A 72,089-nucleotide genomic window follows, 5' to 3' on the forward strand; every position below is an offset into this window, starting at 1 on the left:
TACATGCTTCGGAACACATCCAGCAAGCACCCTTATAACGCCTCTTAGTTAGTGCCCGATGGAGATCAACCCACCGAGTCAGCTAACGAGTGTACACAATTCTCAAATAACGTGTTAGGCCATAAGAGAACCTCAATTGATTCGTTGTGGCGAGCCTTAAACAGAGCAGAGTGCACATAAACATTTTATTGGATAAACAGTTTGCATTTCATTAAATAAATATTTTGCATTTCATTGAAACATTTAGAGCTTAATAACTCAATCAGACTTTATACATTTGGAAAGTAAGCCCACCTGTATAGGCAAAGCCTGTCGTTTAACCTTATCTCTGAATCGGAATAGCAGTGCTAATCCTCCTGACGTTCAAAGCCTACAAGAAATCTATTCTTAATAGGTCTCCTTGAATCTAATCTTAAGTCATGGTGAAGTGCTTAAAACTTAGCCGGGTTTTTAAAATTTAAAGAATAAATAAATGAAAACATTTCTCTTGAGTTAAGAACACCAACAATATTCTTACTCATCTTTCTTTTGAAATTGGAACTATAAATAAAACCAATTAAAACATGATGCAATGCATGACTCATTTCATACTTAAGCATAAAAAGTGTTTACTAAAAAAAAAAGCACAAGTTCCTAGTTCGTTCTGCCCTGTTTCGTTAACCAGCTCTGGTCTCTACCAGCTCTGGCTATCCCAGCTCTGGCTTCCCAGCTCTGGCATTCAGCTCTGGATTCCAGCTCTGGCATTCAGCCTTTCAGCTCTGGTCATTCAGCTCTGGCCTCCGAGCTCTGGCTTCCAGCTCTGGCCTTTTAGCTCTGGCATTCAGCTCTGTCATTCCAGCTCTGGCATTCAGCTCTGGTGGTCAGCTCTGGTGGTAAGCTCTGGTGGTAAGCTCTGGTGGTCAGCTCTGGTGGTCAGCTCTGATGGTCAGCTCTGGCTTTCGAGCTCTGCTCTGCCATCCAGCTCTGCTCTGCCCTCCAGCTCTGCTCTGTCCTCCAGCTCTGACCTTTCCAGCCCTGGCTTTCCCAGCTCTGGTGGTCTTTCCAGCCCTGGCTTTCCCAACTCTAAACTCTCGCTACTCTGCTCTGCTCTTCACCCCCAACCTCTGAACACCTCACGATTCTCTCTTTCTCAGCCTAACAGTACAGCTCACGCAGATCTCCTCCTTGGCAACGGCGAAGCGCAGTCACCTCCCTCTGTTTCCGGCAACCGCAGCAAGCTACGGCCGCCACCCTCACTCTCCTCTACTCTCGACTTACTCCGGCAACAGATGACGAGGTCGCCGTCGACAGCAACAATCCCCTCCGACTCGGCATCTCAGACCCAACACAGCCAAACCAAAACAAGACTCTACCTTTATCCTTTCCTTTAACAGTTATGATGCTAAAATTCTAAAATTCGTATAAACACACAAATACATGAACACGAATATTTGGGTTTAAAGATCGAAAAGTGAAGTGAAGAAGCAAATGAGTTAAAGGTGAAACCTTGGCTTGAATTGCTGGGTGAATCGTTGGCTGCTGTTCTTGAATTCGTTGGGTATTGTTCTTGAAGTTCTCTTCGGTTGGAATGAGATAGAGAAATGCGTGAATGAGAGAGAGAGTGCAGCGGAGGTGTATTTGAAGAGGGAGAGAGAATAGTGAGGCGGTGGAGATGGAGAAAAATATCTAGGAATCAAGATGGGTTGGGCTTTGTCAAGATTGGTTTGGGCTCTCATTTATCAACCAAAGGTAAATAAACATAAGGCCCAAAAGAAAAATAAATCTCAACACACATAAATGCTTGAATGTTTAATTAAATAAATATGCAAAGCATATAAATTTAATTACTAAATTTACAAATGCTTTTGTAAATCTTTTTTTTTTGTTGGAATTAAAATAAATTATTTCTTCTTTTTCCGGCGTGAATCATCTTAATCTAAGTTCAAAAGTATTCTAAACTTAGCTCGAGGAAACGGGGTATTACAAAGGCCATTTCTCTGGTGAAGACCGTTTCTCTGACGACATCCATTCCTCTGGCGAGGTCCGTTTCCCCGATAATGGTCATTCCTCTGCTCTGCATATATTACTCCTCATCAACATTATATAGGTTTCGGCTGTTAAGTTTTCGACTATTCCTTTTTATCATATTAAAGTTTCTGCCTCTGAAGTTTTTGTTCCACAATCATTTATGTTTGTGTCAGTAGGGTTGGTGATAGAAACGTAGTCTACTTTTATTGTATTTAAATTTTTTGAATTGACATGATTTATGTTTTTTAAAAGGGAAAAGGTGCAGATTAGTCCCTATAGTAGACCCCCCTAGAGCGTTTACCCCCCCACACTCGACTTTGGTGCAAATACCTCCCCTATAGTACATGAAAAATATGCAAATAAATCCACGAAGAAAACGGACGTCTAACACCGTTTCCTTGAATTTTTTTTATTTTTTTCTTTTATTTTGTAGTGGGTCCCACCTTCCTCTTCCTCCTCCTCCGACCACCACCACCACCTCTCTCTTCTTCCCTGCGGCGGTAGCCGCCGCCGGCCACGCCGCCGCCTCCCTCATCTCTCTCGACTACCCTCTGTTTCCCATTCCAGCCGCCTCCTGGACTAGCTTCATCTCTCCCCCTCTCCACTCAGCCCTAAATCCCCAAATACCAGATGCCACCCCTTCGATTCTGGCGACTGCACAGCCATAGGCTGCCGCCGCCGAGCTCCAGATCCACGTCTCTGTCTCACTCTCTCCTCTACTCACTCCAGCCGGCGACAACAGTGGCGCCGAGCCACCGCCGACCGCCGCCTGCTCTCTCTCATTTCTGCCTCCCTTCTGTTCCCTCTGAACAGATCGACGACCGAGCCGTCGCCTCCGAGCCCTAATCCTCCAAATCCAGGCGCCACCCTTTCCATTCCGCCGCCCCAATAGCTTCTTCGTCCTGCTCCTCCACCCCCTGCCGCCCCAACAGCTTCTCCGTCCAAGAAGTGTGGAGACGCGGTTCCCTCTAACAACTAGCTCCTCTACACCGTCACCTCCGCCGGCGACGCGGGGTTCGTGCGGGAGCTGCCGCGCCGAGGTTCGCCGGCGCCGCAGAGGAATGGAGGTTGTGGGCGGAATGGAGGTGGTGGTGGTGGTCGGAGGAGGAGGAAGAAGAAGGTGGGACCCACTACAAAATAAAAGAAAAAAATAAAAAAAATTCAAGGAAACGGTGTTAGACGTCCGTTTTCTTCGTGGGTTAAGTTGCATATTTTTTATGTACTATAGGGGAGGTATTTGCACCAAAGTCGAGTGTGGGGGGCTAAACGCTCTAGGGGGGTCTACTTTAGGGACTAATCTGCACCTTTACCCTTTTTAAAAATAAAAATTACTAATATTGTTGGATATGTAGTATAGCAATAAATTAAAGTGAGCGTAGCATATATCATTTTTTATAAAATTGCGTAGTTTGAAGTATTTCCACAATTATGAATAAGTGGAAATATTGATTTTGATAGGCTTTGGAGATGCATGCACCTAATATGCATTTACATGCTAGGATCCGATGACCCGATCTAGTACTTTCATACGGAAAAGGTTATATTTGAACCACTACAAGGTGGTAATAATATCCTTTAATTTTGGTATGTTAATATTATTCTTTTTTGAAAAAAATAAAATAAAAATGGTGATTTTTTTTTTATAAAAAAATGATCGGAAAAAAATTACACAAATACTCCTGTGCAACCGATTTTCAAAATAACACTACTTCATTCGGGAAATGACACTTGAACTTTTCGAATATCTTCAAGTGTCATTTGTATGTTGAAGTAGTGTCATTCAGAAACCAGTTGCACGGTTCAACCGGTTGCACGAGATAGTGCCTCAAAAATTTAAAGGGATTTTTTATTATCCCTTATTTTCTAATGATAAATTTTTCAATAAAACATAACACACTCGTAAGAAAAGGTTGTATGTGGTGATCTTTGCATATATTTAAACATTGAATTATTTGATGCAACTTTTAATTAATTTTAAACCACCTGTTAGGCTGTTACTTCAGGATTTGTAATTTCCTTTTGAGACGGGTGATAATGTATTAATGTGGATGAATATAATTTGGGTGCGAACATCCCCAAATCCAAGTTTTGCAAATTAGTTAATTATTAATTTTTTTAATTAGGTTCAATAATTGATAATTAGAGCTCTAATAGTTTATAATTAGGAGTGATATTTCATAAGTTTAAGAATTCATAATAAGATTTATTAATCTATAATTATTAAGATTTAAGCACTCATAATTACAAATATAGTAATTAAATTAGCTAATAAAAGAGTCACACCGGACATCCCCACCCACCCCACCCCGTGTGCAACTCATTTTAACGACTCTCATAATGTGCAGCTGTGATTCTGTGAACATATATTATTCTCTTGCTATCTACATGAAACATAGAAATAAATTGTAATACGTTACATATGATGCGTATTGTTATTTCAATTAATCTTTCGTGTAATAACTTAATTAATGAATATTGATTTTCTATATTTGATGCAATTATCTAGAAATGGAGGAATAAAAACAATAGAAGGTGGTAGCTGGGATGATTGGACGCATAAATGTTATGAAAAGGAAGGATGTAGAAGACAGCGATGTCGTTGAATTTGTTAAATGTACTGTGTTCAAGGCTATTTACTCAACCCTTCTACTCCTAATACAATAAATTAGCATATGACCCGTTGAAATTCCAGGAATTTAAATTATTTATTTTCTTTTAATAATCTAATTATTTTTAATTAATTTAATTTGATATAATAGAGTTTGTATTATATTAATCACAACTATATTCGTTAATTAATGTTTAATTTTTGTTAGAATAATAAAAATACTCTTTTATAGGAGTATAAGTTTTTGTTTGATGAAGTAATTTTAAAAAAAATTCAATGTGGGATTGACGATTTTACAAAAATCAAAAGAAAAAAAATATGTAAATTTGATGGAGGATAGAATTGATATGCCACATTTGTTGTCAATTTTATATAAACATTATTTATTGATTTTGTACAATTTTTTTACATTGATGGATAAAAATTAATTTAAGACCTCATTTGTCATTTATCATCTCATCTGAACTATGTAAGATCAGATCATCATCTAGAACTCGAAAGACGACATCTGACTTTTGAACGCCGATTTTTTGTGCATCATCTCGTCTGGTCCCTGAAATACTATATTTGACTTTTATGCGTCAATCATTTGAACATTACCATCTGAGGCTTTAAAGATCATAACTCATTTCTGGACATCATTTTCATTTAGGAGCTTGAATGACCAGAGTTGAGTTTTGAGATTATATAATTTAAAGCTTGTAAGATTATAACTAACTTCTAAACATCATCTCGTATGAAGCTTTAAAAACCATGACAGACTTGTGTGCATCATCTCATTTGGAGCTTAAAATACCATAACTGAGTTTCAAGTATCATTTCATTTGGGGTTTGAAAGAATAAAACTGGCTTGTGAGCATCATCTTGTTTAAAGTTTGAAAGACCATAACTAAATTTTGAGAATCATGTGGTCTAAAGCTTGAGAAAATTGATGTGAGATTCAAATTATATCAATTTTTTTAGTATTTAAATTGATAAATTTTCATTAAAAAATCAATATCGAATTCAAATTTTATTTTGAAAATTTGTACTGCTGGAATAGAAATTTTATTAAAAAAAGAAAAAAGAGGTTCAAGAGATAAAATAAAACAAGCGAAAGCACCCGCGAGAAACCACGGGTAACCGAAAAACGACTAAGACTATGAAAACATTGATAGAGGGTCGTCCTCGTCGAAAGAATCTTCGTCGTCCAACACATCTCCCCATTTTTTCTTTTGTGTAGAGACCACGGCCGACATAGATCGGGTTGCGTCGGAAAAGGAGTGAATCACAAAGTTTTGCAGAATCGCTCCTCCATACTGAGCATGCTGCACTTTATTCAAGAACTCCACCGGCGACTGAGTGTCAAGAACGGCGCCTTGCAAAACGGCACTAGCAACACGACCAGCTGCTTTTTGGAAATCTGAAGACATACCATTCTTGATTATACACCGGAGTCGGTGCTTGATAGAGGAATCAAAAACCTTCCCTTTCTTGGTAGCACCTTTCGGACGTCCCCCGGCCGCGAGGTATGGAAGGATCCTTAATCACCACATTTCCTGGCGTCACATCCGAAGCTGAATGATCACCGCTTTATTGGGATGAAGTGGGTGAGAGAAAAGTTTTAGGATCAGACATGGTCAATGAGATGGTTGAGATAGTCCGCCAGATCAGAGGGCGAATAAAAGAGGCACAAGATAGACAGAAATCTTACGCTGATGCACGTCGAACTGAGTTATGTTTTGAAATAGGAGACAAGGTCTTCCTAAAGGTATCTCCTACCAAGGGGATAACTAGGTTTGGTGTCAAGGGAAAACTTAGACCCCGATTCGTAAGACCTTATGAAATTTTGGAGAGAATAGGCCCAGTAGCCTATAGGTTGGCGTTACCGCCAAGTTTTGGAAACGCTCACAATGTTTTCCACGTATCACAACTCAGAAAATACGTTTTCGATCCAAAGCACATAATCCACCAAGAAGAGATGATCCTTTGCCCAGACTTGAGCTATGAAGAGAGACCGGAGGTCATTCTAGATCGAAAAGTACAACAACTCAGGAATAAGGCAATCACATCAGTGAAAGTCTTATGGAGACACCACGGACAAGAGGAAGCCACGTGGGAGCTTGAAGACAAAATGAAGGAGAAATACCCCGAACTGTTTTAGAAGAAATATGCAAATTTCGGGACGAAATTTTTGTTAAGAGGGGTAGTATGTAGTGACCCGCTCTTTTATATATTTTAAATCCAGTAATGAGTGTTTATTTTTGTTCATCAGTGAATGAAAACGGTTATTATCCTGATATGAATTCAGCTGATGATCCTGAATTTATATTGTTAAAACAGTCAATGATATTATTTCAGAGTTATAACTGACTTAGCAAAGTCACGTTATTTATTTAACGAGATGGAACTAGATTTTTTTTTTTTCACTTAAGTCGTGGATTATTTTCGACTCGTGAGTTAATTAAATCTGCGGATTTAATTTAAATATTAGAACAACAAACGAATTAAATCTACGGATTTAATTTAGATTCATTTTATAACTTATCGATTTTAGCAAGAAATCACATGACGAAATACGAGATTTATGTAAATATACAGTATCAAGCAGAATCGAAGCCAGTATTTTATTACAGTTACAGAATCACCGAGACTTAGAAAATACATCATTAATTCTTCTCTACATTTTTTTTTCTTTCTTTTTCTTTCCATTAATTTTTGTTCCCCACTTCTCTACACCACTTTTCCCCACCACTCACTTTCCCCCACCGCTCATCATTTTTCCCACCACTCATCACTCAATTATGCAATATTACACCATTGTCACTCCCAATCTTCACAAGGGAATTCACCCAGGAGAAATCTGCATTCATCGCCCTGCTGCCAAAATTTCAGAGAGCTATTCCAGTTCATCTAGTACCTCAACAACAGCCAACCAAACATTAAGGTATTCATCACCTCACTTACTTCAAGCTTATGTTACATGCTCAAAACCAACAACACATTTCAGTTAATTTCCATAAGAATGCAGAATACAGAGTAGAGTAACACAACCACATTATATCACCATATATCAATATTTCATCCTATGTTCAGATTAGAAAGAACATGAGTTCATATTCATGAGTTCATATTGCCACTACCATAAGAACCTCACCACACAGCACAGTCTATCGAATTTCACATTAGAGGTATAAGAACCTAGCTTTTAGAAATGAGGGGGCTACTGCCCTGTTTGTTTGGGCCGAAGGACGTCGAGTGGGCGGCAACTCGCGGGGACAGCAGCGTCGGCGGCGTCGAGCGGTGAAAGGCAGACGACTCCCGACCTCGGCGATGGCTCTCGCCGATTCTGGATTTCAGCAGCGGCGGAGTACCCTTCGCCCGAATCCAGCAGCAGCGTGGCGTGGCTCAAACCTTCGACCCCGGAGATAGCAGCAACGGCGGACCCTCCCCTGCTCGCCGGAAATCGCACAGCAGCAGCGGCGCCGCTCGCCGGTTCCGCGGCGGTGGCGGATCGAAGCAGTGGCGGCGATCCCCAATTTGTGAAGTTAGGGCTTCCTTTGTTCCGTCGATTTGGAGAGGGAGAAAGAAATTACGAGATGAGCAGGTAGAGACCGTGGCGACGAGCAGACGGATTCCGACATGCAGCGGCGCGGCGAATCTCCCGGCCTTCCAGTTGCAGCGGCGGCGGCGCTCTCTGAATTGGGGAGGAAATCAGGGCTCCCTTTTCGTTTTGCCTTCGTCCGTGAATCGAGAGGGAGAATAGAGGTGTGACAAGGGAGAAGCGGCGAAGCGCCGCCTCGCCGGTTTGCGGAGCGGCGGCGGCGGGCGCCTCGGCTGAAGGCAGAGCGAGAGGGAGAGAGGCGTGCTTGATTTGAGAGATGAGAGAGACCGAGTATTGAGGGTGAGAGGAAGGCATTTGGGCTGAACTCTTCTTTTGATGGGCTGAAGTATATTTATTTTACAATTGGGCAGTTCTTTATTTAGTGTTGGGCCTCCTCTTGTTCTTTTAATGATGGGCCAGCCTTTCAAAGTATGTAAGCCCAGATTCTTTAATTTCATTGGGCCGAATTTATTTAAATTGAAGCCCATCTATTTTATTTAATTGGGCTGTTATATTCTTCGTTGGGCCTCGTTTGATTTATTTAATTGAGCTCAGCTAATCAAATTATTTATTTATTGGGCCAAGATTTATTTAATTACTTGAGCCGATGAATTATTTCAATTAGGCCTCTCATGTTAATTATTCAAGCCCACTTTTACTTAATTAATTATTAGGCTGCCTTATGTTGAGCCTTTTAATTATTTAATCTTATAACATTACTTATTCCTATTTATTAAGCCGATTAATTATGAGGTTATAAAGCGAATAAGCTGAAGTATTTATTTATTTTCTATTGACTACGAGGAGCGGGGTTTATTTAATTGACGGATTAGAACACCCCGAAGAGAACGGATTAATTTTTGTTAATTATCCGGCTTCATGAGACGAGACTTAGCTTTTGTTTAAATCCGATAGCCTGGATTAACAATAGAAATTCCCTGATTATTATCTCAGAATAATAGTTCATGCATACGAGATTCATGCATAGTTTAATTACGCATTCTCATTTAATTGAAAATTTTCCCTCGATTTAAAGTCTTACATTATTTTCTCGGATTAAAGGTCGAACGCAAGAATAAGAGCTCGTCAAGGAGTCACTAATCTGTAGCAAAGCTTTGCTATCAGGTGGGTTACTTTCATATATATCAAATGAGTTTAATGTTATGTTTGAACAGTTATTTCATTGCAAAATCTTTGAACTGAAAATTATTTCAAATGTTGTCTTGCCATAAATGTTTCAATGTTTGGTATGATATCTATCTGATGTGGCTTTGCCAGTTATTATGCAATCGAATTCGGGTCCTGAGCAGTTGATAGCTATCCTGCCAGGGCTAGTGTACACCAGTGACCGTGAGTCATCTAGCGGGTTGGCCGGTCAAGTGTCCGTGAGAGGTGGCCACCTCTCCGGCACACAGTTCCAGATATGATAGATTACAAGAGAATTTAGTCTGCAGACGAACTTTAAGAATCACAAATGAATTTAGTAAGCTTGGGCCTTTTTAGCGAAAAACTCCCTTGCTGTACTGTTTATGATGGCATGACAATTTACAACTTTACGAAGCATGTTATATTTCATAGTAGGCATATGTGCCCACTGAGTACTTTTGTACTCAGCCCTGCATATATTTCTAAATGTGCAGGTTGAGCAGCTGCCGATGGTGATGAAGTGACGAGCGAGACTCTTTTGTCTTATTATGTATTAATGAACTCTAGGGTTACATGTCTTCATACATGTAATCAGAACCTTATTCCGCTGCGTACTCAGAATTTTTATGTTATTTTGGATAAGTCGGAGTTATCCGAACTTACTAGTTATTTGAGTCTATACGACTAAAACTCCGTTATATTAGAAATATCCCTGTTGTTAACAATGATACTGCGATCCTTTCTTGTTTGAATATTCCCCTTTCTACCCCGCTTCTAATCTCCCTCCATTAGTCACGGTTTCCCCAGGCTTAATTATCCTTAATTAGGTCCGGTCGTGACAGAGTGGTATCAGAGCAGTTTATTTGCTCTGAACCCTAGAGTTAACCAATTTTTCTAGTATGATCACTGCTATGAAAGAGTCAGTCGACCAAAGCTCATCACTTCATCACATCGTCATGCTCAGCAAGAAAGAAGGTGGTAATGATTTTAAAACATTGAGAAGTTCACGTTCTATATGAATGTACTGATGCTTACATTCAAGTTTTATGCTTTATTGATTGATTAGATATCTCAATGAACTTAGATGCGTTAAGAATGCATGATCACTGTTACGAGAAAAACAATAGAAGCTAGAAACTCAGTTATATTTCACTATAGCCATGGTGAAGAGCTAAGAAAGAGGAAGAGAATCCAATGAAAGCAGTGCAAGCAGAGTGCCACGCACGAATCACTGAAGCAGACATAGTTCTTCATTCAGATTGTTCACGCGAGACAGAACACTTAATCGACTATTGCCTTCGATGATAGTTTAAGTACAATATTGATTATAAGTGATGAGTGCGACCGATGTAATCAGTTAGCTAATTCCTAATAAGCTGAGACTCGCTTCTAGCCTCGATTATCACTAGCTATGGCTTGAGGATAACCTTCATGATTCATGTATGAACTTCAGAGTTAGACTTACGAGGGGTCAAAATGCTTTGTATATGATGTTATAATATTACGATTAAAGCTATCAGCTTATAGTTTCAGATATTCGGAACCATTCTACTTACAGTACCTATCGCAATAGATAAGGACATGACTGAGAATCCCTATTGATTACGATCACTTACTACGAATTAGAAAGACGAGATGTGATATGGGTACTAGTAGTTACCAACCATTATGATTGATCATAAAAGTTTACGCAAGTGTGTAAGAAGAGAGAAGTTCTCGAAGATGGTTTAGAGTTTAATAATAGCTAGAAGCGCCGACAGTGGATCAATGCTGAAACAAAAGAATTAAGATTCTAATGAGACCCTAAGGATATACTCAAGATAAATATATATACCTTAACCTATCGAGGACATCGCCTCAGTTAGAACGTCTTGGATTATGCATTTAGTCTGGTAGCCGCAATGAGAGCATTGACTAAGGTCATTTTATGACTTAGCATTACACATGGAGACACATACCCTATAAAGGTGCTCAGATGAGCAAAAGCTATTTCCTTATTGAATGCGTGATGATTCAAACGGTTTTTGCAATAAAATGAAAGAGTGCTTCAAATTATATGGTTGCATTTCAAGCGCTATGTGAAGAAACACTAAGTACTAGAAGTACTACATTAAGATCATATAGAGGAACATTGTTGAGTAAGGTCGAGCCTACCTTATTTCGCCTATAGAAGATGTTTAAGGATTGCATTAAACTAGGAGGTAGACTCCAAGTTTGAGAAGCTCTAGAATATTCTCAAGGACATGTTCAAGATATTAAGAAGAAAGTGGTGATTTTAGACCAAATATACCTTTTGCAGCCAAGGAACAAGAGTCGCCAAGTTCGGAAAAGTATTTCCGAATGACTGAGAAGTAGTTGTGTCGGACCTGGCCAGTCCACATGGCCAAAATCTCAGTAGTCGTCATATATGGGTCTTTAAACCTATATATTTTAAACCTTCATCTGAAAAGCCAAACGGTTTCAGACTATTAGGTCAATTCGTTTCGACCTTTCAGTCAATTCATTTCTACCCTATGGTTATTCATTTTCAATTGTTTGGCAAATTATTGAAACACTTTGCCTAATTTCCATTTGTGATTTGAATCATTGCGATCTACTAGCTATTGGTAGATTTTCTGTGATCCAAGGACAAACAGATACTCATCAGATTAAATCAGTCAAGCACGTAATGCATACAGACATTCTTTTGTGCATTTAGTAGGACGTTATTTGTGTACTTCGAAAACGATGATCATTTCGATGCTTTTGTATGCCCCTACGTTGGCTTAGTTATTTTGACAAGTATTAGTACGAAAATGCTGGTTCATAGGGCATTTCGGAACTGAGCTCTTTCATGATGACCTTGCTAGATAGCTAGTTCATCGTGTATAATGCTTGGATAGATCACCAGATCTATATTCAATTGTTGATGAAATAGTCCTCATTGATACTAATTTCTCATGTCTATGTAGCGACCCTATCAGTCTTTTGCGGCAAGTCACTTCCGCTATGTTATTTATATACTTTCATGAGGAAGAGTATGAGCGAGATTTGAGAATCAAGAAAACAATTTACAGAATCGATGATATGCATCTGTGTATTACATTGGTGACTATATGTCGACTCATCGGAATGCCAACAAAGCAAAGGCGTCCGAGAGAAGTTGGATAGAACGATAAGAACAATAGTATGCCTTGTGATGTTGCATTAACAACTTGTGTTTTGACCTAATAGAATGCCGCCAAAACGAGGACGACCAAGAGGAGGGGGCAGGATTCCCCGAAATGAAAGAAGAGGCCCAGAAACAGGGCCAGAACCAGAACCCGAAATAGTTCAACCACCTGTTCAGCCAGAACGACGGATTGAAGAATTATTCTTACGACAGAACCCACCTACCTTCAACGGGACAGGAGACCCGGCAGAAGCTGAAACTTGGGTTCGCGCTATTGAGCGCATTTTCAACTTCCTGCGTTGCACCGACCAAGAGCGCCTGACTTGTATGTCCTTTCAGTTGACTGGGTCAGCTGATTTCTGGTGGGAAGCACGGATGAAAACGATGACAGCAGAGCAGTTAGAAAACCTGACTTGGGAACAATTCAAAGCCGGTATATATGACAAGTATATACCCAAGAGCTACCGCAAGAAGAAGGAAGCTGAATTTTACAATCTAAAACAAGGGAAGATGTCGGTAACTCAATACGACAGGATGTTCTGCGATATGTCTAGATATGCGCCGGAACAAGTTGACACAGATGAAAAGATGGCTGAAAAGTTTTGTGCCGGTCTGAGGCACGAAATTAGGATGGCTTTGGCAAGCCACGAAGGATTGTCTTACACTGAGTCGCTCAGCCGAGCGTTAGACATTGAGGCAGCCATGCCAGGAGAAAGACTTGCAATTGTACCTGCGCCAGCACCTCCACATGATCAAAGATATAATCAGAATTTCAAAGAAAAGAGGAGATGGGACAACAGTAACCCGAACCAAGGCGAGAAGAGGCCATGGCAGGGACGGGTCTTCCAGTCACAGGGCTATGGAGGTCAGAGTGCACCGAAACAGATGGGAAATAACCAACAGAGGGCCCCACATTGCCCCAAATGTAACAAAAATCATGTGGGAATCTGTAAGGCCGGCAGTGATAGTTGCTATATCTGTAACCAGAAGGGGCACTATGCAAACCGGTGCCCGAATAAGCAACATGGAACGAGTTCAAGGCCAAACCCACCTATCCAGGCTCCGCATCTGCGAGCAATTCAAGCTTTGCCCCAACCATACCCAAGGCAGCAACCACAGTATCAGCAGCCACAGCAGCACCAACAGCTACAGTACCAACCACAACCTCAACAACAGTATCAGCAACAGGCCCGCCAACAACAGCAGCGACAACAGAAACAACATGAAAAACCTCGTCATGCTAGAGCCTATGCTATGAGGCAGAAACAGCCCGAGAACAACCAGGGAAACCTGGCAGGTATCGGCATGCTACTTAATACCCATGTCGTACTTCTGTTTGATACGGGCGCATCGCATACTTTCATTTCAAGTACATGTGTCGACACCTTAAAACTTAAAATGGAAAGAGCTGACCAGGAGTTGAGTATATCATCACCTATAGGAGGGATGACGATAGTCAAACATGTGTGCTTGAACTTAGAATTGAACATAGGATCACTCAAGATGGTGGTGCACAACTCATATGTTATACCGATGAGAGACGTGGACATAATTCTAGGAATGGACTGGCTGGTTGAAAATTACGCCACCATCCTATGTAATGAAAGACGGATATCATTTCGACCCCCAGGAAGGGAGCCGTCACATTTCCACGGAATTAGTATGGGAAGAAGAAAGATGATCATCTCCGCCCTGCAAGCAACGAAAATGATGAAGAAGGGATACCCAGCTTACCTCGTATACTTGCACGGAGAACTGGGAACTGAAAGGAGCATAGAAGATGTAGCAATTGTACGGGACTTTTCAGATGTATTTCCAGAGATTCTGCCAGGGCCACCACCGGACAAACCAATTGAGTTTACCATTGATTTGGAGCCCGGGGCAGCTCCCATTTCGAAGGCACCATACCGAATGGCTCCTAAAGAGTTGGAAGAACTCAAGATACAACTGCAAGAACTTTTGGAACTTGGATTCATTAGGCTAAGTGTATCACCTTAGGGTGCACCCGTACTTTTCGTAAAGAAAAAGAATGGCACATTGCGAATGTGCATAGACTATAGGGAACTGAACAAAGTGACACTGAAGAATAAATATCCTTTACCAAGGATAGATGACCTCTTTGACCAGCTCAAGGGAGCAAGCGTGTTTTCAAAGATTGATTTGCGGTCTGGTTATCACCAGCTGAAGATTCTACCAGAAGACGTACCTAAAACGGCATTTCGAACTAGGTATGGCCACTACGAATTTGTAGTTGTGCCATTCGGACTAACCAATGCGCCAGCCGTGTTCATGGACCTCATGAATCGAGTGTTCCATCCGTACTTAGACAAATTTGTCTTGGTATTCATAGATGACATCCTGATATACTCGAAGAATGAGAAAGACCATGAGGAACATCTGAGAATTGTTCTAGAAACGTTGAGGACGGAGCGCCTTTATGCCAAATTCAGCAAGTGCGAGTTTTGGCTCAACGAAGTCACGTTTTTAGGACATATTGTGTCATCAGAAGGGATTAAAGTGGACCCTGAAAAAGTGCAAGAAGTGCGCGAATGGAGATCGCCTACTAACCCTAATGAGATAAGAAGTTTCTTAGGATTGGCAGGTTATTATCGGAGATTTATGGAAGGATTTTCAAAAATTGCAAGGCCAATGACGCAACTACTCAGGAAGGGAATAAAATTCTCTTGAACAGAGGAGTGCGAGAAGAGCTTCCAAGAACTTAAGGAGAAATTAACTACGACACCGGTGTTAACCGTCCCAACAGCTGACAAGGAATATGTGATCTACACAGACGCGTCCAAAAATGGACTTGGCTGCGTGCTGATGCAAGAAGGAAGAGTGATAGCATATGCGTCAAGACAGCTTAGGCCACATGAACTGAATTACCCGACTCATGATCTGGAGTTAGCTGCAGTGGTGCATGCGCTGAAGATTTGGAGACACCACCTATATGGAGTTAGGTGTGAGATATTCACAGACCACAAAAGCCTGAAATACTTTTTCGAGCAAAAGGACCTTAATATGAGACAAAGGAGATGGCTCGAACTAGTGAAGGATTATGACTGTGGTATTAACTACCACCCGGGTAAGGCCAATGTAGTAGCTGATGCATTGAGCCGTAAAACTCAATCTAGGTTGGGATGCCTCGTCACCCAAAAGAATGAGCTCATCAAAGAGTTTGGAAAAATGAGCATAGAAGTGGTTAAACCACCAGGGACGATAGCAAGCGTTGTTGCAACAATACCTAGCTTGAGAAAGATGATTGTAAAAGCACAAAGAAAAGACGAGAAAATGGAGAAACTACGGGAAGCAGTAAGGAAAGAAGGAGTCAAGAATTATCAAGAAGCATCAGATAATGCTATCATCTTTGAGGGAAGGATATGCATCCCCCACGATGATGAGCTTAAGGATAAAATCATGAGTGAGGCTCACGATACCCCTTATACTGCCCACCCCAGGAGTACTAAGATGTATCAAGATCTAAAGAAGCATTTTTGGTGGGAAGGCATGAAAAGAGACATAGCATCCTTTGTAGAGAGATGCCTAGCTTGCCAACAAGTGAAGGCCCTACACCAAAGGCCATATGGAAAACTACAACCGTTGGAAATTCCAGAATGGAAGTGGGAGCACATCGCAATGGATTTTGTGACCAGTTTGCCCAAAACAAAGAGAGGAAACACTGCCATTTGGGTAATAGTGGATCGACTCACAAAATGTGCTCATTTTATACCAATACCGATCACACACGGGTCAGACAAGCTAGCTCAGTTGTATGTTCGAGAGATTGTACGCTTACACGGTGTACCCGTGTCAATTACTTCAGACCGAGACTCAAAATTTACTTCTAGATTTTGGATGAGCTTACAAAAGGAGTTAGGCACGAGGCTAAATTTCAGCACCGCCTTCCACCCGCAGACAGATGGGCAGTCTGAAAGGACAATTCAGACCCTCGAAGATATGTTGAGAACAGTGGTGTTAGACAGGGGTGGAAGTTGGGAAACAGTGCTGCCGTTGATTGAATTTGCCTATAATAACAGTTACCAGGTGACTATCGATATGGCACCATATGAGGCATTATATGGAAGAAAATGTAGATCACCGCTTTATTGGGATGAAGTGGGTGAGAGAAAAGTTTTAGGATCAGACATGGTCAATGAGATGGTTGAGATAGTCCGCCAGATCAGAGGGCGAATAAAAGAGGCACAAGATAGACAGAAATCTTACGCTGATGCACGTCGAACTGAGTTATGTTTTGAAATAGGAGACAATGTCTTCCTAAAGGTATCTCCTACCAAGGGGATAACTAGGTTTGGTGTCAAGGGAAAACTTAGACCCCGATTCGTAAGACCTTATGAAATTTTGGAGAGAATAGGCCCAGTAGCCTATAGGTTGGCGTTACCGCCAAGTTTTGGAAACGCTCACAATGTTTTCCACGTATCACAACTCAGAAAATACGTTTTCGATCCAAAGCACATAATCCACCAAGAAGAGATGATCCTTTGCCCAGACTTGAGCTATGAAGAGAGACCGGAGGTCATTCTAGATCGAAAAGTACAACAACTCAGGAATAAGGCAATCACATCAGTGAAAGTCTTATGGAGACACCACGGACAAGAGGAAGCCACGTGGGAGCTTGAAGACAAAATGAAGGAGAAATACCCCGAACTGTTTTAGAAGAAATATGCAAATTTCGGGACGAAATTTTTGTTAAGAGGGGTAGTATGTAGTGACCCGCTCTTTTATATATTTTAAATCCAGTAATGAGTGTTTATTTTTGTTCATCAGTGAATGAAAACGGTTATTATCCTGATATGAATTCAGCTGATGATCCTGAATTTATATTGTTAAAACAGTCAATGATATTATTTCAGAGTTATAACTGACTTAGCAAAGTCACGTTATTTATTTAACGAGATGGAACTAGATTTTTTTTTTTTCACTTAAGTCGTGGATTATTTTCGACTCGTGAGTTAATTAAATCTGCGGATTTAATTTAAATATTAGAACAACAAACGAATTAAATCTACGGATTTAATTTAGATTCATTTTATAACTTATCGATTTTAGCAAGAAATCACATGACGAAATACGAGATTTATGTAAATATACAGTATCAAGCAGAATCGAAGCCAGTATTTTATTACAGTTACAGAATCACCGAGACTTAGAAAATACATCATTAATTCTTCTCTACATTTTTTTTTCTTTCTTTTTCTTTCCATTAATTTTTGTTCCCCACTTCTCTACACCACTTTTCCCCACCACTCACTTTCCCCCACCGCTCATCATTTTTCCCACCACTCATCACTCAATTATGCAATATTACACCATTGTCACTCCCAATCTTCACAAGGGAATTCACCCAGGAGAAATCTGCATTCATCGCCCTGCTGCCAAAATTTCAGAGAGCTATTCCAGTTCATCTAGTACCTCAACAACAGCCAACCAAACATTAAGGTATTCATCACCTCACTTACTTCAAGCTTATGTTACATGCTCAAAACCAACAACACATTTCAGTTAATTTCCATAAGAATGCAGAATACAGAGTAGAGTAACACAACCACATTATATCACCATATATCAATATTTCATCCTATGTTCAGATTAGAAAGAACATGAGTTCATATTCATGAGTTCATATTGCCACTACCATAAGAACCTCACCACACAGCACAGTCTATCGAATTTCACATTAGAGGTATAAGAACCTAGCTTTTAGAAATGAGGGGGCTACTGCCCTGTTTGTTTGGGCCGAAGGACGTCGAGTGGGCGGCAACTCGCGGGGACAGCAGCGTCGGCGGCGTCGAGCGGTGAAAGGCAGACGACTCCCGACCTCGGCGATGGCTCTCGCCGATTCTGGATTTCAGCAGCGGCGGAGTACCCTTCGCCCGAATCCAGCAGCAGCGTGGCGTGGCTCAAACCTTCGACCCCGGAGATAGCAGCAACGGCGGACCCTCCCCTGCTCGCCGGAAATCGCACAGCAGCAGCGGCGCCGCTCGCCGGTTCCGCGGCGGTGGCGGATCGAAGCAGTGGCGGCGATCCCCAATTTGTGAAGTTAGGGCTTCCTTTGTTCCGTCGATTTGGAGAGGGAGAAAGAAATTACGAGATGAGCAGGTAGAGACCGTGGCGACGAGCAGACGGATTCCGACATGCAGCGGCGCGGCGAATCTCCCGGCCTTCCAGTTGCAGCGGCGGCGGCGCTCTCTGAATTGGGGAGGAAATCAGGGCTCCCTTTTCGTTTTGCCTTCGTCCGTGAATCGAGAGGGAGAATAGAGGTGTGACAAGGGAGAAGCGGCGAAGCGCCGCCTCGCCGGTTTGCGGAGCGGCGGCGGCGGGCGCCTCGGCTGAAGGCAGAGCGAGAGGGAGAGAGGCGTGCTTGATTTGAGAGATGAGAGAGACCGAGTATTGAGGGTGAGAGGAAGGCATTTGGGCCGAACTCTTCTTTTGATGGGCTGAAGTATATTTATTTTACAATTGGGCAGTTCTTTATTTAGTGTTGGGCCTCCTCTTGTTCTTTTAATGATGGGCCAGCCTTTCAAAGTATGTAAGCCCAGATTCTTTAATTTCATTGGGCCGAATTTATTTAAATTGAAGCCCATCTATTTTATTTAATTGGGCTGTTATATTCTTCGTTGGGCCTCGTTTGATTTATTTAATTGAGCTCAGCTAATCAAATTATTTATTTATTGGGCCAAGATTTATTTAATTACTTGAGCCGATGAATTATTTCAATTAGGCCTCTCATGTTAATTATTCAAGCCCACTTTTACTTAATTAATTATTATGCTGCCTTATGTTGAGCCTTTTAATTATTTAATCTTATAACATTACTTATTCCTATTTATTAAGCCGATTAATTATGAGGTTATAAAGCGAATAAGCTGAAGTATTTATTTATTTTCTATTGACTACGAGGAGCGGGGTTTATTTAATTGACGGATTAGAACACCCCGAAGAGAACGGATTAATTTTTGTTAATTATCCGGCTTCATGAGACGAGACTTAGCTTTTGTTTAAATCCGATAGCCTGGATTAACAATAGAAATTCCCTGATTATTATCTCAGAATAATAGTTCATGCATACGAGATTCATGCATAGTTTAATTACGCATTCTCATTTAATTGAAAATTTTCCCTCGATTTAAAGTCTTACATTATTTTCTCGGATTAAAGGTCGAACGCAAGAATAAGAGCTCGTCAAGGAGTCACTAATCTGTAGCAAAGCTTTGCTATCAGGTGGGTTACTTTCATATATATCAAATGAGTTTAATGTTATGTTTGAACAGTTATTTCATTGCAAAATCTTTGAACTGAAAATTATTTCAAATGTTGTCTTGCCATAAATGTTTCAATGTTTGGTATGATATCTATCTGATGTGGCTTTGCCAGTTATTATGCAATCGAATTCGGGTCCTGAGCAGTTGATAGCTATCCTGCCAGGGCTAGTGTACACCAGTGACCGTGAGTCATCTAGCGGGTTGGCCGGTCAAGTGTCCGTGAGAGGTGGCCACCTCTCCGGCACACAGTTCCAGATATGATAGATTACAAGAGAATTTAGTCTGCAGACGAACTTTAAGAATCACAAATGAATTTAGTAAGCTTGGGCCTTTTTAGCGAAAAACTCCCTTGCTGTACTGTTTATGATGGCATGACAATTTACAACTTTACGAAGCATGTTATATTTCATAGTAGGCATATGTGCCCACTGAGTACTTTTGTACTCAGCCCTGCATATATTTCTAAATGTGCAGGTTGAGCAGCTGCCGATGGTGATGAAGTGACGAGCGAGACTCTTTTGTCTTATTATGTATTAATGAACTCTAGGGTTACATGTCTTCATACATGTAATCAGAACCTTATTCCGCTGCGTACTCAGAATTTTTATGTTATTTTGGATAAGTCGGAGTTATCCGAACTTACTAGTTATTTGAGTCTATACGACTAAAACTCCGTTATATTAGAAATATCCCTGTTGTTAACAATGATACTGCGATCCTTTCTTGTTTGAATATTCCCCTTTCTACCCCGCTTCTAATCTCCCTCCATTAGTCACGGTTTCCCCGGCTTAATTATCCTTAATTAGGTCCGGTCGTGACAGAGTGGTATCAGAGCAGTTTATTTGCTCTGAACCCTAGAGTTAACCAATTTTTCTAGTATGATCACTGCTATGAAAGAGTCAGTCGACCAAAGCTCATCACTTCATCACATCGTCATGCTCAGCAAGAAAGAAGGTGGTAATGATTTTAAAACATTGAGAAGTTCACGTTCTATATGAATGTACTGATGCTTACATTCAAGTTTTATGCTTTATTGATTGATTAGATATCTCAATGAACTTAGATGCGTTAAGAATGCATGATCACTGTTACGAGAAAAACAATAGAAGCTAGAAACTCAGTTATATTTCACTATAGCCATGGTGAAGAGCTAAGAAAGAGGAAGAGAATCCAATGAAAGCAGTGCAAGCAGAGTGCCACGCACGAATCACTGAAGCAGACATAGTTCTTCATTCAGATTGTTCACGCGAGACAGAACACTTAATCGACTATTGCCTTCGATGATAGTTTAAGTACAATATTGATTATAAGTGATGAGTGCGACCGATGTAATCAGTTAGCTAATTCCTAATAAGCTGAGACTCGCTTCTAGCCTCGATTATCACTAGCTATGGCTTGAGGATAACCTTCATGATTCATGTATGAACTTCAGAGTTAGACTTACGAGGGGTCAAAATGCTTTGTATATGATGTTATAATATTACGATTAAAGCTATCAGCTTATAGTTTCAGATATTCGGAACCATTCTACTTACAGTACCTATCGCAATAGATAAGGACATGACTGAGAATCCCTATTGATTACGATCACTTACTACGAATTAGAAAGACGAGATGTGATATGGGTACTAGTAGTTACCAACCATTATGATTGATCATAAAAGTTTACGCAAGTGTGTAAGAAGAGAGAAGTTCTCGAAGATGGTTTAGAGTTTAATAATAGCTAGAAGCGCCGACAGTGGATCAATGCTGAAACAAAAGAATTAAGATTCTAATGAGACCCTAAGGATATACTCAAGATAAATATATATACCTTAACCTATCGAGGACATCGCCTCAGTTAGAACGTCTTGGATTATGCATTTAGTCTGGTAGCCGCAATGAGAGCATTGACTAAGGTCATTTTATGACTTAGCATTACACATGGAGACACATACCCTATAAAGGTGCTCAGATGAGCAAAAGCTATTTCCTTATTGAATGCGTGATGATTCAAACGGTTTTTGCAATAAAATGAAAGAGTGCTTCAAATTATATGGTTGCATTTCAAGCGCTATGTGAAGAAACACTAAGTACTAGAAGTACTACATTAAGATCATATAGAGGAACATTGTTGAGTAAGGTCGAGCCTACCTTATTTCGCCTATAGAAGATGTTTAAGGATTGCATTAAACTAGGAGGTAGACTCCAAGTTTGAGAAGCTCTAGAATATTCTCAAGGACATGTTCAAGATATTAAGAAGAAAGTGGTGATTTTAGACCAAATATACCTTTTGCAGCCAAGGAACAAGAGTCGCCAAGTTCGGAAAAGTATTTCCGAATGACTGAGAAGTAGTTGTGTCGGACCTGGCCAGTCCACATGGCCAAAATCTCAGTAGTCGTCATATATGGGTCTTTAAACCTATATATTTTAAACCTTCATCTGAAAAGCCAAACGGTTTCAGACTATTAGGTCAATTCGTTTCGACCTTTCAGTCAATTCATTTCTACCCTATGGTTATTCATTTTCAATTGTTTGGCAAATTATTGAAACACTTTGCCTAATTTCCATTTGTGATTTGAATCATTGCGATCTACTAGCTATTGGTAGATTTTCTGTGATCCAAGGACAAACAGATACTCATCAGATTAAATCAGTCAAGCACGTAATGCATACAGACATTCTTTTGTGCATTTAGTAGGACGTTATTTGTGTACTTCGAAAACGATGATCATTTCGATGCTTTTGTATGCCCCTACGTTGGCTTAGTTATTTTGACAAGTATTAGTACGAAAATGCTGGTTCATAGGGCATTTCGGAACTGAGCTCTTTCATGATGACCTTGCTAGATAGCTAGTTCATCGTGTATAATGCTTGGATAGATCACCAGATCTATATTCAATTGTTGATGAAATAGTCCTCATTGATACTAATTTCTCATGTCTATGTAGCGACCCTATCAGTCTTTTGCGGCAAGTCACTTCCGCTATGTTATTTATATACTTTCATGAGGAAGAGTATGAGCGAGATTTGAGAATCAAGAAAACAATTTACAGAATCGATGATATGCATCTGTGTATTACATTGGTGACTATATGTCGACTCATCGGAATGCCAACAAAGCAAAGGCGTCCGAGAGAAGTTGGATAGAACGATAAGAACAATAGTATGCCTTGTGATGTTGCATTAACAACTTGTGTTTTGACCTAATAGAATGCCGCCAAAACGAGGACGACCAAGAGGAGGGGGCAGGATTCCCCGAAATGAAAGAAGAGGCCCAGAAACAGGGCCAGAACCAGAACCCGAAATAGTTCAACCACCTATTCAGCCAGAACGACGGATTGAAGAATTATTCTTACGACAGAACCCACCTACCTTCAACGGGACAGGAGACCCGGCAGAAGCTGAAACTTGGGTTCGCGCTATTGAGCGCATTTTCAACTTCCTGCGTTGCACCGACCAAGAGCGCCTGACTTGTATGTCCTTTCAGTTGACTGGGTCAGCTGATTTCTGGTGGGAAGCACGGATGAAAACGATGACAGCAGAGCAGTTAGAAAACCTGACTTGGGAACAATTCAAAGCCGGTATATATGACAAGTATATACCCAAGAGCTACCGCAAGAAGAAGGAAGCTGAATTTTACAATCTAAAACAAGGGAAGATGTCGGTAACTCAATACGACAGGATGTTCTGCGATATGTCTAGATATGCGCCGGAACAAGTTGACACAGATGAAAAGATGGCTGAAAAGTTTTGTGCCGGTCTGAGGCACGAAATTAGGATGGCTTTGGCAAGCCACGAAGGATTGTCTTACACTGAGTCGCTCAGCCGAGCGTTAGACATTGAGGCAGCCATGCCAGGAGAAAGACTTGCAATTGTACCTGCGCCAGCACCTCCACATGATCAAAGATATAATCAGAATTTCAAAGAAAAGAGGAGATGGGACAACAGTAACCCGAACCAAGGCGAGAAGAGGCCATGGCAGGGACGGGTCTTCCAGTCACAGGGCTATGGAGGTCAGAGTGCACCGAAACAGATGGGAAATAACCAACAGAGGGCCCCACATTGCCCCAAATGTAACAAAAATCATGTGGGAATCTGTAAGGCCGGCAGTGATAGTTGCTATATCTGTAACCAGAAGGGGCACTATGCAAACCGGTGCCCGAATAAGCAACATGGAACGAGTTCAAGGCCAAACCCACCTATCCAGGCTCCGCATCTGCGAGCAATTCAAGCTTTGCCCCAACCATACCCAAGGCAGCAACCACAGTATCAGCAGCCACAGCAGCACCAACAGCTACAGTACCAACCACAACCTCAACAACAGTATCAGCAACAGGCCCGCCAACAACAGCAGCGACAACAGAAACAACATGAAAAACCTCGTCATGCTAGAGCCTATGCTATGAGGCAGAAACAGCCCGAGAACAACCAGGGAAACCTGGCAGGTATCGGCATGCTACTTAATACCCATGTCGTACTTCTGTTTGATACGGGCGCATCGCATACTTTCATTTCAAGTACATGTGTCGACACCTTAAAACTTAAAATGGAAAGAGCTGACCAGGAGTTGAGTATATCATCACCTATAGGAGGGATGACGATAGTCAAACATGTGTGCTTGAACTTAGAATTGAACATAGGATCACTCAAGATGGTGGTGCACAACTCATATGTTATACCGATGAGAGACGTGGACATAATTCTAGGAATGGACTGGCTGGTTGAAAATTACGCCACCATCCTATGTAATGAAAGACGGATATCATTTCGACCCCCAGGAAGGGAGCCGTCACATTTCCACGGAATTAGTATGGGAAGAAGAAAGATGATCATCTCCGCCCTGCAAGCAACGAAAATGATGAAGAAGGGATACCCAGCTTACCTCGTATACTTGCACGGAGAACTGGGAACTGAAAGGAGCATAGAAGATGTAGCAATTGTACGGGACTTTTCAGATGTATTTCCAGAGATTCTGCCAGGGCCACCACCGGACAAACCAATTGAGTTTACCATTGATTTGGAGCCCGGGGCAGCTCCCATTTCGAAGGCACCATACCGAATGGCTCCTAAAGAGTTGGAAGAACTCAAGATACAACTGCAAGAACTTTTGGAACTTGGATTCATTAGGCTAAGTGTATCACCTTAGGGTGCACCCGTACTTTTCGTAAAGAAAAAGAATGGCACATTGCGAATGTGCATAGACTATAGGGAACTGAACAAAGTGACACTGAAGAATAAATATCCTTTACCAAGGATAGATGACCTCTTTGACCAGCTCAAGGGAGCAAGCGTGTTTTCAAAGATTGATTTGCGGTCTGGTTATCACCAGCTGAAGATTCTACCAGAAGACGTACCTAAAACGGCATTTCGAACTAGGTATGGCCACTACGAATTTGTAGTTGTGCCATTCGGACTAACCAATGCGCCAGCCGTGTTCATGGACCTCATGAATCGAGTGTTCCATCCGTACTTAGACAAATTTGTCTTGGTATTCATAGATGACATCCTGATATACTCGAAGAATGAGAAAGACCATGAGGAACATCTGAGAATTGTTCTAGAAACGTTGAGGACGGAGCGCCTTTATGCCAAATTCAGCAAGTGCGAGTTTTGGCTCAACGAAGTCACGTTTTTAGGACATATTGTGTCATCAGAAGGGATTAAAGTGGACCCTGAAAAAGTGCAAGAAGTGCGCGAATGGAGATCGCCTACTAACCCTAATGAGATAAGAAGTTTCTTAGGATTGGCAGGTTATTATCGGAGATTTATGGAAGGATTTTCAAAAATTGCAAGGCCAATGACGCAACTACTCAGGAAGGGAATAAAATTCTCTTGAACAGAGGAGTGCGAGAAGAGCTTCCAAGAACTTAAGGAGAAATTAACTACGACACCGGTGTTAACCGTCCCAACAGCTGACAAGGAATATGTGATCTACACAGACGCGTCCAAAAATGGACTTGGCTGCGTGCTGATGCAAGAAGGAAGAGTGATAGCATATGCGTCAAGACAGCTTAGGCCACATGAACTGAATTACCCGACTCATGATCTGGAGTTAGCTGCAGTGGTGCATGCGCTGAAGATTTGGAGACACCACCTATATGGAGTTAGGTGTGAGATATTCACAGACCACAAAAGCCTGAAATACTTTTTCGAGCAAAAGGACCTTAATATGAGACAAAGGAGATGGCTCGAACTAGTGAAGGATTATGACTGCGGTATTAACTACCACCCGGGTAAGGCCAATGTAGTAGCTGATGCATTGAGCCGTAAAACTCAATCTAGGTTGGGATGCCTCGTCACCCAAAAGAATGAGCTCATCAAAGAGTTTGGAAAAATGAGCATAGAAGTGGTTAAACCACCAGGGACGATAGCAAGCGTTGTTGCAACAATACCTAGCTTGAGAAAGATGATTGTAAAAGCACAAAGAAAAGACGAGAAAATGGAGAAACTACGGGAAGCAGTAAGGAAAGAAGGAGTCAAGAATTATCAAGAAGCATCAGATAATGCTATCATCTTTGAGGGAAGGATATGCATCCCCCACGATGATGAGCTTAAGGATAAAATCATGAGTGAGGCTCACGATACCCCTTATACTGCCCACCCCAGGAGTACTAAGATGTATCAAGATCTAAAGAAGCATTTTTGGTGGGAAGGCATGAAAAGAGACATAGCATCCTTTGTAGAGAGATGCCTAGCTTGCCAACAAGTGAAGGCCCTACACCAAAGGCCATATGGAAAACTACAACCGTTGGAAATTCCAGAATGGAAGTGGGAGCACATCGCAATGGATTTTGTGACCAGTTTGCCCAAAACAAAGAGAGGAAACACTGCCATTTGGGTAATAGTGGATCGACTCACAAAATGTGCTCATTTTATACCAATACCGATCACACACGGGTCAGACAAGCTAGCTCAGTTGTATGTTCGAGAGATTGTACGCTTACACGGTGTACCCGTGTCAATTACTTCAGACCGAGACTCAAAATTTACTTCTAGATTTTGGATGAGCTTACAAAAGGAGTTAGGCACGAGGCTAAATTTCAGCACCGCCTTCCACCCGCAGACAGATGGGCAGTCTGAAAGGACAATTCAGACCCTCGAAGATATGTTGAGAACAGTGGTGTTAGACAGGGGTGGAAGTTGGGAAACAGTGCTGCCGTTGATTGAATTTGCCTATAATAACAGTTACCAGGTGACTATCGATATGGCACCATATGAGGCATTATATGGAAGAAAATGTAGATCACCGCTTTATTGGGATGAAGTGGGTGAGAGAAAAGTTTTAGGATCAGACATGGTCAATGAGATGGTTGAGATAGTCCGCCAGATCAGAGGGCGAATAAAAGAGGCACAAGATAGACAGAAATCTTACGCTGATGCACGTCGAACTGAGTTATGTTTTGAAATAGGAGACAAGGTCTTCCTAAAGGTATCTCCTACCAAGGGGATAACTAGGTTTGGTGTCAAGGGAAAACTTAGACCCCGATTCGTAAGACCTTATGAAATTTTGGAGAGAATAGGCCCAGTAGCCTATAGGTTGGCGTTACCGCCAAGTTTTGGAAACGCTCACAATGTTTTCCACGTATCACAACTCAGAAAATACGTTTTCGATCCAAAGCACATAATCCACCAAGAAGAGATGATCCTTTGCCCAGACTTGAGCTATGAAGAGAGACCGGAGGTCATTCTAGATCGAAAAGTACAACAACTCAGGAATAAGGCAATCACATCAGTGAAAGTCTTATGGAGACACCACGGACAAGAGGAAGCCACGTGGGAGCTTGAAGACAAAATGAAGGAGAAATACCCCGAACTGTTTTAGAAGAAATATGCAAATTTCGGGACGAAATTTTTGTTAAGAGGGGTAGTATGTAGTGACCCGCTCTTTTATATATTTTAAATCCAGTAATGAGTGTTTATTTTTGTTCATCAGTGAATGAAAACGGTTATTATCCTGATATGAATTCAGCTGATGATCCTGAATTTATATTGTTAAAACAGTCAATGATATTATTTCAGAGTTATAACTGACTTAGCAAAGTCACGTTATTTATTTAACGAGATGGAACTAGATTTTTTTTTTTCACTTAAGTCGTGGATTATTTTCGACTCGTGAGTTAATTAAATCTGCGGATTTAATTTAAATATTAGAACAACAAACGAATTAAATCTACGGATTTAATTTAGATTCATTTTATAACTTATCGATTTTAGCAAGAAATCACATGACGAAATACGAGATTTATGTAAATATACAGTATCAAGCAGAATCGAAGCCAGTATTTTATTACAGTTACAGAATCACCGAGACTTAGAAAATACATCATTAATTCTTCTCTACATTTTTTTTTCTTTCTTTTTATTACAGTTACAGAATCACCGAGACTTAGAAAATACATCATTAATTCTTTTTTTTCTTTCAAAATAAATGGGCAAGAGTTCGATTCCTGCCTCTTGCAAATTGGCTATTTTAAAAAAAAAAAAATTTTGTTCCCCACTTCTCTACACCACTTTTCCCCACCACTCACTTTCCCCCACCGCTCATCATTTTTCCCACCACTCATCACTCAATTATGCAATATTACACCATTGTCACTCCCAATCTTCACAAGGGAATTCACCCAGGAGAAATCTGCATTCATCGCCCTGCTGCCAAAATTTCAGAGAGCTATTCCAGTTCATCTAGTACCTCAACAACAGCCAACCAAACATTAAGGTATTCATCACCTCACTTACTTCAAGCTTATGTTACATGCTCAAAACCAACAACACATTTCAGTTAATTTCCATAAGAATGCAGAATACAGAGTAGAGTAACACAACCACATTATATCACCATATATCAATATTTCATCCTATGTTCAGATTAGAAAGAACATGAGTTCATATTCATGAGTTCATATTGCCACTACCATAAGAACCTCACCACACAGCACAGTCTATCGAATTTCACATTAGAGGTATAAGAACCTAGCTTTTAGAAATGAGGGGGCTACTGCCCTGTTTGTTTGGGCCGAAGGACGTCGAGTGGGCGGCAACTCGCGGGGACAGCAGCGTCGGCGGCGTCGAGCGGTGAAAGGCAGACGACTCCCGACCTCGGCGATGGCTCTCGCCGATTCTGGATTTCAGCAGCGGCGGAGTACCCTTCGCCCGAATCCAGCAGCAGCGTGGCGTGGCTCAAACCTTCGACCCCGGAGATAGCAGCAACGGCGGACCCTCCCCTGCTCGCCGGAAATCGCACAGCAGCAGCGGCGCCGCTCGCCGGTTCCGCGGCGGTGGCGGATCGAAGCAGTGGCGGCGATCCCCAATTTGTGAAGTTAGGGCTTCCTTTGTTCCGTCGATTTGGACAGGGAGAAAGAAATTACGAGAGGAGCAGGTAGAGACCGTGGCGACGAGCAGACGGATTCCGACATGCAGCGGCGCGGCGAATCTCCCGGCCTTCCAGTTGCAGCGGCGGCGGCGCTCTCTGAATTGGGGAGGAAATCAGGGCTCCCTTTTCGTTTTGCCTTCGTCCGTGAATCGAGAGGGAGAATAGAGGTGTGACAAGGGAGAAGCGGCGAAGCGCCGCCTCGCCGGTTTGCGGAGCGGCGGCGGCGGGCGCCTCGGCTGAAGGCAGAGCGAGAGGGAGAGAGGCGTGCTTGATTTGAGAGATGAGAGAGACCGAGTATTGAGGGTGAGAGGAAGGCATTTGGGCTGAACTCTTCTTTTGATGGGCTGAAGTATATTTATTTTACAATTGGGCAGTTCTTTATTTAGTGTTGGGCCTCCTCTTGTTCTTTTAATGATGGGCCAGCCTTTCAAAGTATGTAAGCCCAGATTCTTTAATTTCATTGGGCCGAATTTATTTAAATTGAAGCCCATCTATTTTATTTAATTGGGCTGTTATATTCTTCGTTGGGCCTCGTTTGATTTATTTAATTGAGCTCAGCTAATCAAATTATTTATTTATTGGGCCAAGATTTATTTAATTACTTGAGCCGATGAATTATTTCAATTAGGCCTCTCATGTTAATTATTCAAGCCCACTTTTACTTAATTAATTATTAGGCTGCCTTATGTTGAGCCTTTTAATTATTTAATCTTATAACATTACTTATTCCTATTTATTAAGCCGATTAATTATGAGGTTATAAAGCGAATAAGCTGAAGTATTTATTTATTTTCTATTGACTACGAGGAGCGGGGTTTATTTAATTGACGGATTAGAACACCCCGAAGAGAACGGATTAATTTTTGTTAATTATCCGGCTTCATGAGACGAGACTTAGCTTTTGTTTAAATCCGATAGCCTGGATTAACAATAGAAATTCCCTGATTATTATCTCAGAATAATAGTTCATGCATACGAGATTCATGCATAGTTTAATTACGCATTCTCATTTAATTGAAAATTTTCCCTCGATTTAAAGTCTTACATTATTTTCTCGGATTAAAGGTCGAACGCAAGAATAAGAGCTCGTCAAGGAGTCACTAATCTGTAGCAAAGCTTTGCTATCAGGTGGGTTACTTTCATATATATCAAATGAGTTTAATGTTATGTTTGAACAGTTATTTCATTGCAAAATCTTTGAACTGAAAATTATTTCAAATGTTGTCTTGCCATAAATGTTTCAATGTTTGGTATGATATCTATCTGATGTGGCTTTGCCAGTTATTATGCAATCGAATTCGGGTCCTGAGCAGTTGATAGCTATCCTGCCAGGGCTAGTGTACACCAGTGACCGTGAGTCATCTAGCGGGTTGGCCGGTCAAGTGTCCGTGAGAGGTGGCCACCTCTCCGGCACACAGTTCCAGATATGATAGATTACAAGAGAATTTAGTCTGCAGACGAACTTTAAGAATCACAAATGAATTTAGTAAGCTTGGGCCTTTTTAGCGAAAAACTCCCTTGCTGTACTGTTTATGATGGCATGACAATTTACAACTTTACGAAGCATGTTATATTTCATAGTAGGCATATGTGCCCACTGAGTACTTTTGTACTCAGCCCTGCATATATTTCTAAATGTGCAGGTTGAGCAGCTGCCGATGGTGATGAAGTGACGAGCGAGACTCTTTTGTCTTATTATGTATTAATGAACTCTAGGGTTACATGTCTTCATACATGTAATCAGAACCTTATTCCGCTGCGTACTCAGAATTTTTATGTTATTTTGGATAAGTCGGAGTTATCCGAACTTACTAGTTATTTGAGTCTATACGACTAAAACTCCGTTATATTATAAATATCCCTGTTGTTAACAATGATACTGCGATCCTTTCTTGTTTGAATATTCCCCTTTCTACCCCGCTTCTAATCTCCCTCCATTAGTCACGGTTTCCCCGGCTTAATTATCCTTAATTAGGTCCGGTCGTGACATCAGTCGCCAGAATGGCGAAGGCGTTAGTGCCACCAACCGACGCTGAAAGTGGGGATCCTTCCTCGATAGTGTCTCTAGTAATACCATTGTCGGGTTGCACGGCATCATCAGTGCTTCCGTTTGTGATCCTACTTGCCCTGATTGGCAGTCGGAGAAGAGGGATCCGTGTCCGTATGATTCTTCCTGCAATCTTCAGTACAGTGGCCAACAACAGAACAAATCCAACAGAAATATGGGAGATTTTCATATCCAAATTCAATCTGAAAAATGTCATCACCATATTTCACATCAAGAAACTCAGGGATCTCATTAGCGACATTCATTTCAACAAAAACACGAGCAAAATATCCAACAGAGGCTCGAGCAGAACAACCATCAATGACAATCGGCGTGCCAACATGTCTAGCAATACCAGTGAGGACCTCAGGATGCCAAAAATCATGCGGAAGATTGAAAATGCGAAGCCAAACCTGGGCAAGAGTGGACGCAACTTTGTTAGGATTAAACTTGGGAACCCATGTCTAAAGGTGGAGAATGCCAGTACGAAGGGGCCACGGAGCTTTAGAGAAACCAACAGTGTAATCTTCCAGCGAGAAAAACTTCATAGTGAAGTATCCTTTGCCAAGATGAATAATCTCCCATGGAAGGCTAGGCTTCAATAATCCAGTGAGCTCATGAAAGAGATCAACAACAAATCGCGGAGAATCTCCTTTCCGGAGAAATAGTCGGCCATGTATGGCTAACTGAAACGAACGAACTTGCCGTTGGTGAAAGGCATGAGAAATAGTGAGGCACGGTCGATCGTTTTCAACCAAAGGCTTGAGAATTGTGTAGTCGTGAGCCGGGATGACATCTGCCAGTTGACTTGCCCTTTGCTCGGCAGGGTGACCAGCCCTAACTTTCAACTTATCTGCAAAAGAGGCCTTCGGCTGAGGTGGAGGTGGCACCTTCTGAGGGATCAGACCAGACAACGAAAGTTCAGTCGTCTCTAGGAAGAGAACGCCGACAGACCCGTCTAGAGAAAGACCAACAAAGTTTGACTTGTTAGTCTCCGGCCTTTGTGAGAACATCGGGCCCCCAACCCTAGCCAGATTAGGGTTAGCATTCTGAAGCGGCTGCTGGGTCCGATCAGAGACACATGTTGACGACAAAGAGCAGTGAAGAAGCACCCCAACAGCGAGCATATCGACATGAAGATTGGTATCTAGAGTATCAAAAGAAGTAGCGGGGGTCATGGAAACCCTAGCCACCTCACCAAGCAAAGGCGGCGGCTGTGACTTATCGGCCGAACATGAAGACGAAAAACCAGACTGGAACGGAGATAAGAAATCGGCAGACCCTAGCTGCGGAGTTGGAAACCGGTGGCGCTAAAATAGGAGCCTTAAGATGCTGCACACTCACAGCAAGTTCAGGGAAAAGAACCGCGGCAGCTGATGGGAGATCAGCCGCCATTAGCGGCGGCGAAACCGTACCCCGGCGAGGGGGTAGTGGGGAGAAGTTATTTGACACGATCGGGAACTGTGAGTGCAATGGAGAGGACGCTGACATGGCCGGTCCAGAGAAGGCCAAAGTCGACGGCCACAGAGAGACGCCAGAGTCGGAGGAGCAACGGCGAAAGGGAGAAGACGGCTGCCCTAGCAGGGCCGCCGTCCGTGAGAGAGAGAGCTAGAGCGCATCCGTCAAAATCAAAATACAGGAAAAAAAATTGTAACAAAATATCTTATTTTATGACCAAATTAAAATGAAGAAATAATTTATTTAATTACAAGTATTTACTTTTTAAAATTAATTAAATAATTTTTTATTTAACTAAATTTGATCAAATTAAATTAACAAAATAATTCAAATTGTATTAATATCAATCACTCCACCAATTAAATGTGGATTTTTGGTTTGGGGAGTAAGGATATCCTTTTATATAGGTTTTATTTTGGTTAAATGATGAAATCTCATAAAAATCAATATGGGATAAGATTATTTAGATATATAAGAATGAATAAATATGAAAATCTTTCGAGAATTAAGATAAACAAAAATGCAAAATATGTGATGCCACATAGGTGTATTGCATTTTCCTATTTTATATACGGGTATTTTTATACTTGTTCTCATCCTAAACCCATATAATAACACAAACTAATTTCTTGAATTTGTTTAAATTTATAAAATATGTGTATAATCAAATAAAATTTAAAACAATAATTGATTAATAATCTCAAAAAAAATTCAAACAATAAGAATCTATTTGTTTCAATTACATTTAAATATCTTTTTATTATTTTTTCTAAGTTGAGTATATTTTTATTTAGATTTAATATATATTCAATATGAGAATGTATTAGATCAATTCTGAAATGATAATTTATTTAAAATTATTTTTCATGACCAAATTAAATTGAAGAATCTATTTATTTTAAATACATCTCAAAAGTATCTTATTATTTACGTTTTTTTCATGGTGAAGTTCAATACAAATCAATGCGGACATAATAATTTAATTGAAATTATTTTTCACGACCAAAATTAAATTGGAGAATCTATTTGAAATTGCAATTTTAACATGACTTTTGAAATGTGTTGAATTAAATCACCACCTTTTCAATTTTTGTTATTCTGTCCCTTCCAATTTTTTTCAAGTGAGGATCTAACCAAGTTACCGGCAATAAGCCTAAGAATGACATACCAAAACTGTCGAGGAGAAGGCCAAAACAAAAGAACCTATAAAATTACATGTCTTTAACAGCACTTCGGCGATCGAAAAAAATTAATAATTATTTTATTTAAATTATGAATTGTGAAGTATTTTAAATGAGATTACCATTCTGTTGGAAATTAAAAAAAAAATCACATATTTCTGGGCGCCGACATGAAAGTCAATAGACTCAATTACAGTTAACGAAAAAAAATACATCCATTTATACAAATGTAGAAAACACACGTATCTAAAAATGCATTCTTCCTCTAAAAAGTTGAACAACAACAAAAAAAAAAAGGAACAAACAAAATAAGGTTGACAAGCAAACCTATGAAAACCAGTTCGGACGATTGAACCGGTCGAAAACCATCCAAAAGTCCGGTTCAATTCTAAATAAGTTACATAAGCAGGCTCCAAAGGGAAGGAATGGAGCATGCAAGTGAAAGAATGAAGAATCCACTATTTTTTAGTGTAGTTACACAACTCATTACATAATACATATGAATACGAATAGTATTACAATTTGCTATATAAAGCTAAACCTTGTAAACTAATTATACACATCAATATACAAAGAATGCCGCTCAACCACATAATATATAGTTACAATTCCACTATATGTCAACAATAAAAATCAATTGTGCAGAAATGGGCACTTACTTCAAATGATGGGCAGTCGGAATTTCGCTTTGCTTATGGAGAGCTTCTGTGAGAAACTGAGAGTACGCCACTGGGCACGCCTGCCACTTTGTTCTTCACCAAGCTACTCTTGACAGACCCCGTGTCAAATACATGAACCTGGAAGGTAAAACGGCATACATGGAGGCATGGAAGGTAAAAGCCCCACTTTCTTCCGAAGCTAAACACCATGAACAAGCTTTGTTTCGAGCATAGTGTGGAAGCAACGAAAAGAGTCAGCAGAAGAAGTGCAAGATGCTTCAATGACGGGCAGCTATGAATGTTGATATGACACAGCTTGTAATGGGAGAAAAAACTTATATGTCTAAACCAACTGCAAGAGTTTGATAGACCCAGTTGAATTAGCAGCAACAACCATATTTGACTTTGGTCTCCAGCAAACACTTGAAACGAACTGTCCATTGTCATCTTCCGTCTCCTTACCAGTTATGGGATCAATGGAGCCAAATTTGTGGGCAGTGATCGGCATGGGCAGAGATTTATAGTAGGCAAACACCTGCAGAAATGAGCTCAGAGTGATGACTACTATTGAAAAATGCACAAATTAGCACATGTGCGAGCATATCACCAAGCATAGCTTTTGAAAAATCCTTCTCTATAGAATAACTGAATAAGTGGTAAAGAAAAATAAAAAAAATCACCAATAGCGATTACATGATCACAAGCTGGCACAGCAAAGACGGATAAGCAAAGTCACTTGTACATTACTTTGACTAAAATGGTTTTATCCAGAGCCAGGCATAATAAAAACAGAACCAACAATCCACGATATCCATGCTTCAGTTAAAACAAAAACAGAATCATCATTCACATCATAAATATCTATTCTCTCTGGCATGGAATAGCATATAGCAGCGGGCAATATCTATTTAAAAAAGAAGTGATCCCATTATCAATGAATGTAGTTGCATATATGCCTATCTTCTCATAGAATACCTTTTTTTTTATGCCAACAGTGTTTACATGATGCTAATATCATTTCAGAACCCACCATTATGCATTCATGCCAAAAGCAAGAGAGATGATTTAGAAGTGAGGCGCACCTCATTTGTCTCGGAACCACAAGTTATATACCCATCATTAACCGATAGGCCAACAAAGTTCTGTGAAGCCGAAGAACAAAGTTGAGTTAGAGATTTTCTGAGTGGACTATATCAAGAAAAATGCTTCCAGTTTTGGGATGGGCACCAACTAACCTTCTCATTAGTATGCCCTCTAAGACTTGAAATACAAGCATCCTTTGACAAACTATTGGAACTTGTCTTCTTTAAATCCCAAATCTTCAGTGTGTTGTCAGTAGATGCAGATACAAGCGTTCCTGCATCCAAAAATTTTGCATAGCTTACAGCTTTCTCATGGCCCGCCAATACACACCAAGGTACTGAAACATTGCGAAGGTCGTAGCAATAGGTCTTATAATCAGCAGAGCTGAAGGCCAATAAATGAGAGGAGTGAGGTGAGAACTGAACGCAGCAAACATTTGCATGGCTCCTAATTGTGCACAAACTATTTCTCTGCGCCAGAGGGTAAAGATCAGTACCATAAAAACAGAAAAGTGCAAAGAAAAAAGAAATGATAAAACTTCTTAGTGACTGGAAAATTGGTTTGGCCACACTAGAATCCCAAGACCAGCATCAGCTCCACAGAAAGTGTAAGAACTGAAGTAGAGTAGCTTCAGTTGGAGAGAATCAACAATCAGAATACTCACTAGTTAGGCTCACAAGAGCTGGCTGATTGTGGTTATATGGGGATTATTTAGCAGCATAAAGAAAGAATTGAATGGCACAGGATTTACTATCCATTGCAATCAACATTTCTTCATGTAACAGAACACAAAACCTTAACAATTATAATACTGTGATTAGGAATGCATTTTCTCCAACTTCTAAATCATCCAGAACATAAGAATTGAACTTGAATCCCAGGGAAAAGAACCCTTGGGCAGAGAGAGAGAGAAAATAAGAGGGTCGTGAAGAAAAGCAATCAGAAGACTTAGAAGCACAAGATACACAATAGGACTAGGAAAGGCAATACGTACATCATTGATACTCCATACTTTCACCAAACGATCATCACTGCCACTGGCTAGTTTCGTAGGATCAACACGAGAGAAATCAACAGACCAAGCCCTTTGATTATGCTCAACAAACTCAGAAAACCCTTGACCAGTTGATGCATCCCATAACTACAACATTGAGGGTAATGGTATGTAAGCATCTCAGAGACAAAGTACCAAATACAAATAAGAATATAGCAAGCTCAAGATAACCAGAGATGTTCAGAATTATATCGGGTAATCAGACGAGCATCTTGATATATATAACTCCACAAACGTACACGTGCATGCAACATTCCTCATTCCAACTAGCTACGGAAACATACAGATGAATGTAACATGAGGACTCAAAAAATCTTCCTTGCGATCTAGCTCTTTAAGATAACTCAAATTAATAACAAGCTACCTATTTACTTATTTTTTCTTAAATCAGTGATAGAAGAATGAGCAAAGAAAATGGACCTTGACTATGCCATCATAATCTGTCGAAGCAAGGAAGTTTCTGATATAGCTGTTCCAGCAAACACAACTAAGCTTTGACTTATTCGATATTTCAACAATTGGATAATGAATATCAACTGAATCATCAAAGAGAGCCTGAAATTCGAAAATTTTTATCTTCTTTGACACCCCTCCTGTAGCCAAGTAGTCTTCATCCCGGTCGAAACTTAAAGAGCAGATCACATTTGCAGAATTATTAAATTCTCCATTCCGCAATACTCCTCTTACTTTGAATTTTCTGTAGCGAGCATATTTACACAAACCGTCAAAGAAGCCCCCTAGACGATCTTCAGCATTGTTCTCTTCCTTTCCCATAGTGCACCTGTTTTCACGACTTGTCAGGAGTTCTACATCCCTATCCGTGGCAGAATTACCGTCTGCAAGCTGATAGTTTGATCTCATAGAAAAGTAGGCATTTTCAAGTTGCCTGACATTACTCATTAACCTAGTTTCTGCATCATTTGTATGGCATGTCTTTAGACATGGCTCCACACTTGCACTGCTCCCGCATGCAGCAGCAGGTGCCTTTTGAAGTAAAGAAGATAGAACTGACGACTTTCTAGGTTTCCGTTTCTCAACCTCTTGAATATCAGCTTCAATGCACTGGATTTGTTCCGATAGACTGAGTGCACACTTTTGTTTTTGCTCAGATAATGTCGAAAGGAAATACAGTAACAAATCTGATTCCTCATCTTCTTCATGAATAGATGACAACAACTCACCTCCATGCAATTCTTGAGTACCACTTAAAAATTCAAATTGCAAAATTTCTCTGAAATTCAACAATAATCCCACCGTTATTGAAACTGACATCATATGAAAACCAGCCACAGAAAAAAAGGTTCCAAGCAAATTGTGGGAATTATCTAAAAATATATTTATTCCAAGAATGAAATCAAATACCTGGTTGTAGGGCGTGATGAAGGCTCAGGATGAAGTAACCAAAGGCAAAACCCAGCTTCCTTGGGATTCTCTGAAAGAAATCTGGGAGGGAGAATCCTATGACGTAAATCAAGCATGGCAGCAGCATGAGATCTTCCAGAATCAAATGAGCCAAGTAACTGACAGTACCATCCATATTAATGTTAAAAGAATAAACTCAGACAAATAGCTTACCAGGAAAGGGAAAGTGAAAAACAAGAAAGTAAAGCTTCAACTTAATCATTTAAGCTATTAGTGTCACATGCAAGCCATAGAAAGTACACTGGTTGACATTTAAATAAGATAACACTAGGTGAAGAGCAATCTACCACCTCTAAATCTTCAATACCTCACACTATATCCCAGTAACCACATATATCAAAGTCTAGCTATAGCCAAGAAACTACAATTTCAAAACATTCAAGAAATATAAGCACTGCATTTAAAGGTCCTTCTCATTCTTAAATTACACCTGAGTGTGAACACAGAAAACCAAAGACTGTCAAATACTTAATAATCCAAAAAGGTATCAACCTTAGTTGTTAAATGAATCGAGATGAAATGAAACATTAGTAATTCTCTGAAAATTTTCTTCAAGGTGTCAATGAAGCTTTAAAGTTACAGATGTGGCACATCTGAGTTTAGAGTGAGATCTTCAGAAAATCATACAAATTAAGATGCATTCACTTTAATGGGGCAATAATCAATGCCGTAAAATATGGCATGCTAATAAATTGTGGCAATCAGATAACATATTTTCTCTCATTCAGCCAGAGTTCAGACTTGAGCATGAGCATTCACAAACCTCAAATAGAAGAATCCCCAGGCAATAGATGTTTGATGCAAAGGTACAGGCTTTCTCATTGAACTGCTCTGGACTTGTATACCACTTCTCTTCCAACATAAAATTCACAGAGGACCGCAATGCATGTAATGAATTAGGCACATTGTGGCCAAACAGTTTGCTGTAGTTCTTAGTTTCTGTTTTAGGATCCTGTTCATCATCTACATCATTGCTAGGATCCTTGGAAACATTTCTGGATGCAAATCTAGTACCAGAGCTTGACTGAAACTGGGGCCACCTTTGGATAGAGCTCAACTTTTCACCTAATCTCTGCTTCTTCACACATTGGTTCTCAATGGGAAGCAACCTTTGATTTATTGGCCTCTTTTCATTACGATTAAGACTAGATTGGTAATTATCTCCATCTGTAATATTATCTGTGATCCCTGTATGTACAGCAGATCCTAGATACATGACCTGATTTGACGCTGACAATTTGAAGGCAGAAGGACTTAAATCTTGAAGCGAAGATCCTTGAGAGTGCGAAAAATCAACAAGATCCAGAACCTGTCTAAATATATTTATTTTCTCAACTTTATTTGCTTTCTTTCCATCGGCTTCCAGCCATTCTCTTAAACTTATTCCATCAATGTTGCTTCTAGTACCAGGAGTTTTGAATGATCCAGAGACTCCATCTGAAAGAGATAATACAGGCTTGCCAGTGTAACCTAATGGTGCGACAGAATTTTTTGAACCAGCAATGCCAGACTTGGGATGAACCTGGTCCCCAGACACAGTACCTGATCCTCTGCAAGTGTGGGTTTTATGTATTATTCCTTTGTCTCTCAATGTACTTTTAATGAAGTACTCTGAAAAACCAGATTTAGATAAGATCTTTGTCCTAATGCCTCCAGAAGAATACAAAGTACAGCCTGGAATACCTTTATCATTGTTCATTAATTGATTTTCCATGACAGCATCTGATGGTGGCTGATTTTGATCTAGTAATCCAGGAAAGAAATTATTATCCTCATCCTCCCAAGCACTCGAGGTTGCCTGACCTTTTCCTTTGTACCCACTTTGTCCATGAAAGTTGCTGATTCCTGATCTGCCACCTATATGGTACAAATTCTGCCACTGGTTTCTTTTAGTTTGCGTTTGATCTCTATTGTTTGAACTACCCACAACAGTCAACTTTTCCCCATCACAATTTCTTAGCGTCAACTCTTCAACCATTGCCCCAGCATCATCCATACAGCGTGGACTGGCACTCGCATGTTCGGAAGAACCAATTCTGTCCATGTCTTTTGCATCCAGTATAACTGAATATCGATTTTTTGGCATTTGAGGATAATCATCAACGCCAGGTGTAACCATTTCATTTGATTGCAGCATGTCGGAACTGCCAGGTTTTATTGAGAACTCATTCTCTTTATGCCGGATACATGTACCATTAACAGGTTCGGGCATCTCATCACCAATTGTTTCATCCATACTATCACATTCAATTGGACAACACCGACTTTCGCTGAAACAGTTGCAACATGAGGAAAGAAAACTTACTTATTAGACAGAGTCATAATAAGATTTTGTTAAGTAAAAGGCAAAGATAACTTGTAGCATGACAGCAGTTATAAGAAAACTACATCTATGATCTGTACAAGATTGCTATTCCTGTTGTAATAAGCCCTCAAACCTTAACCAGCTAATGCCACCTAAGTTTTCGTAGCTAACTCAAAACAGAACCCATTCTAGAAGTTTAGCCCATACATGAGGTGATAAAAGTTAACATCTCACATTGCTTATCTTCTCTGTAACTTACTGAGTATGATTGGAGCAATTGAAAGTGTATAATAAATTCCAGTTACTAAATAGGAGAACCTTCAAAAATCGAAATAATTGTGCATGCCATTCTGAATCTAAGACATTACTACAAGACCAAATCCAAAAGCTGACGAACCAATTCAATCTTTAACCGGCAAACAGAAGTTCAATACAGCACACTAAACATCGGAAACAGTCAGTCCAAATACAAACTGAGTGTACGAATGCATGGATGCATAATGGGAGCCAAAAGTGATGCACATAAATTAATTAACAAAAGAAACTAAAAACAAAACACACAGCAAAAATCTTAATTAAAAAACAATGCGAAATTGTCAAAATCCCATATATCATAGAAAATGCATCGTATTAACAACCCAGCTATTCCTACTTTCTAATCACAACCGCGATTGAAGTGTCTATTAAACCTAAAATCAACACAAAAAGGGGACCTGATCGAAACAAAATCAAGATGTAAAATCCAACTATGAGCAGAAGGAGTCAGCAATCAGAGCATAGATACACAAACTTTCAAGTCATAATCACAAAACGTAAGCAAAATTCAAACAAAAAACAAAACCCAACAAAATTTGAGGAATAAGTCAGACATTGGGGTTCATGCATACCTGAAACTGTATGACGGGCGAGGGAATCAAAAGCAGGAGCTGGACAGCAAACGCAAAAGGGGAAAATTGTGAGCCATGGAATAAAAAGCCCTAATAATTATTAAGGAGTAGAGATTTAGAGATGGGCTCTCGGAGATAGAAGGGAGTCGGAGATATTTGTGGTACTTACCTGAAATGGCAAAAAAGTTATCTATTCCCAACTGTTGAAGGGTATGGCGACACACTAATCTGCTTACTTTTAGTATTTCTTAATCTCAGATTAAGGTTGTCTGATCACTAATCCCTTTTTTAATTATTGGGAAAGGGTTTTAATCTCGAAGTTGGGTCTTGCCCATGCGCCCCCTCTCTATCCACTAATTAAAATAAATATTCCTTGTGCGAAGAAGATGAGGTTAATGAATTTTTAATAGAGAAAATTCAATTATTAACTCTCGATTTATGTAAACATATAAAGTACCAACATAATTATATTGTAAATTTAGTTTTAAATAAACGAGCGTACTATACTAAGTCAGGTGAAGGACAAGCCTTGTCGACATTTAAGCTCGATAGATGAAATCTTATTAGATTTGAGTTGGTTGCTCCGAAATCTATTTCATCAATTTAAAGTTAAATTATTAAATCACTAATCTCTAGTACATCTCGCACTACTCGGGTAATTGCGCGTGTAATAATAAATTGGATTAAGTTCATAATGGGACAAAATTAATTTGGAGTGTTGATTTAATGGTTACATTGATTAGGGGTGGGATTAACAATTTGAGAAAATCTACGAAGTGGTATTGAATAGTCCACGTCCGTAAAAATGACCAGAAATCTAATTGGAGCTTTTCATGGTCAACTCACGTGGCTTTTTGTGGGACAAGACTAAACTCGCTCATTCATTGGTTGATGTGTTGCCACGTCATTGGTGAGATGTACTAAATTTAACTGCATTTGCCTATTGGCCGTCATCTGACAGGCGGATCCCTCGAATTTCAAATTCATTTTTAAGTTGCTAATATTATTAGTATTATCTATTGTTATTATTATACGTAATCGCCTCTTCCCAATATATAATAATTTAATGAAGTGGTTTATAGATCTTTGCGAAAATGACCGTTCGTTTTGGATGATCATATATGTGAAAGGATAGTATTAAATATTGGGCTAATTTGATCTCAAACAAAAAAAAGAAAAGAAAAGAAGAATGAGACTAATTTCAATCGACGTAGTAGAAAAGTAGCAAATGTGATCGTGGTGATAAATATTTGGAAATTCGACTTATTTATTAGAAAATGGAGAGTCATAAACTATGTACAATTTCTATTCACATGGTATGATATAGTGAACGAGCTCGAAATTTGTTGAGGTATAGTTTAAATAAAACTTAGAAATTTAAAATATTTTAATTAAATGCATAATATCTGGACAAATACGGACTAGATTAGATTAATCTTATCATATCTTGTTAGGTTGTGTGGATACGGCCCCTGATTCAATCTTGTGAGAGTGCCACATAGAATTAGTCTCAGTGTATGAGTCTTAGCTTATCTCCTATGACAAAATTAATCTTGGACCAACTCAAGCTTAGGTAATATCGGGCTAATTTTGTTAAAATATGGTATAAACATAGTTAAAAAGGATAGAGAAAGATTTAGAGGCTGTGAATTTGTATTGCTTGAGTTACTGAAAATTACAGCCACCCTTTTATAGGGTTGGAGAAAGATGTACAAGGAAAGTAAATAAAAGGAAACAATAAATTAAGGATCTTGATTGAAAGATTGATCCTTTAATTTTGTTGTTTGATTATTTCCTTTCAACACTCCCCTCAAGTTGAGTGACGAGATTTCTGATGCTCAACTTGTCAAGAACTTCTATAAAACGCTTGGAATTCACGGCTTTGGTTAGAATATCAGCGAGTTGGTCTTCATAACGTACAAAGGGTAATGCCACAATACCACTTTCGATCTTTTCTTTGATAAAGTGCTTATCAACCTCGACATGTTTCGTTTTGTCGTGTTTCACATGATTCTCAGATATACTGATGGCAGCTTTGTTGTCACAGAACATCTGGCATGTCTTTGTTGGAAGAAGACCTAGTTCCATCAACAATCTTCTTAACCAAAGGACTTCTGTTAGACCACTCTTGATTCCTCTAAACTCTGCTTCAGCACTTAAGAGAGCCACTACCTTTTGCTTTTTGCTTCTCAATGAGACAAGATTACCTCCAATAAAAGTAAAGTACCCGGTTGTAGATTTCCTATCGATTGGATTTTCAGCCCAATCGGCATTAGTGTAGGCTTGTATCTCTAGATGTCCAGTCTTTTTGAACAGTAACCCATAGTCAAAAGTTCTCTTCAAATATCTCACAATTCTGAGCAGCTTCTAAGTGGTCGGCTTGTGGTTGGTGCATAAATTGACTCACAACACCAACGGCATAAGCAATATCAGGTCGGGTATGAGAAAGGTAGATAAGTTTCCCTACCAGACGCTGATACTGCCCTCGATATGCTGCTCCCTCCACAATTTGTAGCCCATGATTCACAGCAATGGGTGTTTCTGCTGGCTTGCAATCCAGCATTTCTGTCTCGGGAAGAAGATCTAGAGTATACTTTTTATGGTTGATGAAAATTCCCTTCTTTGATCTGAGTACTTCAATTCCGAGGAAATACTTTAGTTTTCCCAAATCCTTCATTTCAAACTCTTTAAACAGATTTTCTTTCAACTTCTGGATTTCTTTTGAGTCATCTCCTGTTATGATCATGTCATCCACATAAATAACCAAACAGGAGATAAGGTTACCTCGTCTCTTTAGAAATAAGGTGTGATCTGAATTGCTCTGCTGGTTCCCGAACTTCTGCATAGCTGTGGTAAATCTCCCAAACCAAGCCTTAGGAGACTGTTTAAGCCCATATAGGGTTTTCTTCAATCTGCAAACCTCACCATCTTCAAACTCATCTGAGAATTCCTGAGGGGCTTCCATGTAGACCTCTCTTTCTTCTTCTAATTCCCCATGAAGAAAAGCATTTGTAACATCAAACTGATGAAGATTCCAATCCTTGTTGGCGGCGATAGAAAGAAGTGCTCTGACATCTTTGCCACTGGTGAGAATGTCTCTGCATAATCTATCTCATATGTCTGCGTGTACCCTTTTGCAACAAGCCTAGCTTTGTACCGTTCAATAAGCCCGTCTGGTTTCCGTTTGATTGTGAAAACCCATCTGCATCCTATAGGCTTCATCCCCTTTGGCAATCTGCACTTCTCCCATGTATGATTTCGATCTAATGCACTTATCTATTTCTTCATGGAATTTCTCCAATGTTCGATCTTTAGAGCCTGTTCTGTTGTTTGTGGGATCTCTTCTTCATATAAAGCTACTTCATAGGTTGTGGCACTTCTAGACAAATTTCCCTTGCCAAAATTCCCAATAGAGTATTGAGTATTTCACACAGTCTTCTATGGGGTATATCGTTTAGGAAGAACACCCCGATTACTTCTGGGTGGTAGCACATATCTCCCAGTATCACCATCCACCATATTCCCTTCATGTTCGTCTTCAATGACTTGAGAAATATGATCAGAAGACTTAGGAGCAATAGTGGTAGGTTCAGAATCTCTTACCTCAGATATCAGTGGCGGAGGATATATGAGCTCGGGCAGCGGATTGGATTGTTCTGAGGTGGGTGAGATTGGCTCGGTGGCAAGGCTAACTTTTTCTGTTGGTGACTCAACCTAAACACCTCTAGATTGACTTGCAATAGGACAATGACACTCTAGCAGTGGTAAGCTAACCCAATGTTATCTCTCAAGGAAGATCTTAAAAGGCAATTAATTATGTCACAAGAAAACTATAAATTAATGATTAAAGCTGTAAAATTATCTAAAGCTGAGAAATTAAACTTAAACTAAAGAATTATCTAGGCATGAAAAAGAATTATTAACTAATGCGTGTAAATTAAACTTAACTAAAACTTAATCTTAAAATTATTTAGGAAATAAACTATAAAACCCTAGGCAAAAACTTAAACGCAAAAAATAAAGGAATTAACTAGGCAAATTGAATTTAAATAACTTTAATTAAAAGCTTCTAATCTAATCTAACTAGGCAGAAACTAAATTGCATAATTTAAAGGAAAGCATCGTAAAAACGCATAAACTAAATTGCAGAATTTAAAGTGCAGAATTAAAGAAAGCATAAGTAAAAGCAAATAAATAAACTTGATTAAAAATACCGTAAACCGTTTCAAAGACGAAACTACTGTCACTCAATTCCAATCTTCGAAACAAAACTAAGCTAAACTAAACTAAACTTGAATTTAAATAACTATACTAAACTAACTAGAACAGAAATCGAAACTAAGAATAATGAAAGCAATAAAAACCTAACTTTAGCTAACTAGGCGGAAACTAAAGATTAGGGCAAAGAGATTATCTAACTACGTCTAACTAAGAGCCTGGAGGCAGAAGGATTATTTTTCTCCGTTCATGTTCAGCCCCTTTTATAGACTTCAAATTAATCTTGATCACTATCAAACTTGCCATGCAAAACTGGACGCTAAAAGGAATAGAATCGTGTAAACATAGGTAATCTAGCTGGCAGCGTGCTCTGCAGATCACCTCAACTCTGGCAAAAATCGTAGCTCTGCAACATAAGTGAACTCTGGAAACTCGGCTTTGTAAAGGTATGGCAGAGCTGAAAGTCAGCTCTGCAAAGTTCAGATCCGGCGAGTAGTGCAGAGCTGAAAAGTCAGCTCTGCAAAGTTGACTCTGTCGATCTTACTCTGCTCTGTCAAGTTTACTCTGGCGCGTAAGTCAGCTCCGTCGATTTAGCTCTGCTAATTTAGCTCTGCTCTGGAGATTTCAGCTCTGCTAGGGAAGTTCAGCTCTGGAGATTTCAGCTCTGTACACCAGAATACACCTAAAAACGCCATTTTCATCCAAAATCTCCAAAATTACACTCTTCCATCTATAAAACCTAAATCTCCTGCAAAGCATAAAACAAATCATAAAACACACCAATTTCTAGAAGATTTAACTTAAAATATGCACATACAAACCCCTAAAATTAGAACAATTAAGCATAAATCAGTTGGATCCATTTCCAGACCTGGCATTGGTAACTAACTGGTGATCGTCGTATACCACCAAATAATTCCTACAATTCTACCAAGAATTAAATGAGTATAGTAATAAGCAGGGTCGAACCACAGAGAACAGAGTAATAACTTCAATTTCCTAGAGATCTAATTCGATGTAGCCACCACGCCTTAAATTGAGAGAAAATATTAATCAACTAAGAAAGCAAATAATTCAAATAAACAATTACTAGAAATCTATCAAAGAAAGGTAACTCGGCTCGAATAAATCCATACTAATTTAATAACTCCGTTCATCGATGCAAAGATAAATTCATCCCTATTAACCAACCAGTTATAGGATGTCGTGAACGCAGCGGACGTACCCCAATTCCTATTTATTGTGTCGCGATAGACAGTTGTAGACGTTAGCCTGCCTATTTTCTTTATTAAAATATAACCTAGCTGGAGACGCTAGACCTAGATTTAATATTCTAATAGCATTAAGATGAAGGAACCCAATTTAGACAAATTACCCAAGAACGCAAGTAATAATTCGTCTACCAATTTATTAATTCCTACTATGAATATGGTAGTTTTATCACTAATCAGCCCTATTCCATCAATTACGGATTGAGGGAACTAACTGACTGTAATCCAATTAAATCTAAGTTGATCAGGCTTAAATAAAATCGGAATTGACTTTAAACACAAGGAACAAATTGAAATCAATAGGAACCAATTTTATGAACAATTAGGTCTCAGAGATATTAAATAGTATTTCATTATTCTCGCCGACTTAAGAATTTACTCATAATTAAACTATAAACCATCACATAAATAAAAGCAGACATGAAATAACCAAACATAAAATAACGAAATAAACTAAAAGTAAAACAACCAATCACCAAATTGAATGAGAAAGAAAACCACGTCTGCCAACTTGATGAATTTGAAGTAAATTCCTCCCAATATCAAAAGCAAGGTCTCGAAAAATTCTTGTAAAAAGTGGAATGAAACTTAAACTAAATAAAACTAATCAAAGCTAATGTTGTCTCCAAAAGTGGCGGCTAGATTCCCAACAAAATAAACTTAAGGGATTAAAATCCCTAATAGCCGGTGTTGGGAACTTGATGAAATATCCTAGCCCTAGTTTTGATGATGCCAAAATCATTAGGTTTTCTTTTGTAATAGACTAGAACTTTTCGAAAAGTGTTGGAGTTCATTTTCTAATTTATCTAGTGTTCTGAAAACTGAAGATTGAAGACCACAGGACTGAGGACTGAAGACTGAATGACCTCAACTGAAGACTGCTGTGAAAAGGCCAAGTCAAATACTGATGTTTGACTGATCGAGTTGCTTACTGAAGAATCAATTATGGCTTAAGTAATAATGTAGGCCACGTGGATTTAACGGACTGATACTAAAGTCAAGTATCAGTTGACATTCTTCCTCGGACTGAATCTCCTGAGTAAAGAGGAAGCCACGCACCTTCATGTACGGCCGCATTAAATGCAGAGATATTGAAGATCGTCATTTCTCTGTAGAGTATTCCTTTCTGGTGACAACTTTTTTCAGAGGAGCCTTACCTTCTATACCTGAGACGCCATCCTTCACCAAATTAAGGAACTTCGAAGATTGAAGCCTCAGCCAAATTCAAATTACTCTCACAACGGATGAATTCTTGAAGACCATCTCCGCCAAGGATCTATTCAAGACTTCTCCTATAAATAGAGCTCGAGGAACACTGCAATCTTCACCGATTCAAACGCACAAGCTGAACCTCTGCCAAATTCGCAACTCAACCATTCACTACCTTTAAAGTTTTGAATCGAATAAGAGAATATCCAAAGCCAAAATCAGTCTACTGATTTCATACATTCTCTTAGTCTCTTAGGCAAATACTTTGTAATATCCAAAGCCTAAGTTCCCGGTTACAGAGAGTCTGTTCTCTGTAATCTAGTTGGTACTTCGAACCTCCTTTCAACTGAGCGAAAAAAGTGTTTGAGTAGAGAGGAGTTCAGACCAGTGTTCTGACTCGAAGAGATCTTAGCCACCCGCTGGTAAAGGCATTGTTGTGTCTTAGCATGCTAAGAGTGAGCGAGAAATCCAACCCAGAGTGTTGGTACTGAAAATTGTATTTTCAGTCTAAGGTTTGCTGTGCACCCGTAAGCACAAGCCCAGAGTGATAATCAGTGTGTTTAACTGACCGTGGACGTAGAAACTTGTTTCGAACCAGGTAAAAATCATTTGCCTTTTATCACTTTCAGTTTTACTTTTTTATTTGTGCACAAACTTGTTTATAGCTGAAACTGATTAATTGCAAAGTGAAACTATAACCAGACAACGTGTTAATCAAAGGCTATTTCAAAAGATAAGTTTTCCGTTGCTAGTGTTATTAGTCCAACTGATAGATCTTCGGATAATCAGTAAGATTCATAACACTCCTCTGTTTCAAAGTTTGACTGAAGCCCTCTGTGGATATCAGTCAAAGTTCTGTTGTTTAACTGAAATTGTTTTTATTTGTTGACCTCAGTCAAACTCTTTCAGTATCAGTTGATACTATTTCAGTTATCTTCAAGAGTATTAAAAAAATAGCCTATAGGTGTATCCCCCATACACCTGTTCAGCAATCCTCCGGGACCCAATAATGGGCTAATCGGCCTCTTCCCAAAATAAAGCCCAAAAATATATAAACAAGAGTTTTAAGGCTTAATTAATTCTAAAACATATAAGTCCTAGCCCAGCTCTCTTGCATCTTCAAAATCAAGCTAACATTTTATCAAAATCTCATCTTTCATAAGCTCTTCGCAATATCCACTGCTCTTTACTCTCGAGCTATACAATTTCTGTACAAAATGATGAAATTGAGGTTTAATATAAAATAAAAAGAAAAAGTAGCATCCCTTGAAAGCACAAAGAGCAGACTAAGGGTTCGAAACTCAAAAGATGATCGAAAAATGAAAAAAGAGAAACAAATGCATCAAATCAATACCTAAAATCTGGATAATCATCCATTTCCGACCAACTACCATGAGCAATATTATCCATTACACTCATACAAGGCCTATTGCTAAGATCAACTACAAATTCCCTCGGCTTGTAGCCCAGTTCACTTGCATTCCTGAGTCGACTTTTAATGCAACCTTCCGGAACTTCCTGCACCGGCTTCTTTTTCGAACCTTTTGGGCGGCCAGACCCTTGCTTCTCGGAGAGCATTTCCATCCCCTGACTAACCTGTTCTTCTAACCGTGTAAAGCGACTAGCAATATCCTCCGACTGCATATTTGGAGAAGTAACAACCTCTTCCCCACGCTGACCTTTGTTGCTCCCGAAGTCTTCATCTCCTATGAAAGTCGTGGCTCCCTTACCCGCCGACGCCAAAACGTCATGTCGCTTAGGAGTGCAATGAGCCTCCTGAAAATCATCAGCTTTCCCACAAGTCTCCACAATTTCTGCACAAAATATCACCTAATTGTATATATTAAAGCATATATAATCCAAGAATATGAAATACACACATCACCAACTTAGCAAGTCGATCTCACTCTCCCCTTGACTGTTAAGGTGGTTATCATAAAAGTATTCAGTTTCGAGAAAATTGCAGTTCATGGTGGTTAAGATTTGACGGGTTTTGGGATTGTAACACCTATACCCTTTTTTATTCACACCATAACCAACAAACACACACTTAATAGCACAAAGAGTGAGTTTAGTTCTTTCATGTTTGGGAATATGAACAAATACGGAGCAACCAAAAACCCGAGGTTGAAGAGTAAGGGCGAGAGGTATAGCGGCAAAAGTGGACAATTTTTGTAAGAAAATTTGAAGTTGGAGAGTTCTAGTAGGAAGGCGATTTATAAGATAAACGGAGCTAACAACAGCCTCAGGCCAAAAATGGGTGGGTGATGAATCTAGAATTGAACCTATCAGATTTACGGTGAAAAGTTTTCTATTATCTACCTGTGTTCCCATGGTTAAGCGTAAATATCTAGGGGTGCGCATTCGGGCGGGTTGGGTTGAAACCGAACTGAAATACCCAACCCGAAACCCAAACCGCCTAAAAAATTTCGAACCAAACTAAACCGTTTGACTAGTTAAAATCGAACCAAACCGAACCATAAATTTTCGGTTCAGTTCGGTTCGGTTTGGCCAAAACCGTTTTTTTTTTTATTTTTTAAAAAAAGCTATAAGCAAAAATTAAAGTACTATGAATAAGCAAAAATTACCACATCTAGATAAATCCATTTACTTCTACAATCAAGAGTTTGTAAAAATTAAAGAACAAGCACAGAATAAAAATCTTATGTACTTTTGAATTTAATGTTAAGTGTAAAATTCTAAATTTAATTTTTAAATATTTATTAATTAATAAATATTTAAAAATAAATATTTATTAATTATATTTAAATCGGGCGGGTTCGGTTTATAAACCAAACCGTTTTTCTCAAATCGAACCCGAACCATTTTCTGGCGGTTTGAAAATTTTCAAACCAAACCGAACCGTTTTCTCTACATAAACCGAACCAAACCGCCCGGTTTGGTTTGGTTCGGTTTGACGGTTCCGGTTTGATTTTGCTCAGCCCTATAAATATCAAAAAATTAAAGAGAATCGGATAGTGGAAAAATAGAGAGAGCGTATGTTTTATTTCAAGGGAACCCCTATTTATAGAGGTTATAGGAAGGATAAAATAGTAATTTTACACTGATACACGCGCTACACGCCTTAACTAGCTTGGGCTAACCGAATATATCTAAGAAGAAGAGTGTCTGATTCTTTGTCGGGATATTGTCTTCAATCTTCGCCTCTGGTGTTATATCTCAGCTCTGCCTTGAAATCGTCTTTCCAGCAATGTCTTCTCTGTTCTGTCCTTGGGCTTTTCTTACTCTGGTCGAGTACATGCTGCTCCGGCGTGCTCTGATTTGACCCAGCCTATCCTTGACCCGACTCTGATCTGACCTGGGGTTACGTGTTCCTCAACACTACCGATCTCTTATGATCGTATGCTCAATAAGGAGGGCCACGTGTCATGATCTTAGAAGTATGAGCATAAGGAGGGCCACGTGTCATGATCTTAGAGGTATACATACTTCACCCCTCATCAACTACTCTCCTCCCTGGTATGGTCGAACGATCATTTCTAGAGTTTGACCATATGTCAGAACTGCCTTAAAAGCTAATAGCTACTCTCCCCCTGGTATGGTCAAACGATCTTTTCCAGAGTTTGACCATATGTCAGAACTGCCTAAAAAGCCAATAGCTACTCTCCCCCTGGTATGGTCAAACGATCCTTTCCAGAGTTTAACCATATGTCAGAACTGTCATTCGGTAGAGCCGCTCTTTTTCGTCGTGCACTCCTACTTTTCTGACAAGTTGGCAGCTTTTCCCAGGTAATCATTTTTCCTCGTTTCCATAAAACCTCTTCGTTTCCGAAGAATTTCATAAAATTTTTGGCTTGTTTTAACAATTTCCTTCCTTTTTTCGTCAGTTTGTCACTGAAACTTCCCCTGCTATTTCACCGTTGTCCGTCTGCCATCCCTATCAGGTGCTTGTCCTCGTTCGTGTTTATTCCCACATCCTCAATTTAGGTATTATCTCAAACCCTTGATTTTTCCCTCTGCTTTTTCCAATTTTGGTGTGGTTATTTTTGGACTTTTTTTTAGCACTTATATAATCATGGCCCCCGAAACAAACCCCAATTCTGTCATGACTCGTGATCAATTAGATAAAATAGAAATGAGGTTGAGAAATCTCCCCAATCTTCGTTTTGAACTTCCTGGGGACCCGATAGAGTTCTTTAAGGACCTCTCAAAAACCAAGATCATCTTTTGGCAGGGGGGCAAGTAGACACAGGGCTTCGTTTCCCTCCCCCTACTTTCATAAAATATGATTGTAATTACCTTGGTATCCCTCTTCATCAAATCGCTCCCTCTACCCTACGCAGGGCTTTTGCTTTCCATATATTGCTTAGTCACCATGGTGTTCGAGACACTGCCAATCTCTTTTTCCAAACTCAAATTCTAAAAAAAACTAACACTCACCACAACTTTTCGAGCCACAAGAATTATCCTATTCACTTTTTGTCCAGTATGAATTCTAATGATAAAGGGTGTTGGGAACCTTGTGGAATATCCTAACCCTTGTTTTGATGATACCAAAATTCATAGGACTTTAATGTAATAGACTAGAATTGTTTTGAACTCAAGTGTTAGAGTTCGTTTCTAGTTTAGTTGCGGTGTCAAAGACTGAAGACTGAAGACTGAAGAACGAAGACTGAAGATTGAAGACTGAAGACTGCAGTTACCAACTGAAGTATCAGTTGAAGAATCAGTTGAAGACTGATTATTTAATGCGCGCCATGGACTGATACTAAAGTCAAGTATCAGTTGAACATTCCTCCTAGGACTGATCTTCCAACGTTCAGAGGAAGCCACGTACGCTCAAGTACAGCCGCATTAAATGCAGAGATATCTCAATATCTTATCTCTGCAGAGGTCATTCCTATCTGGTGGTTACTTTTCAGAGATGTCACATCTCCTGTCCATCAAAGAGAGCCGTTTCCACACAGACAAGGAACCTCGAAGATTGAAGCCTCAGCCCAAATTCGAATTGCTCTCCAACGGAAGAAATCTTGAGGACGATTTACGCCAACGGATCTATTCAAGAGTTCTCCTACAAATAGCGCTCGAGGATCACTTCAATCTTCACCGATTCAACGACATAAGCTGAAGCTCTGCCGAAATAGCTACTCAGCCTAAAGCTTAAACCGCCCAAAGCTTGAATCGAAGAAGAGAATTCCAAAGCCAAAATCAGTCACTGCTGATTACATACATTCTCTTAGACCCTAGGCATATATTCTGTGTACCCAGAAGCCAAAGGTCAAACTTGCTTCAAAGAACTCGTTCTTTGTAAGTATAGTTGGCACTCGTTTAAACCTCTCCCCCATAAGAGTGTTTGAGTGACTCGGAGTTTCAGAAAGTGTTCTGAACTCTGATAGGGAAGTCTGAGCACGAGGTGTGCTTAGCAAGGAAATCCTGCGCGAGCTGTGTAGGTGCTGAAATCCTGCGCGAGGTGTGTAGGTAGGGAAACCCTACGCGAGGTGTGTAGGTGCTGAAGAGAGAGTTTATCTTCAGTTCACGGTTTGCAGTGCACCAGGGAAGCACTTGCGGAGTGGATTGTTGGTCTGATCAACCAGTCGTGGATGTAGGAAAGAGTTTTTCCGAACCACGTAAAAGTCTCTGTGTTATTTACAGCTTTCAGTTTTACATTCATAACTGTGTTATTTCAATTGATAAAACTGAATGCTGACTAACTGAAAAGAGAAACCTTAATCCAACTATCTGCTCCACCGAGGCTATTCGAAACTAAGTTTAATTTCCGCTGCGTATGATATCAATCTGACTCACTATCCTCTGATAGTAAGGAAGAGAGATATCATCTTCATCTTTGCAAACACGACTGAAGCCCTTACGTGGATCAGTTAAGTTCCAGTGACTTAACTGATAACTCTTTACTGAAGAGCTTTCAGTATCAGTCGTCAACCCTGTTGGTCAACACTTATTTCGGTTAAACAGGTGTCTTGTTTGCTTGTAAAGTTTCGCTTCTATCTCTGACTGAGATCCCTCTGATTGAGGTTCATAGATAGTCATAAAAATAGCCTATAGGTGTATTCCCCCCCCATACACCTATTCGAGACCCCCCCGACCTAACAATTGGTATCAGAGCAGGTTGTTCGCAAGAACTATCTGTCTCTGACTAGTTCTACTTGAACTAGATCCTTATTAAAGGTCTCGAAAAAGTTTTGCTCTTTCTTATTGTTTTGTGCTTGCTACTTGCTTTATCTGCTGTTACCTGTTCTCTCTTTTTTGATGGAGACTAACCACAGCAGATTATCTTCTCTACCTATGTTTTGTATTGAAAAATACGACATATGGAAGTTCCGGCTTGAAAGCTTCCTCATTGCCCAACATTGTAGAATGTGGGAAGTCATCACCAGTGGTCCAATCATTATCACCGAAACTGTAAAAAGGGTTCCTACTGACATCCGTCAGGAACCTTACGATGAGGACCAGCCCAAGTCAAAGGCAGACTTCACCACAGAAGAAAGGAAGCAAGATGAGCTAGACAACCTCGCCAAAAGCATCATCTCCGGCACCGTTCCTGACAAGTATGTCATGAAGATCATCAAGTGCAGGACAGCAAAGGAGATGTGGGATATTCTGGAAAGAATGTGCGTAGGTTCTGAGGAGATCAAGGAGAATAAGCTTTCCATAGCTTGTCAGAAATTCGACTCCTTCCTCATGCTCAAGAATGAATCTGTCGAGGAAATGGAACAAAGATTCAATCTCATATTGAATGAAGTTCAATCCATTTCCAAAGACAAATACACTCAACGAGAAATCAACTTGAAGATTCTTCGAGCACTGCCACGAGGAGAATGGCAGATCTACTCAGTCGCTCATCAGCATAAGCCAGGATTCAGTCAGCTCCCGACAAACAAGCTTTTCTCCGATCTCATGGCAAATGAGTTCGATCTTCTGAGAAATCTTGGTAACAAGAAGGCTGGAGGATCAGACGAAGATGGTCCATCAACCTCAAGAGGAGTTGCACTGAAGGCCTCAACCAGAGAAGGCAAGAAGCAGATCAAGGAGCCAACGGAACTCAACCCTGAGGACTTCTTCAGTCAATATGCCTTGTTGACTGACAGATTCAACAAGATGGAGTCCAAGTTCCGGAAGTACAGAAGGTTCCACAAGCAGCACTACAAGGGAAATTAAAGAAAGAGAAAGGGACTCCAGACATTCCACAGATCGAAGCGGAGAAAGGAAGTCAGCCGCTTACGACATCAAAGAATTGGAATGTTATGGATGTAGAAAGAAAGGACACTTTAAGCATGAATGTCCTGATCTGACTCCAGCTGAGCGCAGGGAACTGAAAGCAAAGAAAGATCGCAGATCTTTGAAGAAGAAAGCGATGGTTGCTGATGATGCTGACACTTCCAACGACACATCAGAATCATCCGACTTCGACAGTTCCAGCTCAGATGATGAGAGCCGAGCCCTGATGGCCAACGAATCAGAAAGTGTAGCTGACAACAGCTACGACAATGGAATGAATGGCCCAGAGGTCAATGTCAGGAAACATAAAAAGAAGGAAGAGGCCAAAGCTTCAATCAGAACGTGGTATCTGGACAGTGGCTGCTCGAAGCATATGACGGGCTACAAAGAATATCTATCCCAGTATGTTGAGAAAGCTGGATCCAAAGTTGCATTCGGAGACAACTCGATTGGAGAAACAAAAGGCTATGGTGTGCTCAACATGGGTAACGCCAGTATCAGTAATGTTAGCTTTGTTTCTGGTCTTAAACATAATCTGTTGTCTGTGAGTCAATTTTGTGACAGTGGTTTCACAGTGAAAATAAAAAAGGATGAATTCACTGTTAGAAACAATCAGAAGAAGGTGGTTCTGAAGGGATTCAGACAAGGAAGTCTCTACGTCGTTTCTTGGGAAGATAGCCCACCAGAAACGTGCCTCATCAGTAAAAGCAGCTCAGAGCTCAATTGGCTATGGCACAAGAGACTCAACCATCTTAACTTCAAGACGATCAACAAACTTGCTAAACATCAACTGGTAGAAGGACTCCCTTCTATTGTATTCCAGAAGAAGCAAGAATGTGAAGCATGCCTCAGAGGAAAGCAGACGCGGACATCATTCAAGTCAAAGACAGGACACTCCTCTGAAAGGATTCTGCATCTACTTCACATGGATCTGTTTGGCCCGATCACTCCAAGAAGCTACAACGGTAGGAAGTACACCTTGGTAGTTGTGGATGATTATTCACGATATACCTGGGTTATCTTTCTTTTCAAAAAGAAGGAGACACTGGAGGAACTGCCAAAGCTGTTGAAGAGACTGAGCGTTGAAAAGGAAGTCAACATCATCAGCATCAGATCAGATCGTGGGACTGAGTTCCTCAATACTGTCATTCGTGAGTATTGTGATGAACAAGGAATCAGTCATCAAACTTCTGCAGCAAGAACTCCACAGCAGAATGGAGTTGCAGAAAGAAGAAACCGGTCTCTAAAGGAAGCAGCAAGGACGATGCTAGCCGAGTCAAAACTCCCCTTGAAGTTTTGGGCCGAAGCAGTCAACAACGCATGCTACACGCAGAATCGCTCCTTCCTCACTCAGAGACATGGAAGAACTCCATACGAGTTATGGAAGAACAGAAAGCCATCGATTGCCCACTTTCATGCTTTCGGTTCTAAGTGTTTCATACACAACAATGATAAGAAGAGGTTGAACACCTTCGATTGCAAGGCTGATCCAGGAGTCTTCCTTGGATACTCCGGAACAGAACGTTCAAGCAAAGCCTATCGAGTGTTCAATACTCAAACTCTATGTGTAGAAGAAACACCTCATGTGATCTTTGATGAGTCTACAGATGGTTTCAGGGAACAAGATGCTGAAAAGAATGTTCAGATCACTGAAGGTTCCAAAGCTGAAATCCATACTGACGAGCCCTCTACTGTCTTGGTATGGGGACCTGACAAGGATGAAGATACTGAGATGCTTCAGTATCAGAAGATCAACCAACGGTCTGAAGTTCAAACTGGAGCCAATGCAGATGGCAATAGTCAAGGGGGAACTCCAGTTGCTGAAGTTCAAGTTGAACGCGCAGAAGCCGCCCCAGCTCAACTCTCCCCTGCTCCAGAAAGTGCTCAACATCCCAGAGCTATTCTAACTGAAGAAGCTCCACCATCTCCTGAAGAAATCAAGAAATATCGAAGATGGTTTGAACTCCACTCTAAGGAGAACATCATTGGAGAACCATCAGATGGCGTCAAGACTCGGAGATCTATGTGCAATCTCGTCTTCGACATCAATCAGAACTGCATCAACGAAGATAAGAATTTCAGCTGTTTCTTATCAACTACAGAGCCGAAGGATATTGAAGAAGCTCTGAAGTCCACAGAATGGGTCATCGCAATGCTAGAAGAACTCAATGAATTCAACCGGAATTCTGTTTGGGAGCTTGTGGATCGACCAGACGATGCAAAGGTGATTGGCTTGAAATGGATTTTCAAGAACAAGAAAGACGAAGAAGGAAACGTTGTGAGAAACAAAGCAAGGCTTGTGGCTAAAGGATACAGTCAAGAAGAAGGAATCGACTACGACGAGACATTTGCCCCAGTTGCCAGATTGGAAGCAGTCAGACTCTTCTTAGCTTTTGCAGCTCACAAAGGTTTCAAGGTACACCAAATGGATGTCAAGTGTGCATTTCTCAATGGAGTGCTCACAGATGAAGTCTATGTAAAACAACCTCCAGGATTTGAGGCTGCTGGACCAGAAAAGGTGTACAAGCTGAAGAAAGCGCTCTATGGGTTGAAGCAAGCACCAAGAGCGTGGTATGATACTCTCTCGGAGTATCTAGTTGAACAAGGCTTCAAAAAGGGATCTCTGGACAGAACGTTGTTCACTCTCAAAGAAGGAGAAGATCTCTTGCTTGTTCAAATTTATGTCGATGACATAATCTTCGGATCCAAATCCGAACACATGTGCAATAAGTTTGCTGACATCATGAAGAACAAATTCCAAATGTCCATGATGGGAGAAATGAATTTCTTTCTCGGATTGCAAGTCAAGCAGACTAAAGAAGGAATACTGATCAGCCAGTCCAAGTATGCGAAGGAGCTGATAGCTAAGTTCGGTATTCAGCACATGAAGTCAGTCAAGATCCCAATGAACACAAACTGGAAAGTTGATCCAGGTTCAGAAGGAAGCTCTGTCTCTTCAAAGAAGTACAGAGAAATCATTGGATCTTTGCTGTATTTGACTGCGAGCAGACCAGATATCGCATTTGCAGTCGGGGTTTGTGCAAGATATCAATCAGATCCTAAGGAAGCTCATTTAGATGCAGCTAAGCGGATTCTGAGATATCTCAAGGGCACACCCAATTTAGGATTGTGGTACCCAGCAGAGGACGACATCAAGCTCACCGGATTTTCAGACTCCGACTTCGGTGGATGCAAGCTTGATCGCAAATCAACCTCCGGAACATGTCAATTCCTAGGCAACAAGCTCATCTCTTGGTTTTCTAAGAAACAGACTTCAGTCGCCACCTCTACAACTGAAGCTGAATATGTTGCTGTCGGAAGCTGCTGCTCACAAATCCTGTGGTTAGTCCATCAACTAAAGGACTATGGGATCGAGGAAAAGGAAGTTCCTATCTATTGCGACAGCTCCAGTGCTATTGCAATCTCCCAGAATCCAGTTCATCACACCAGAGTCAAACATATTGAGATTCGACATCACTTCATTCGTGATCATGTCGAAAAGAAGAATGTCTCTGTGGAATGGATTCCCACTGCTATTCAGAGAGCGGACCTGCTGACCAAGGCTCTTCCAGAAGAGAGGTTCAACGATCTTTGTGCAAAGATTGGCCTCATCAACCCTGAAGAGTGATGCTGTGTTTGAAGATTTTCTCAAACAGTCATGCTGACTGGTGGTCAACCAACTGCTGCTTCTACGATCGTCGACGTAAAAAGCAATGAAGTCCAAGTGCTCATCTGAAGAGGAAGTCATCCTGATGAATCATCCAGGATCACGTGGTATCAACTGACTACTATGTTCAGTTGATCAGTAAGTATTTTAAAATGCTTACCTTTTCAAAATCAGTTATTTCAGTTTAGAGCTTTAAGTTTTTAATTCAAAATCTTTTCTCTAACTGATCAGTTTCTTTCAAAAACTTTAACTGATTATTGGAATTGTTGGAATTGGAATATCCGAAAGAGGACAAGATTTTTATAAAGTGAAAATCTGTTTTGATTGAACTTGTCCTGATCTTTTTGCCAAAAATCCTTCCAACCTTTTTGCCTCTGCAATAAAATTTCTTGAAACGCTCATTGACATGACATATGTAATGATGCCTTTTGAAGTCCCTCGCAGTGACGGCGGGCGCGAAATTTTTCTTCAATTGCATTTAAGGCACAGTTTTCGAAAAACCTTTTCATCTTCTACATGGTTCACATCTTGTCTATTTATACCATGTTGTCTTCATAGTATTTCTGCATCAACTAACAACTCTCCACAGCTTTCACTGTGAGAAAAAGTTTCAATTGTTTCCAAAGTTGCAGAAAAATTGTTCCGACTAAAGGAGAAATCTATGACTGCAAAGTCATGGAGTGGAAGAATGACGCTCATAGTCTTGGTCTTTACCGGACCCTTCCACTGGATCACAACGTCTCTCCGGCGTCAAAGTTTGCTCTACCCTCACTTGTATCCAGCGAAGCGAGCGTCTTCCATCCTCATGCCCGGTGCATCGGTTTGAAGTACCTGTCTGAAATAGGACAGACTTCATCGTCTTCACATGGAGGCCTCTTGCCCACTGTGAAGCTTCGATGCCAAGCAACAACAATGAGCAGGAGCTCGTTGTCAACCGGTGCAAGATCGACAGCGTATATCCTCACGATAGCCGCTGATTCGATTTTCCTTCCCCACACAACTCTCCTCATTTGCTTCTTTCTCTTCACCATCAACCCTCTTCTCAACCTCCTTTGGTTTGCATGATTGCTGCTCTCTTCTTCCCAGTTTCGAGAGCCATGCAAACCTAAACCCACCCCTTTCTTCGTCTCCTTCCCTGTCTCCTCACCCATCTTTCATTTTTCTTTTCTAAACCCTCCGCCTTCTCCGTATACCTCTGACCCTCAACATCTTTCTCTGGACCATTCTGCGATTCAGTTTCCACGCAGTGGTCTTAGCTTCATCCTTCAGTCAAAATCCCACCTTTTTGATGTTGCCAAAAAGGGGGAAATTCTTAAGAGACTTATTCTCAAAAGACTGAAGACGATCAAGCAAAATGATCGTCCTATTTCATCAGGATGATTATGAGGAAGATACACCAAGAGGAAGAGACCTCAATTCAACGGAAAACAAGTGAGAGTGGAACAAGCTTAGGAACATTGAAGACACGAAGACAGAAGATGAAGATCAAGAAGTTCAAGGCGCAGCCAAGCAGACTGCTGGAGTCCATGGTTTATCCATGATGTTTTTGTTTTACTTTTTACTCCAATGTAAGTCTTGCTCTGTACCTAGACTGATGGCTTATCAGTCCGTTTAATGAAATGAACTTCTTATTGATCTCACCCTGAAGACAATGACTCTTTGTCCAGGCTCTGATTTATGGTTATTTTTCTGTCTTCTTGCTGTTCTGTGTTTAGAACTGTTTTCGTTCTTGCTCTGAGTACAAGTTATTTAGGTTCTGTTGTTAAGGGGGAACAGCTTTCACCCCTTGTCTAGAACTTGTACTGTGAGCTCAGTCTTTTTGCTGTATAGAACTGCTGTGTGGTTTTGGCATCATCAAAAAGGGGGAAATTGTTGGGAACCTTGTGGAATATCCTAACTCTTGTTTTGATGATACCAAAATTCATAGGACTTTAATGTAATAGACTAGAATTGTTTTGAACTCAAGTGTTAGAGTTCGTTTCTAGTTTAGTTGCGGTGTCAAAGACTGAAGACTGAAGACTGAAGAACGAAGACTGAAGACTGAAGACTGAAGACTGCAGTTACCAACTGAAGTATCAGTTGAAGAATCAGTTGAAGACTGATTATTTAATGCGCGCCATGGACTGATACTAAAGTCAAGTATCAGTTGAACATTCCTCCTAGGACTGATCTTCCAACGTTCAGAGGAAGCCACGTACGCTCAAGTACAGCCGCATTAAATGCAGAGATATCTCAATATCTTATCTCTGCAGAGGTCATTCCTATCTGGTGGTTACTTTTCAGAGATGTCACATCTCCTGTCCATCAAAGAGAGCCGTTTCCACACAGACAAGGAACCTCGAAGATTGAAGCCTCAGCCCAAATTCGAATTGCTCTCCAACGGAAGAAATCTTGAGGACGATTTACGCCAACGGATCTATTCAAGAGTTCTCCTACAAATAGCGCTCGAGGATCACTTCAATCTTCACCGATTCAACGACATAAGCTGAAGCTCTGCCGAAATAGCTACTCAGCCTAAAGCTTAAACCGCCCAAAGCTTGAATCGAAGAAGAGAATTCCAAAGCCAAAATCAGTCACTGCTGATTACATACATTCTCTTAGACCCTAGGCATATATTCTGTGTACCAAGAAGCCAAAGGTCAAACTTGCTTCAAAGAACTCGTTCTTTGTAAGTATAGTTGGCACTCGTTTAAACCTCTCCCCCATAAGAGTGTTTGAGTGACTCGGAGTTTCAGAAGGTGTTCTGAACTCTGATAGGGAAGTCTGAGCACGAGGTGTGCTTAGCAAGGAAATCCTGCGCGAGCTGTGTAGGTGCTGAAATCCTGCGCGAGGTGTGTAGGTAGGGAAACCCTACGCGAGGTGTGTAGGTGCTGAAGAGAGAGTTTATCTTCAGTTCACGGTTTGCAGTGCACCAGGGAAGCACTTGCGGAATGGATTGTTGGTCTGATCAACCAGCCGTGGATGTAGGAAAGAGTTTTTTCGAACCACGTAAAAGTCTGTGTTATTTACAGCTTTCAGCTTTACATTCATAACTGTGTTATTTCAATTGATAAAACTGAATGCTGACTAACTGAAAAGAGAAACCTTAATCCAACTATCTGCTCCACCGAGGCTATTCGAAACTAAGTTTAATTTCCGCTGCGTATGATATCAATCTGACTCACTATCCTCTGATAGTAAGGAAGAGAGATATCATCTTCATCTTTGCAAACACGACTGAAGCCCTTACGTGGATCAGTTAAGTTCCAGTTACTTAACTGATAACTCTTTACTGAAGAGCTTTCAGTATCAGTCGTCAACCCTGTTGGTCAACACTTATTTCGGTTAAACAGGTGTCTTGTTTGCGTGTAAAGTTTCGCTTCTATCTCTGACTGAGATCCCTCTGATTGAGGTTTGTAGATAGTCATAAAAATAGCCTATAGGTGTATTCCCCCCCCCCATACACCTATTCGAGACCCCCCGGACCTAACAAAGGGTTTTTACCTAAATATTGATGGGTGTCCACTGTGGAGGTGATTGGAGTACATATGATGTGTGTATTTTAGTTACTTAGTTTGGTGTGTGTTTTTCCATGATTTTATATGATTTTATATGATTTGTGATATTTTGGGTATAGGGATTGAGCAAAAATTGGAGATGGATCTTGTGGATGGAAGAAGTCAAAGGAAATCGAGTTTTGCATGGAATTGATCGAGTTTGTGTGGATTTTGATGAAAGTGGTGGACTATGAAGAAGAAGTTTGGAGATTGGATTTGGAATTAATTGTCTAGAATTTAATTAGTCCAAAACTCTTTATTTTAATTATTTTCTATGCCTTATTTTGTAAAGGGCCGAAAATACCCATTTAATGGGCTAGGCTTGGTCACTTAAGGGTTTTAATTCCCTTAACCTTATTTTTTTTGGGAGCCGCATGCATGCATTAGATAAATAGGGAGTTAGTTGTTGACTTTTGGATACACATATATTTTTTTTACTACTTAGATATTAGATTTAATCTCTTGCTTTGGTTTTTGGTGATTGGAGGCGAGAACTTCAACCTTTGGCAGACAAGTTTTCTTTTGTGATTCAAGTGGTGACTTTTATATTTTAATTCCAATTTTATTTATTTTATGTTTGCTTTTATTTATTTGATTGTTCTAGTTTTAATTATGAGTAGCTAACTAGTGTATCTCCCGCGCTATGCGCGGTAATTGTGATCTTAGACTCGCATAAATTGTATATATATTTTATATTTTCTTCGTCCACACAAAAAATAGTCCTAGAAAAAGACGATACAAATTTTAATAAAAATGGCTAGTGTATTGTGAATGAATAAAGGATCACACTTAAAATGTAGTGTAAATAATGATAATTAATTTATATTGTGATGAGTGAAGAAAAAGATCCATCAGATCCATCATGTATGCAAACTTTCCAAAACTATAATAAGACTAATTTTTGTGGACGTCCTTAAATGACAAAAATAGACTGTTTTTGTGGGCGTAGAGAGTAATTATCAGTATAACCTAAAAAAATTAATTTTAATATCAAATTTATTATTTGCAAATTGATCTAATATTTTAATATAACCAATGTAATTTATGAAAAAATATAACAATTGTTTATAGATAGATATAGTATCACTTATATTGCCATTGCACCGAGTCATGTTGTTTTTTTTTTTTTTTTTTTTATAGTATCACTTATATAATAAGTTGCTAATGATATAAACCACATTAACAACTACTTTCAGATTCAAAATTATACCAAATAAAGTATATATATATATATATAAAATAAGTTGCTAATGATATAAACCACATTAACAACTACTTTCAGATTCAAAATTATACTAAATAAAGTAAATATATATATATATATATATATATATATATATATATATATGGTTAATTGCCCATAAAATACTGAATTTTCATCCAATTCTGGTTTTGCATACAAACTTTGAACTGTGGCATGATAATTACTAAACTTTTGATTTTATCTGATTTTGCTACTAATTCAAATTCCGGCCAAATTTCAGGCTAATATGGCCTGTCAATATTTGACGTGGCATATTTATTCTTGCGTGGCAATTAGTTGGCAAAATAGTATTTTTTTATTTAATTTTTTATCAATAAAAAAAGAACAGAAAGCAAATAACTCAAATTGTCAGTGACTTAATATATCATCTCAAATAATAATATTCTTTTAATTAAATTAATTAATTGAATAAATTCTATCATAGTAAGGGGATTCTTCGAATGTAAGTGTATCAGCCAAAAATATTTTAATTATCAATAAATTAATATATCAAATCAAATTTAAAAATAAAAAAAGAACACAAAGAAAATAACTCAATTTTGCTTTCTTCGGATTTTTTCATGCAAATAACATGCACTACAAATCAAATTAATCAACTCGTTTGACTTTTTGGGCGCCGAACATAAGGGGATTCATCCCTTAAACACAATTTCATCCAATGCTTCTTATTTTAACGACCTAAATATACTTTCTTGGAATTTTCTTACCATTATTGAATTTATTCAATTAATTAATTCAACTACAAAAATGTTATTATTTGATTTGATATATTAAGTTATTGATAATGTGGGTTATTTTCTTTGTGTTATTTTTTATTAATAAAAAATTAAAAAAAATATTATTTTGCCAACTTATTGCCACACAAGAATAAATACGCCACATCAAATATTGGCACGCCATATTAGCCTAGAATTTGGCCGAAATTTGGATTAGTAGCAAAATCAGATAAAATCAAAACTTTAGTAATTATCACGACACAATTTAAAGTTTGTGTGCAAAACCAGAATTGGATGAAAGTTTAGTATTTTATGGGCAATTAACCCATATACACATATATATATATATATATATATATGTTAGGTCCGGAGGGTCTCGAATAGGTGTATGGGGGGGATACACCTATAGGCTATTTTTCGTGAGTTAAAACGAAACTTCAAACACAAACTGACTCAACCTGTTTACTGAAAAGAGTTTTGTCAAAACAGGGTTGACGACTGATACTGAATACTCTTCAGTAAGGAGTTATCAGTTAAGTTAAAGACTTTAACTGATACACGTAAGGCTTCAGTCAAGTTTGATAAACAGAGATATGTTATGAATCTTACTGACTATCAGAAGATAGATCAGTTAGACTGATAACACATGCAGCGGAAAACTTTTGTTTCGAAATAGCCTGTGTAATTAAACACGTTGCCAGTCATTAGGTTTCTCTTTGCAATTAATCAGTTTTCAGTTTAAGAAGGTAAGAGCGCAAGTAAGAATGTAAGTACTGAAAGCTGTAAATAACACATAGATTTTTACGTGGTTCGGAAAATACTTCCTACATCTACGGTCGGTTGATCAGACCAACAACTTCACTGGGCAAGTGCTTACGGGTGCACTGCAAATCGATGCTAGTGCTTACGGGTGCACAACAAACCTGAACGTGTGCTTGCGGGTACACACAAACCGAGACGATTGAAGATCCTATCTTCAGTACCAACGCACCTGGTTGGATTTCTCACTCCTAGCGCACGCTGGGCACTAAGACCTCACAGAGACAAAACACCTGTCTGAACTCCTTTTCGACACAAACACTCAATTCGGTTGATTGAAGAGAGGTTTGAAAACTTGCCAACTAAACCACAAAGAACAAGTTCTTTACAGTCAGTTTTACCTAGGCTTTGGATATACAATATTTGCCTAAGGTCTAAGAGAATGTATGTAATCAGCAGTGACTGATTTTTGGCTTTGTGATTCTCTTCTTTGATTAAAACTTTGGGGAGGCTTGGTTTAGCTGAGTAACAAATTTGGCAGCGTTTCAGCTTATGTTGTTCAATGGGTGAAGATTGAAGTGATCTTTGAGCGCTATTATTGGAGACGTCTTGAATAGATCCATTGGCGGAGACGGTCTTCAAGATTTTTCCGTTAGAGAGAGAGAACGAGGTTGGAGAAAGAGGGAGAGTACGGGAGAGGGATGTGAGAAGGGAAAATCGAATCAGTGACAGTCGTGAGGACTAACACTGTCGATTTACCGGCACGAGGTCTTTGAAGAAAGGACTATGTGCGGTTGGTGATACCGGCAGACAACGAGAGAGAGCTCGTTGTTGTTGCATGCCATGGAGGTGAGCAAGATATGTGAAATAAGCTTGATAACCTCCTGAAGCTTAGAAGCTTCTTAGCGCCAGGCATTAGGATGGAAGACACTCTTGTCGCTGGATATAAGTGATGGTAGAAATAAGCTTGACGTTGGAGAGACGTTGAGATCCAGTGGAAGGGTCCTGTGAAGACCAAGTGTGTGAGCGTCATTCTCCCACTCCATGACTTCGTTGTCATTGAACTCTCCTTTGTCGGAACAAAATTCTTCTGCAACTTTTGAATGATTGAAATTCTCTGTGGAGAGATGTTAGTTGAAAAAGAAAACAAGTGAAGACATCGAGGCATATATAGACTATATTACCAAGAAAGAAGATGATTTTTTTTTTCGAAAAATGTGCCTAAAATCTTTTTGAAGAAAAATTTCACGTCCGCCGTCACTACAGAGGACGGAAGCTTCAAAAGGTAAGAAAAATAATTGCATTTAATCAAATTAATGAGATTTTCAAGATTTTCATTTCAGAGGCAAAAATGTTGGAAATATTTTAAGTAAAGAATCATGACAAGTTAAAGCAATTTTTAAATCCTCTTAAAAGTACTTGCCCTTCACGAATATTTCATTTTCCAACAATCAGTTAAAGATTTTTAAACAAACTGATCAGTTAGAGAAAGATTTTTGAAGACAATCAAAAACTCATAACTGAATTAACTGATTTTCACAGGGTAAATTGAAGATACTTACTGATCGACTGAACATTGTAATCAGTCGATACCACTGTTTCTGATTGACTTATCAAAATAAGTTCCCCTTCAGATGAAGACTCTTCTTTTTTGACTATCACGTCAGCAGTTGAGGAGCACTAGTTGGCTGAGCAACAATCATCGTGACTGCAGTTGAGTTCTTCAAACACAACATCATTCTTCAGGGTTGATGAGGCCGATCCTTCCACAAAGATCGTTGAACCTATCTTCAGGAAGAGCTTTGGTCAACAAATCTGCTCTCTGAACTACGGTCGGAATCCATTCAATAGAGATATTCTTCTTCTCCACATGATCACGAATGAAGTGATGTCAGATTTCAATATGCTTGACTCTTGTGTGATGAACTAGATTATGTGAGATTGCAATAGCACTGGAGCTGTCGCAATAATTGGGACTTCCCATAGTCCTTCAGTTGTTGGACTAGCCATAGGAGTTGTGAACAACAACTTCCCGCAGCAACATATTCAGCTTCAGTTGTGGAAGTGGCGACTGAAGTCCGTTTCTTTGAAAACCACGAGATAAGTTTGTTGCCTAGAAATTGACAAGTTCCCGAAGTTGATTTGCGATCAATTTTGCATCCTGCAAAATCTTAGTTTGAATATCCGGTGAGCTCGAAGTCGTCGTCAGCTGGATACCACAATCTTAAGTTGGGTGTGCCTTTGAGATATCGCAAAATTCATTTTGCTGCATCCATATGAGCTTCCTTTGGATCTGACTGATATCTTGCACAAACTCCGACTGCATACGCGATATCTGGTCTGCTGGCAGTCAAATACAGTAATGACCTAATGATTTCTCTGTATTTGGTTGAAGATACAGATTTTCCTTCCAATCCTGGATCTACCTTCCAGTTTGTGTTCATTGGAATCTTGACTGATTTCATGTGCTGAATACCGAACTTGGCGATCAGTTCCTTGGCGTACTTCGACTGATTAATCAGTATTCCTTCGCTGGTCTGCTTAACTTGTAGTCCAAGAAAGAAATTCATTTCTCCCATCATGGACATCTGAAACTTCTTAGTCATAATATCAGCAAACTTCTTGCACATGCGTTCGGATTTGGATCCGAAGATTATGTCATCGACATAAATTTGAACAAGTAGGTGATCTTCTCATTCTTTTAGAGTGAACAAGGTTTTGTCAACAGTTTCTTTCTTGAATCCTTGTTCTACCAGATACTCAGAAATAGTATCATACCATGCTCTTGGAGCTTGTTTCAATCCATAGAGCGCTTTCTGCAGCTTGTACACCTTTTCTGGTCCAGCAACCTCAAAACCCAGAGGTTGTTCCACGTAGACTTCATTGATGAGCACTCCATTGAGAAATGCACACTTCACATCCATTTGGTATACTTTGAATCCTTTGTGAGCGGCAAAGGCTAAGAAGAGCCTGACTGCTTCCAGTCTTGCAACAGGGGCAAAGGTTTCATCGTAGTCGATTCCTTCTTCTTGACTGTACCCTTTGGCTACTAGCCTTGCTTTGTTTCTCACCACGTGACCTTCTTCTTCTTTCTTGTTTTTGAAAATCCATTTCAAACTAATCACGTTTGCATCGTCTGGTCGATCCACAAGTTCCCAAAGTGAATTCCAGTTGAATTCATTGAGTTCTTCTTGCATTGTGATGATCCATTGAGTGGACTTTAGAGCTTCTTCAATGTCCTTGGGCTCTGTAGTTGATAAGAAACAACTGAAATTCTTATCTTCGTTGATGCAGTTTTGGTTGATGTCGAAGACGAGGTTGCACATCGATCTTCGAGTCTTCACACCGTCTGATGGTTCTCCGATGATGTTCTCCTTTGAGTGGAGTTCAAACCATCTTCGATACTTCTTGATATCTTCTAGCGAGGGTGGAAGTTCTTCAGTCAGAATAGTTCTGAGTCCTTCAGCAGTTTCTTGAGCAAGGGAGTGTTGAACTGGTGTTGCTTCAGCAGGTTCAACTTGTTCTTCGACTGTCGGAGTTTCCCCTTGACTGATGCCATCTGTATTAGCTCCAGTCGAATCTTCTGACCTTTGACTGATCTTCTGATACTGAAGTTTTTCAGTATCCTCTTCTTTTCCAGGTCCCCACACCAAAACTGTAGAGGGTTCGATGCTTTTCATTTCAGTTCTGGAATCTTCAGTGTTCTCAGCACTTCTTTCAGTTTCCTGAATCCTGAAATTATCAGTAGACTCATCAAAAATAACATGTGGTGTTTCTTCCACACAAAGAGTTTGAGAGTTAAACACTCTATAGGCTTTGCTCGATCGTTCTGTTCCAGAGTATCCAAGAAAAATTCCCGGATCAGCCTTGCTCTCAAATGTGTTTAACTTTCTTTTGTCATTGTTGTGAACGAAACACCGAGAACCGAAAGCATGAAAGTATGAGATTGAAGGCTTGCTGTTCTTCCATAGCTCGTATGAAGTTTTCTCATGTCTTTAAGTGAGGAAGGAGCGATTTTATGTGTAGCATGCATTGTTGACTGCTTCAGCCCAAAACTTCAAAGGGAGTTTTGATTCGTCTAGCATTGTCCTTGCTGCTTCCTTCAAAGACCTGTTTATTCTTTCTGCTACTCCATTTTGCTGGGGAGTTCTTGCTGCAGAAGTCTGATGACTGATTCCTCGTTCTTCGCAGTAGTCACGAATGACGACATTGAGAAATTCAGTCCCTCGATCTGATCTGATGCTGATGATGTTGACTTCCTTTTCAACGCTTAGTCTTCTCAGCAGCTTTGGCAATTCCAGCAGTGTCTCTCTCTTGTTGTAGAGAAATATGACCCAAGTATATCGAGAATAGTCATCCACGACAACTAAGGTATATTTCCTACCGTTGTAACTTCTGGGAGAGATTGGGCTAAACAGATCCATGTGAAGTAGTTGGAGAATTCTTCCAGAGGAGTGTCTTGTTTTTTACTTGAATGACGTCCTAGTTTGCTTTCCTCTTTGACATGCTTCACATTTTTGCTTCTTCTGGAACACAATAGAGGGTAAGCCATCTACCAATTGATGCTTAGCAAGCTTGTTGATTGTTTTGAAGTTGAGACGGTTGAGTCTTCTGTGCCATAGCCAATTGAGCTTCGAGCTGCTTCTGCTGATGAGACATGTTTCTGGAGGGCTATCTTTCCATGAAATGACGTAGAGACTTCCTTGTCTGATCTCTCTCAGAACCACCTTCTTCTGACTGTTTCTAACAGTGAATTCATCTTTCTTGATCTTTACTGTGAATCTGCTGTCACAAAATTGACTCACAGATAAAAAATTATATTTTAGTCCAAAAACATAGCTAACATTACTGATACTGGCATTACCCATGTCGAGTACACCATAGCCTTTTGTTTCGCCGATTGAGTTGTCTCCGAATGCAACTTTTGATCCAGCTTTCTCAACATATTGAGTGAGATATTCTTTATAGCCTGTCATGTGCTTCGAGCAGCCGCTATCTAGGTACCATGTTCTGATTGAAGCTTTAACTTCTTCCTTCTTTTTGTGTTTCCTGTTTTTGCCCTGCAAGGAAGAGTTAATTTAGGTACCCAATCAATGTTTGGGTCCTTCATTGTTAGCTCTTGTTCCTTTTGGAACCCATATCTGCTTCAGAACTGGTCTTGGTGCTGATCTCTTGCACTTGGCTGGTTGTCTGACTGAAGTGATTGGTGCTTCAGTTGGCACATGAGCTTTGTTCTGTTGAGCTTTCCCTTTAGGAGCCTCGCGTTTGTAGAAGCTTTGTCTGGTGCAGTATTGAGGTCTTCTCTGCTCCATTGAGTATCTCCTTTGAGATACGTGACTCATCCTTGACTGATGGAGACTTAGCTGATGTTGTGGAACATGAGTCTTATGATGTCCTGTTGCACACTGTTGTAGATGACCTTTGGCTCGTCTAGACTTATCATAGCTGTGTCTCCATGGTTGTTGTTCTCTTCAGAACTGAACTGGTTTCAGTTTCTGATTGCTTCTATTGTTCTTTCCCCTGGACTGGTGAGGAAGACTCTGCTTTAGTCCCGATGTTCCTTCCCCAATTTTTGACTGAAATCTGCTTTCCAGTCTTCTTAGAAGGATGAACTGGTTGGGGGCTTCCTTACCTCGTCTGTAGCTTTGAAGAGGATGAACATTTCTTGTTTCCATCAATTTTTGCTTCTGAATTTCTTCCATATCATGATCCCTAGACTCTTCTGAAGTGTTGTCTTCATAAGTGTCAGTTGCTTCCTTGATCATGTATTCTTTCCTTTATCGGCAGGAGCCACCTTTCCTCCGATGCTTTCCACTAGAGCTTTTGAAGGAAAGTTAGTCATCATAGGAGACTTCATCATACAGTATTTGACTGTTTCCTCCAATTTGTGATTGAGCCTCTTGATTTCATGAGATGCTCTGTCACATTCTGATGTAGAAATTCTAAGCTTTTCTTCCAGTCGACTGTTCTCCATGATCAGTCCATCAAGACAGGTTTCATCTAGAAAGTAGATGATCGTCTGATTTTTGATTCGTTCTTCATTGATCTCTTTTTCCATTTTCTGATTCTGCATGAGGAGATCTTCGAACATTTTCTTTAACTGACAGTGATCAGTCATGAGCTGATCGTACTCTTCAATTTCATCAACTGAGCTATCTCCAAATTCTGAGTGGTCTCCTGTAAACACCAAGGAGTTATTAGTATAAAGAGTTTTTGAGTAAGAGTTTACCTCTGGCCCATTCATTCCATTGTCGTAGCTGTTGTCGGCCACACTTTCGATGTCGTTGGCCATGAGGGCTTGGCTCTCAACATCTGAGCTGGTGGAGTTGAAGGCAGATGATTCTAATGCATATTCGGAAGATCCTGCATCGTCAGCAACCATCACTTTCTTCTTCGCATATTTGCGTTTTCTTCTGGCTTTCATTTCTTTGCGCTCAGACTGCGACACTTTAGGGCATTCAGATCGATAGTGCCCTTTCTTCTTGCATCCATGGCATTCCACATCTTTTAGATCAATAGCGGTCGGCTTTCTTTCTCCGCTTCTGTCAGTGGAATATCTGGACTTGTTTTCTCTTTCTTTTCCTTTGTAGTGCTGCTTGTGGAACTTCCTGTACTTGCGGAACTTAGATTCCATCTTGTTGAATCTTTCAGTCAATAGAGCATATTGACTGAAGAAGTCTTCTGGTTTGAGTTCCGCTGGTTCCTTCAACTGCTTCTTGTTTTTTTTGCTGAAACATTCAGCGCCGCTCCTTTTGAGGCTGATGGAGCATCTTCATCTGATCCTCCAACCTTCTTTGTTTCAAGATTTCTCTGAATGTTGAACTCATTCGCCACAAGATCATAGAAGAGCTTGTTCGTTGGGAGCCGATTGAATCCTGGCTTATTCTGATGAGCGACTGAGTAGATCTGCCAATCTCCTCGTGGAAGTGCTCGTAGAATCTTTAGGTTGATCTCTCGTTGAGTGTACTTGTCCTTCGAGATGGATTGAACTTCATTCAGGATCTGGTTGAATCTGAGTTCCATCTCGTC

The 72,089-nt window shown here is 39.9% G+C and overlaps 1 protein-coding gene across 2 annotated transcripts; it reads right to left on the minus strand.

The window, feature by feature from the left end:
- Positions 1–34,252: 34,252 nt before the first annotated feature.
- Positions 34,253–41,593, minus strand: LOC131024688 (protein SPA1-RELATED 2). 2 transcript variants are annotated; one of them, XM_057954208.1, is made up of 9 exons: positions 41,393–41,593; positions 41,224–41,262; positions 38,795–40,301; positions 37,972–38,129; positions 37,030–37,840; positions 36,550–36,696; positions 35,708–36,025; positions 35,555–35,614; positions 34,253–35,007 (listed from the first exon to the last, which is right to left on the minus strand). In XM_057954208.1, exons 3-9 carry the CDS (start codon positions 40,265–40,267, stop codon positions 34,816–34,818), a joined length of 3,159 nt encoding a protein of 1,052 aa, XP_057810191.1. In that variant the 5' UTR covers positions 40,268–40,301; positions 41,224–41,262; positions 41,393–41,593; the 3' UTR covers positions 34,253–34,815. The 2 variants fall into 2 exon arrangements, with proteins under 2 accessions (XP_057810191.1, XP_057810192.1); XM_057954209.1 differs by having other exon boundaries at positions 41,224–41,313; positions 41,393–41,552.
- Positions 41,594–72,089: the final 30,496 nt, after the last annotated feature.

Source organism: Salvia miltiorrhiza, chromosome 5 (assembly GCF_028751815.1).
Source record: "Salvia miltiorrhiza cultivar Shanhuang (shh) chromosome 5, IMPLAD_Smil_shh, whole genome shotgun sequence".
Lineage (NCBI taxonomy): Eukaryota > Viridiplantae > Streptophyta > Magnoliopsida > Lamiales > Lamiaceae > Salvia > Salvia miltiorrhiza.

Excerpts from the sequence above, each read along its gene's own strand:
- LOC131024688 (XM_057954208.1), bottom strand. The coding sequence starts at position 40,267 with ATGGATGAAACAATTGGTGATGAGATGCCCGAACCTGTTAATGGTACA. Across the intron at positions 36,026-36,549 it reads AAGTATGGAGTATCAATGAT|AGAAATAGTTTGTGCACAAT; the intron begins GTACGTATTGCC and ends CCTCTGGCGCAG. Across the intron at positions 35,615-35,707 it reads GAGGGCATACTAATGAGAAG|AACTTTGTTGGCCTATCGGT; the intron begins GTTAGTTGGTGC and ends TCGGCTTCACAG.